Source organism: Helianthus annuus, chromosome 7 (assembly GCF_002127325.2).
Source record: "Helianthus annuus cultivar XRQ/B chromosome 7, HanXRQr2.0-SUNRISE, whole genome shotgun sequence".
Classification (NCBI taxonomy): Eukaryota; Viridiplantae; Streptophyta; class Magnoliopsida; order Asterales; family Asteraceae; genus Helianthus; species Helianthus annuus.
In genome coordinates, this window is record NC_035439.2 from 110,638,041 (window position 1) to 110,710,129 (window position 72,089).

Sequence of the window (72,089 nt, forward strand, 5' to 3'; positions counted from 1 at the left end):
CTTTTCAAAGTATACAAACATCTCAAAATTTAACCACAAATACCACTTGTGTGATCAAGATTACCACTTGTAGGAATGTTACGTCTACATCATCATGTTACCAATCAGGATGCCGATTCTTGCTTCGCAATTACCAACCTGGAAGCTCCGGCGTAGTCCTTCAACCTGCAAAACATTCAAACACTATTCAAAATCTTTCAAACAAACTTTTCAAATACTAGAAATATGCCGATTCCTGATCCACGATATAAACTTGGGATCTCCGGCATAGTCCTTCGACTATCATGGAAAGCAAACTTCCATCCAAGTCTTCTCAGACTTGATAGCTTTCAGTTCTTGAGCTGTAGGGTTGTATGTCGCCTTTTTCGTGGCATAAAAATCTTTAACCCCTTTAGCTCTCCCACTCAACATTTTCCCAAATATCTTCTTAACATTCCCGTTGAATGTTTTCTCGACATCAAATTCATTCTTTTCTTTGTAAAACTGATTTGAAATCTCAGTTTTTCCTACTTTCTTCTTTACTTCCTCAAACTTCAATGATGGAAACTCCTCATCATTCACTGAAATCTTCTTTTCAACCTGTGGCTCTTCTGGCTTTATGGAACCAGATTCATCGCCGACATTCACTTCACCTTTCTTCGCCACCCATACCTGGTTGTCTTTTCCTTTCTTTTCATACTTATTCTTTGAACATTCACCAACCTCGAATTTTGAATTCTCAAAAATTTTAGGTCTATTAGTTGGTGTGTCAACATCAACTTTTTCTTTCAACTTCTGAGAAACTCCCTGTTTTGATTGGTCATTTTTTGAGCAATTCCATGCAATGTGACCAACTTCATTGCATCTATAACAGGTTCTAGTCTCTCTTAGATAACATATATCAGCTCCATTCTTCTTTCTCTCAGCAAGAAACTCTTTATTAGACTGTCTCCAGAACGGTTTCTGCTGTTCCTCCTCAGCACTTCCACCTGACACAAATTCAGATTTTGTTTTAGAATTTTTCATATTTTTATCATTTTCTTGTGGAATAAAACCAAGACCTTTCTTTTTGTAGCTACGATTCTGATTAGGTTTCTTTGGAAAACCAGGACCAGAATTGTAACCTTTTTTCTTGTTTAAACGTTGCTGAACTCTAGAAGTATATTTTTTAGATTTTTCAAAACTTTTCAAAACTTTTAATTCTGGAATATTCACCTCTATAAGTTTGAAAGTTTTGTTTATTAGTTCGTTTTAATACTCATTATTGGGAACTCCTTATTGTAATATAATTTGTCCGAACCATTCAAAGTATACACAACTTCGAATGTTTCATTATTCAAATCTGCCTTTGACAATAAAAATTCTTTACTATAAGACAGTTTTTCCGACGAATTTTGACTGTTGACTGACGACTTTGACTTTCCAGACCCAGATTTCGACTCAGACTCCTCATCAGTATCCAACACCTGATCGACCACCTTTTTGATTAATTCAGACTCATGATCAGTATCGGACGAGGTATACGTGACATCAATGTTATCTGGTAAAACGTCAGTTGTGTCGGTTTTAAGCTTTATATTGACTGCTTTTTCCAATTGCTCCTCATTTGGCCTCCTAGGTGAATAACCATCCCAAATCGGAGGCGGACATTTGTTGTAACTAACAGTCGATTTCTTACCACAGTCTTTCTTGTCTTTTAGCTTCTCATCTTTGAAAGCTTCCATACCTGCAACAGTTGGGTAAATACGGTCAATGAGATAATCAGAACTAGAATAACTTTGCAATAAGCGTCTAATTCTCTCATTCTCTATTTTTTCCGTCTCCAACTCTTGCTTCCACTTAGCACTCTCTTCGATGTAGAAGTTTATTGCTTTTTGTTTTGTCATTAAAACTGCATTCACCATCGTCAGTGCTTGTTCTCTCTCTGAGTTAGTCTTTTGGAGACCAATTACTGTTTTATTCAAAACATCGTAAGATTCTTTCACATAGTTGAGATTGAACAGTAACTGCTCCTTCTTCTTCTCATACTCAGCTATGATGTCGTCTTTAGCTGCACAATCCTTGCAAGCTTCCAAGCACTTCTCACATGGCTTGACGACTTCAACAATCTTCTCAACTTCGATTGTTTTAACAACTTCAACCACTTTTTCAACTTCAATCACCTTTTCTTCTTCTTTCACAACCTCAGTAATCTTTTCAGCAACATTCTCAGCGTTTTGAATATCACCTTCAGATTCAGCTTGTTGTTCTTTAGCAGCTCGTTTCTCCTTCAGTTTCTCCATTCTTTCTGCAAAATAGAAATGAAAACTTTCAGGAGATAGATGAGTTTTTGCAATATTTATATGTTTTTCTTCCTCATCATCACTGCTACTGTGATCTGATGATTGATCAAATTTTGCAGACTTATCAGAATCACCATCTGATATATCAGAAACAGTCGGTGTTTTATCAAATACAACTGCTTTTTCTTGAACGTTTTCATTTTGTACACTTTTATCAGAATTTTGTACTTCTTCATCTGAACACTGTAAACCCTTATTTGAACTTTCTGACACATCCCCAGAATACTCTGAAAGGTTATTAGTACTATCTGAACTTTCAGATGACACAGACTTTTCATCTTCACTAGACACATTCACACCAATCGATTTCATCCAAGTAGCAAACAAATCTGGCTCACGGACGATTTTGGCAATGAAAGCTTTAAACTCTCCCTTCTCATCCACAAACATATCCCAACTGAAACCTTCTGGTAGTTTCTCATCATCTTGATCGATAATGCGTGCTGCTGTGGCCTCAGATGATATGTAATCACTCCAGCTAAAATCTACCAAACATGCTCTCTTGGGATCTTCAATCTTTCTCCCATGAGCTGTTTGAGGTTCTTGGGATTGGCCGACTTGCTGATAGATAGCTTTGCGATATCATCTTTCCCGAATGGATTTTGTGCTCCGCAAGCTTCTCTTCCTTTGCACTCCCGCTTGAAATGGCCTTTCTCCCTGCATTGAAAACAAGTAACTTTAGATTTATCAAAACCTAAGGTAGATACATGAGCATCTAGAAAGTCATTTCTCCCGATAATGGTTTTGAATTTCTCAGCTCGACGAAGAACACTCGCAAGACACCATTTGATATCCATTAGTTCCATTTCCTCGGTATCTATTTGATCGTAATCCTCTTTGGTGAGCATAGGATTTCCGATCCGACCAGCAACAAGACCTTCATAGGATAACAAAACTGAACCTAAAAGTGCCATGTGGTCTTTCGCAGTGTCTTCAGAGAAACTTTGGCCTTCTGGAAGGTTAAGAGCTATGTTGCACTGAATCACATATCCGTTTCCGGTTTTTGTACTCTGAGACTGAAAACTCGTGTTAGTCTCTTTCGGATTCACACTTGGAAACGATGAAAACCCGCTGCTACTCTTATTCGAACCCTGATCAGCTTTTTCAGATGAATCACCAGCACTGAATGCAGTTTGTATCTTCGGACTTCTTTCAGATTCAGTAACTGGAACACTACCCCGGTAATACATCTTAACATCTTGTTGACCACTCGGACTATTCATTCTAGCAATCTTTTGCTGCTCAAGATCTTGACTCTCTATTTTCTTAATGAACTGTGAAATAGTCAGCCCGTCATACACACCAGTATTCTTTAAAATCATCAAATATGTTCCCCACTCTTTTTGAGGTAACGCGTCAGCCAATTTATCCACCCATTCCTCATGACCTTTTTCAACTCCCAACATCGATAACGATCGCACCAAGTGACAGTATCTCTCGATTAGCTTTTTAGTATCCTCTCCCGGCAAACTACTAAACAGATCGAATTCTTTCTTTAACAGTGCTTTCTTGCTCTTGATCATGTTTTCATTTCCCTCGAATTTAACCTTAAGAGCATCCCATATTGACTTAGCAGTTTTGTCGTGCTGTAACAAGATGAATATATCTTCCTTTATCGCCTGCTGCAACAAACTTGCAAATCTGTTCGAGGCAATGTGTACTTTTTCAATATGCACTCCCACGATCTGAGATGATTTGCCTGAACCCAGTTTTCAAACCGATCCTTCCACCCATAATACTCTTCAATGCTCATCAATCTAGGAGGCTTTTGAGTCGTTCCCGTCTCATTTTCCAAATTCATTGCTTGAGCAATTGCGGCTGGAGTAGTCGATGTAGCAAACGCGTTGTAAAACTCGGAATCCATACTGTCTTAACACGTTTTTCAATGAAGATGACAGAACAGTGAACCAGAAATGTCCTTTGGAGCGGTACAAACTTAAAGATCGTTCGAGCGGACCAAAGTTGTTCGTTCGAGCAGACCAAAGTTGTTCGAATGAGCGATCCAGAGAAATAAATGTCTTAAGAGCGGTCCAAGATGATCCAAATGAGCGATCCAAGATGTCTTTGGAGCGGTCCAGAAATGTACACTCGAGCGGTCCAGAAGCTGTCTTACGAGCGGTCCAGAAACAAATTTTGAGCGATCCAACTGAAAATTTGTATGAAAGAGCGATCCAAAACGTGACCTAAGGGCGGTTCACGATGACGTCAGTACGAGCGATCCACATGTTTTGACCTGCTAAAACTTCGAATTTTGACACGAAACTTTCCAGGGTTTGTCTAAGTATGATTATACACAGTCTGTGAGTTTTTGAACGAAATTCAACCGTGAAATCTCCTAGAAATGAGAAAATAAGGTGTAGAAGTGAGAAGAAACGATGAAAAACAGCTACAATCTGCAGAAAACCTCCTCCCAGGCTCTGATACCACTTGTAGGATCGTTTGCTGACCCGAATGAGTCGTTCAGAGGTTGTCTCTTGCATTTCAGATGCGGAATAATAAGAAATGCAAGTAGATATAGCTTGTTCTTCCTCCTAACTGCTTGTTTTATTGATTTGAAACGTTTTACAGAGCAATCATCACACCGGCAGAGCTTCGGCGTGGAATTCGGATTCAACGTTATGAGGACCGCTCAGACATCCCCTATATATAGGCTGCTGGGTCCGCTCATGTGACACATATCCATAAGAGCGGACCAGACATGTTCACAAAAGTGGTCCATACCTGACAAATAAGCGGTCCTAACACCCTATGTCCATATGAGCGGTCCTAGCCTATAAAACCTATACAGACTTTTCTCGTATTTCGTGCCCTATGCTATACAATACGATGTAAGACCTGATCCTAGACACCTAGACGGAATCAACAGATGTAGTGCACTAACAGAGGGGTGCTAAAATGAAAATCCCCTCCTCGTGTGGACATCCGCACGCCTGTTCTCCTATGCCTTGGTGGATCCGGAGGTGCTTGATGAACTGGCGGCGGTGGAGGCGGTGGCGTGACTGCCACGAAACGCGAATCCTCGGAAGGATCCTGCTGCTGCGGTTGTTGTTGCTCATGAGGCGATAAATGGTGAGAGGGTGTAAAGTACCACTCATACTGGTTGAACCTTGCTTGATAACTGTCGGGACCCTGATAGGGTGTTCCATGGAAGGATGATCCATCAGAGATCTCGATAGGATGGTTGGGGGTACCTCTTGCAGGCTCGACGGGATCCGTGTCCTCGTCCATATCCATCGCATTGTCTTCGGAGAAATGGTTGTAGGATCGATTGCTGACCCGAATGAGTCGTTCAGAGGTTATCTCTTGCAATTCAGATGCGGAATAATAAGAAAAGCAAGTAGATATAGCTTGATCCTCTTCCTAACTTCTTGTTTTACTGATTTGAAACGATTTACAGCTCAATCTTCACACCGGCAGAGCTTCGGCGTGGAATACAAGGAATCACTATTGAGGATCGCTCAAGGACCTCTATATATAGTGGTTTGGAACCGCTCATATGGACATGTACATATGAGCGATCCAGTCTTGACCACAAAAGCGATCCACCATTGACAGATAAGTGATCCAAGACTTCTATGACCCTATGAGCGACCCTAGCTCCTAAAACCTATACAAACTCTTGTTTTCTCGTATTTCGTGCCCTATGCTATACAATACAATGTAAGATCTGATTCTAGACACTTAGACGGAATCAACAGATGTAGTGCACCAACAGACTCCCCCTCAGATGTTGATGGAGTCGCCAACACACCTTGACTTCAAAGTTGTGTCTTCACATCTTTAGGCTAGATCAGTCTCTGGGCTTTCTCTATTTTCAATCTTCAGACTCCCCTTCTCGATTTACTGGCATTCTTTTGTTCTTCAGTAATATCTTCAGGATCGTTGTCTGGCTTTAACTCACTCTAATTCTCTTGATCAGATCTCTTGATTCCTTAAGTTCATCAGCATCATCAACAATAGACGTGATCTTCAGAAACAGAATCTGACTCTACTCATTTTTCAGAATTGATTTCTAGGATCGAAACTTGACTACCTGCACAATCTCAACCCAGAAATAAATTTCTTTCACTAACATTTCAAATCACTATATACTAACACATAACTCTCCTCAAAACAATTTATGATGAACCATTTGAAGAAGATTAGAATTAATGAAAACAATTAGATTTACACAAACACTCCCCCTCAAATTCTGCTCATCATGTTCAGCATTTGGAATTTTGAAAATCAGTTTTCCAACGTCAGTTGTCGAAAATCTTTTTGATTTTTTTCCAAATTTAAACTAAAACACACTAAAATCTTTTTGGATTTTTGAGAGAAATTATCTGACATCACTAGAAAAAAAAAAAACATATAGAAATGTAATATTTACAATCACTATTTTTCTGAGTTCGTGCAAGAGGATCATATCAGTTTGTGAGACAAATCACCAACACCGTTAAGCTAGATTTCATTTTAAGCTTTAAACAATTTACCAAGATTGTCAGTATGTTTGTCCTCTTAAATTCTCAACACAAATTTCAATTTATTCGAGATACGATATTAATGTTTTAGAGACTTAAACTTAATTGTGTATCACTCCACTTGAATATACTCCCGTATCCAGATCCCAAATATTCAGTCTTACAGGTGAGTATACCACAGCTGATATCTGTAAAGAGGTTAGATGCGAAACCGTGAGAGCTCAGGTCAGAACTTTCGTTCAGCAGAGAGATGACGGCTCGACTTTTGGTGGGTCCCCTTTAGAGGATCTTTTTTACAACAACAATGACTATCAATTTTATTGTTTAATCAGATTGCTGAGGGCGGCGCTTTTTCAAGCATTTGCATAAAGTATTATCCGGGGACTAGGTCAGTACTTCCATACAGCAGAAGTCCCGGGATAATACCCCATATATCACTGAGTATAAAGACCTAGTATCTCAGAATATGGGACCTTTCAAACAAGATTTCGGGGGTTACCCATATATTCAAGAATAGTTACCCACGAATTAAGCAAGTTTGAATTAGGTTTATATCTCGTTTCAATTTACTAAATGTGCGAAAATCTACTGACACATCCGTAGTAAGATTGTTTAACACTTTTTAAACTTTTCAATTCTTTAGCGTGCCGTGATAGTCCACTGATGTACTATCATTTCCTCTTTTTCGTAACAAAACTCATTTTTGAATTTATCATGTTTTTGGCTTTTTCAAATTTTCTAATGTTTTTGGATTTTCTGAAATTTCCCTACTCCCCCTAAAATGCAAACACATTTTAAAGAAAATTTGAAAACTTCTAGACTCTTGACCCACTAAAAACATAAAAAGTAAAACAAACTATACAGAAACTTGACAACCGACACTGAATCACATCAAATCGCCATTCACTTAGGCATAAACAATCTGAACTCCCCCTATCGCAAACCATTTTCTCATTTAGATTTCAAAACACTTAAGTTTGTTTTAATCAAAATGATTTTTCCGGAAAATGAATTTGTGTTGATAACAACCACTTGTAGGATTATCAATTTTAAGAACGGGGATGTGGTTCATCATCTTGTCTATCTTTTGCCATGAATAGTAAATCAAGTACAATTTAATGTCCCTGATTTACCTTTTGCATTTAATAACCTTCTGTACCACTTGTAAATGTAATTACTTCAAAATATCCAAACATCTCAAAATTTAACCACAAATACCACTTGTGGGATCAAGATTACCACTTGTAGATATCCAAAAACTACCAATTGTAGGAATATTACGTCTACATCACCATTTTACCAATCAAAATGCCGATTCCTGCTTCGCAATTACCCACCTGGAAGCTCCGGCGTAGTCCTTTCACCTGCAAACATCCAAACATTTCAAAATTTTACAAACAAACTTCTCAAATACTAGAAAGATGCCGATTCCTGATCCACGATATAAACTTGGGATCTCCAGCATAGTCCTTTAACTATTATGGGAAACAAACTTCCCTCCAAGTCTTCTCAGACTTGAGGGCTTTCAATTCTTCACCTGTAGGGTTGTATGTCGCCTTTTTAGTTGTGTAAAAATCTTTTACCCCTTTAGCTTTCCCACTCAACATTTTCCCAAATATTTTCTTAACATTTCCGTTGAACGTTTTCTCGACATCAAATTCTTTTTCATCATCATAAATTTGATTTGAAATTTCAGTTTTACCAATTTTCTTTTTAACTTCTTCAAACTTCAGTGATGGAAAAACATCATCATTTACTGAAATTTTCTCCACAACTTGTGGCTCTTCTGGCTTTGTGGAACCAGATTCATCGCCGACTTTTTCTTCTACCTTTTTTGCAACCCACACTTGGTTGTCTTTTCCTTTCCTTTGGTAAAAATGTTTCTTTGAACATTCCCCAACTTCATTTTTCGAATTTTCAAAAATTTTAGATTTTTCAACAACTTTTTCTTTCAACTTCTGAGAAACTCCCTGTTTTGCTTTGATATCTTTTGGACAATTCGATGCAAAGTGACCAGCTTCATTGCATTTAAAACAGGTTTGAGTATTTCTCGGATGAAACACTCCAGTTCCATTCCTTCTCCTTTCAGCAAGAAACTCTTGATTTGATTGTTTCCAGAATGATTTCTGCTGTTCATCTTCAGAGGTTCCACTTGTCACAAATTCAGTGTTTGATTTAGAATTGTTCTCATTTTTGTAATTTTCTGGTGGAACAAAACCTAAACCTTTCTTTTTGTAGCTACGATTTTGGTTGGGTTTCTTTGAAAAACCAGAACCAGAATTGTAACCTTTTTTCTTGTTTAGACGTTGTTGAACTCTAGAAGTATATTTTTTAGGTTTATCAAAACTTTTAATTCAGGAATATTAACCTCTATTAGTTTAAAAGTTTTGTTGATTAATTCCGTTTTGATACTCATTATCGGAAACTCTTTGTTGTAATATAATTTGTCAGAACCATTCAAAGTATACACAACTTCGAATGTTTCATCATTCAAATCTGCCTTTGATAACAAAAATTCTTTACTATAAGACCGTTTAACCGACGAATTTTGACTGTTGACTGACGACTTTGGCTTTTCAGACTCAGATTTCGACTCTGTCTCTTCATCAGTATCCAACACCTGATCGACCACCTTTTTGATTAATTCAGACTCATGATCAGTATCGGATGAGGTAAACGTCACATCAATGTTTTCTGGTAAGACATCAGTTGTGTCGGTTTTAAGCTTTATATTGACTGCTTTTGCAAGTTGCTCCTCATTTGGTTTCCTAGGTGAATACCCATTCCAAATTGGAGGTGGACACTTGTTATAGCTAACAGTTGTTTTCTTACCACAGTCTTTCTTTTCTTTCGGCTTCTCGTCTTGAAAAGCTTCCATACCTGCAACAGTTGGATAAACACGATCAATAAGATAATCAGAGGTAGAATAACTCAACAATAACCTCCTAATTCTCTCATTTTCAATCTTTTCAGTTTCCAACTCTTGCTTCCATTTGGCACTCTCTTCAATGTAAAAATTTATAGCTTTTTGCTTCGACATTAAAGTTGCATTCATCATTGTCAGTGCCTGTTCTCTTTCTGAGTTTGTTGTTTGGAGACCAGTTACTGTTTTGTTCAACACGTCGTACGATTCCTTCACATAATTGAGATTGAACAGTAACTGCTCTTTCTTTTTCTCGTACTCAGCTATGATATCATCCTTTGCTGCACATTCTTTGCAGGCTTCCAAACACTTCTCACATGGCTTGACGACTTCAACAATTTTTTCAACTTCGACTGTTTTTACAACTTCAATCACTTTCTCTACTTCAATCACCTTTTCTACTTCTTTCTCTACCTTGATAACCTTCTCATCAACATTTTCAACATTCTGAACACCACCTTCAGATTCAGATTGTTGTTCTTTTGCAGCTTGTTTTTCCTTCAGTTTCTTCATTCTTTCTGCAAAATAAAAATGAAAATTTTCAGGAGACAAATGAGATTTTGCAATATTTATGTGTTCCTCTTTCTCATCATCACTGCTGCTGTTATCAGGTGATTTATCAAAGTGTACAGATTTGTCAGAATCACCATCTGATATATCAGAATCAGACGGTGTTTTGTCAAAAACAACTTCCTTTTCTGGAACATTTTCATTTTGCTCAAGTTCATCTAAACTCTGTATGCTATCATCTGAGCTATCTGAAACATCTCCAGAGTGTTCTGAAAGTTTATCAGTACTGTCTGAACTTTCATCAGATGACACAGACTTTTCATCTTCACTTTTCACATTCTCTCCGATAGATCTCATCCAAGTAGCAAACAAATTTGGTTCTCGGACAATTTTGGCAATGAAGGCTTTGAACTCTCCCTTCTTATCCACAAACATATCCCAACTGAAACCTTCAGGTAGTTTCTCATCATCTTGATCGATAATGCGTGCTTCTGTGGCTTCAGATGATATGTAATCACTCCAGCTGAAATCTACCAAACATGCTCTCTTAGGATCTTCAATCTTTCTCCCATGAGCAGTCTGAGGTTCTTGGGATTGTCCAACTTGCTGATAGATAGCTTTGCGATAATAATCATCTTTCCCGAATGGATTCTGTGCTCCGCTAGCTTCTCTTCCTTTGCACTCCCGCTTGAAATGGCCTTTTTCCCTGCATCGAAAACAAGTAACTTTAGATTTATCAAAACCTAAAGTTGAAACATGAGCATCTAAAAAGTCATTTCTCCCGGTAATGGTTTTGAATTTCTCAGCCCGACGAAGAACACTTGCAAGACACCATTTGATATCCATAAGTTCCATTTCCTCAGCGTCTATTTGATCGTAATCCTCTTTAGTGAGCATAGGATTTCCGATCCGACCAGCAACTAGACCTTCATAGGATAACAGAACTGAACCCAGAAGTGCCATATGATCTTTAGCAGTGTCTTCGGAGAAGCTTTGACCTTCTGGAAGGTTGAGAGCTATGTTGCATTGAATCACGTATCCATTTCCAGTTTTTGTACTCTGAGACTGAAAGCTTGTGTTAGTCTCTTTCGGACTCACACTCAGAAATGATGAAAACCCGTTGCTAATCTTGTTAGAACCCTGATCAGCTTTCTCAGATGAGTCACCAGCACTGAAAGCGGTTTGAATTTTCGGACTTCTTTCAGACTTAGTCGCTGGAATACTACCACGATAATACATCTTCACATCCTGTTGACCACTCGGACTATTCATCCTCGCGATATTTTGCTGTTCAAGATCTTGACTTTCTATTTTCTCAATGAACTGTGAGATCGTCAACCCATCATACACACCCGTATTCTTCAAGATCATCAAATACGTTCCCCACTCTTTCTGAGGTAACGCGTCAGCCAATTTATCCACCCATTCCTCACGACCTTTTTCAACTCCTAACATTGATAATGATCGCACCAGGTGACAATATCTTTCAATTAACTTTTTGGTATCCTCTCCTGGCAAACTACTAAACAGATCGAACTCTTTCTTTAATAAAGCTTTCTTGCTTTTAATCATGTTTTCGCTTCCCTCAAACTTGACTTTTAATGCATCCCAAATAGACTTAGCAGTTTTGTCGTGTTGCAACAAAATGAATATATCTTCTTTAATCGCCTGCTGTAACAAACTAATCATCATTTTCTCGGCTCTATACATTGCTCGTTCTTGCTCAGTAAACTCGGATATCTCTTTAATAACTTGCAACTCTGTTCTAGGCAACGTGTATTTCTTCAATATGCACTCCCATGATCTAAGATGGTTTGCTTGAACCCAGTTTTCAAACCTATCTTTCCACCCATAGTACTCCTCAATGCTCATCAATCTAGGGGGCTTTTGAGTCGTTCCCGTCTCATTTTCTAAGTTCATTGCTTAAGCAATTGCAGCTGGAGTAGTTGATGTTGCAAAGGCGTTGTAAAACTCGGAATTCATATTGACTTAGCACGATTTTCAAGACTATTGATAGAAAAGCGATTCTAATACAGTTCTCTGGAGCGATCCAAGCTTGATCCAAATAAGCGATCCAGTAGTTGTTTTTGGAGCGGTTCACAAATAGTGTCCGTTCGAGCGGACCAAACTGATTAATCAAAAGAGCGATCCAGACAAATAACCAAATGAGCGATCCACACAATGTTCTTTGGAGCGAACCAGAAGAATTACACTCGAGCAATCCAGAATTTAACTTTCGAGCGGTCCAAGATTGAACTAAGAGCGATCCAGAAATTAACTTTCGAGCGGTCCAATATTGAACTAAGAGCGATCCAGAAATGTTAAAATGAGCGATCCAAAACTGTGAATTACGAGCGGTTTACGATGACGTCATTTGAGCGGTCCACATTACGAACATATTTTGAACTATTTTTAAGCTGAATTTCGGTCTGAAAATTCCAAAGGTTTGACTAAGCACTATTACGCACAGTTTGTGAGAATTTGATCGAATTTCAACCGTGAACTCTTCCTGAAATGAGAAAAGAAGGTGTAGAAACGAGAAGAAACAATGAAATCTGGCTATAATCTGCAGAAAACCTCCTCCCAAGCTCTGATACCACTTGTAGGATCGATTGCTGGCCCGAATGAGTCGTTCAGAGGTTGTCTCTTGCATTTCAGATGCGGAATAATAAGAAAAGCAAGTAGATATAGCTTGATCCTCTTCCTAACTTCTTGTTTTACTGATTTGAAACGATTTACAGCTCAATCTTCACACCGGCAGAGCTTCGGCGTGGAATACAAGGAATCACTATTGAGGATCGCTCAAGGACCTCTATATATAGTGGTTTGGAACCGCTCATATGGACATGTACATATGAGCGATCCAGTCTTGACCACAAAAGCGATCCACCATTGACAGATAAGCGATCCAAGACTTCTATGACCCTATGAGCGACCCTAGCTCCTAAAACCTATACAAACTCTTGTTTTCTCGTATTTCGTGCCCTATGCTATACAATACAATGTAAGATCTGATTCTAGACACTTAGACGGAATAAACAGATGTAGTGCACCAACAATGGTCCTCTGGTCCTAAAGGGTTAAAACCTACTGGTTCTTGGATAAAGTTTGTCGGGTTGAACCGGCCCTGAAAGACAGGAGTAGGGTCACCAAAAGAATGGTGCGAAACGGAACGCTGGAGAGGTATAAATGAAGGTTGAGGGTTATCGGGCTCGTTTTCTGAATTTGGCCCAAAAGAGTGACGGTAAGAAGGTGTCGAACTGTGTGAGGTAGACCATCTAGCGGGCTCAAAGAGGTTCCTCCTGTTCCTCTGAGGTTCGGCACTCCTTGTGCTGGAAGGAGCTCGCATGTGTGAAGGTCCGGCCCTTTGCCTCTTCCTCCTCTTCTGATTGCTGGTGGCATATTTCCTGCTTAAACAATTTTAAATCGACAACAAACAATAAAGGACAAACTAGAACAACAATTCGAATTCGTCCTATGTTCTTGTCTAGACTCTAGGATGTGCAATTGTGTCATTGAGACTAAACACATAAGGGTAGTGTTTAATTCACTCAACGTTGGCTCTGATACCAACCTGTCACACCCCGATTTCCACACGTTTCACCGGTGGGGATTACCGTGACGTAGTTGGCAACAACACAGTCAAACAACACAATATATAAATGCACAGCGGAAGCAAAAGATAGATATATTTCAATTGAATATAATTGTAATATCATGTATCACAAATAGTTGAAATAATCCACAGGGGATCAAAATAAAATAGGAAATAATGTTCAACAGTTTGACGCCCAAGATTGCGAGACTTATTGTGGACGCTAGGAGAAAGCCAGCCTAGTTCATTTAGTACCTGCAGTTAACCTTTTTGGGAAAATACGTTAGTTTACACTGGTAAATACATTCAACCGACACTTTTGTAAAAGGTTTAATAAAATTGATTTGAATGCACGTGGCACAAACTTTTATAACTTGGGATAATTATTTTAATATAATACTTGTAAATGAATTATATGTTTCTTTGCGTTCAGTAGCCCGTTCCGTAGACCGGGTTAAAGACTAATAGACACACCACAGGTATAATACCCACAAGGTTAATCCTTAAGTGAGATACCATTTTTCATATGCAGCTGTCAGGTGTACGCCTACACCCCGTGCTTAGGTCGTGGCCATCTCGTAAGATGATGCCAGGGATATCCGGGACATGGTCATTAACCCCCCAAAGGCTTTAAGCAAACAAATCAAATTTTTAACAAGTCATCTTGACAATACTTAACCACTAATCAATTAAGGTCAAATGCCCGACCAAGCGGTATTCTATATACCGTACCCCAAGCCCGTATAGAGAAATAAGTTAAAAGTATTTACCTTTGCAAGTATAATTCACAAACAGCTAATGCAAGTAGCTTTTACCGGGTCTCCTATTCTGGAACAAAGGATTATAATAATCTATTAGAATCCTAACGGGTCTTTTAATTTAGCCTTAGCTTAGACCGGTTAGTTTTAACAAAAGATACGGTTCGAACGCACGATTAAGCGAAGACCGGAATAAAATGTGATTTAGACCCGACAAGTTTGAAGATTTGTTTAATACGGGTAATCCAACCACATTCTGGATTTTGAGATAAAAACGACAAGGTTTGACCCGTTTCGGCTAATTTATGTAAACTAGTTACATAAACCGAACCGAACGCGTAAATGGCGTAACGGGTAACCGTAAGAGTCCTACACAGGTTTCCTAAGTTAATATGCTCTAAAAAGGTTGTGATATCAGTAGGATACCTTCCATTATGCCCATAACGAGTATAATCCCAATATACGCCCCGTAGGGGTATTTTGGTCATTTTAAAGATTATAAAAGAGATTTCCGGGTTATACAGGAAATCTGAGTTTTCTGACCAGGTTATAAAGTTCAAATTACTTTATTTATTATATGAAATCAGCAGCAATTGGATTCGGGTTAAAATACCATGTAGAACTCATTTTAGGTCCGAAAAGGGTATATTCGGTATTTACCGAATCAACGCCATAACCGCAGGTTATGAGCAGGTTAAAAATAATTAAAAATCTTTAAAAATCCCAAAATATTATTTTACATCAGTGTGTAAAAGGTTTGGTGTCGAAATCTGGGTTTAGATAGGTTTTATGCTAATTGCGCTGATTAATTACTAAAGTTTTCTTAATTGCGCTATTTAGCATAACTCCTATTCTAGACCTCGGATTGACATGAAATTTTAGGGACATGTTTAGAAATCAGTAACTAAGGTTACTGTCCTTTCACATATCCAAAATTCCCGTTTTATGGTAAAAAAATGGCATTATGGTCAACTTTAAGCATATAACGGAAAATGTGCAAACGACTCGGACAAACAACGAACCAGCCACAGAGGGTTATACCATCATGTAACCTACTCCTAAGAGAGTCCTAAGGCAAATCTAAATCATACCAAATCGGGTCAGAACTGAAGTCAAAGCAAAAGTCAAAGTTTTGCGACTTTCGGTTCCGAACCGGGTCAAAACAGTAATTGGTCGGATCAAACAAGCTTAGACCAGTTATAATACTTATTATCAAGTTATATGTGTGATAAAATAGGTTACATGCCATCTACATTGTTAATTATGCGTTAAATCGAAAATTAGCATTCTGTTGACTTTTTCTAAGCAATTTTGACCCGACATTTGAACTAGTTAGAGTGGGAATCAGAGGGTGACCTTTTAAGGGTTTAATGCCCACATAATTACCAACATATAACTCCCTATGATTCAACTAATCACTAGACCATTTGTGATTAATCGTTAAGTCAATCGTTAATTACGACGGATTGACTTTTAAGCTAAAAGTAAGCAAAAACTTAACTAAGAAGGGTTAAGCACACTTACTGAAGTCCTATGCACGACCAGAGATGCTTAGTGAAGACACTTGAGCTCCAGAAATGATCAGAACTGTTGAATGAAGGTGTGGTTACAATGGTTGCATCTCATGGCCTTTTATAGTAACTTAGACACCTTAGATCATTGCCACACAAGTCTACAATGGATCCCAGATCATCAACAAGTGTCCCTGAGGCCTAGGGGTCGTTTAGGGGTCGCCCATGCTGTTTAATAATGGCTCTAAGTCAGTTAAAACACCAAACAGTGCTTCTGTCCGCATTTTCTGTATCTGGCCATCTCACGCGGCCCGCGTCAGAGGTCCTTCAACCTTTACGCGGCCCGCTTGAATCTCTCTGACAGAACCATATCTTTCTACTGTCCACGCGGCCCGCATAAGCTTGGGATAACTCTTACGCGGCCTGCCTGAGGCCTGCTGTAAGATTTTTTCAAATCTTTTTACATTATTGCAGCTGGCTCTTGGCGTTTCGAAGGGGTAACTTTGCACATTGGGCCTTTCTTATTTACGTATAAGGGCCTCGTAACTATTACCAACTTATTAATCCTCGGTTAGTTTATTACTACCCGAAAAGTCATAACTTTCAATGTTGACGTTTTTAACCCCTCATATACGAATTCGATCATAACTTTCTCATTTTATAACGGAACTTGATGAAATTTATATCGTGCATTCTAGTGAGTATATTTTACCGTTACAAAGCCTCGGGTTTGTTAAAGGGTCACTCAGAGGTACAACTTAAACATGTTGACACATTTAACCCCTGTAGCTTGTAATCTCTCACTTTCTTCCATATTTCGTTCCGTATGATCCATGATTCATTCGTTTGAAGGTACGAGCATCATGTAGGTTACTGTAAAGTATACTTATCCCTTGTTGACATTTTGAACCCTTGAATTCACATACTTTCTATGTTTGTTCCTCTGTAGTATTCTTTAACACGTTCAAGCTTATGACACGTGTCAATACATTATAGGACGCAAATTTTCGAGGTGTTACATCAAGTCCCTACGTGGACCTTTTGTTTCTGTACTCAGCTCCTGCGTGGGCTTGTCTTTCAGTATTCTGCCCCTGCGTGGGCATGTCTTTTAGTTAACCCCTGCGTGGATTTGTTTATTTGTATTTCGTCCCTGCACAGGCATGTTATTTTTGTAGAAGTCCCGTTTAGGGCAATTGTTGTACTTGTTAAATTTTAGTAATGGAATGGTTGAATTTAAATTTTCATATTTGTTTATTATTAAGTATATGCATAAACTTAAAACACAAAGTAAAAATGAAAATAACATTTCCTATAAAAGATCTACCATTATTGTAAAATGGCAAAATCTAAAAAGGGACAAGACCTAGCCATGTGTCATTTTAAGACAAGGCCAAGATGGTATCTCCATAATTAGATTCAGATCCATAACTAACATCTCAACTTAGGATTGTTCTGCGCTTAATATTGAAAGAGAATCTTAGAGGTAAAACCTAGCCACATGTCATTGTAGACATGGCCAAAATGGTAGAACCTGTCCAAAAGATTCCAAAATTTTGTTAACATCTGTAGGTATGTTAGCGTGTTGGGCAAATTGTGATGCAGTATAAATCACACATGCCATCTTTAAAATTGGGTTAATTTAAATTCCCTGTATTTATATAACCATCCTTTGTGGATGAAGTGCCTACGGGTAATAATAATTAACGTCCTCTGGGACTAAGAGACAGTAGAAGTTTGCAACTCACTGTCTAGAAAAGGGTAATGAACTGTGATTCAGACCCAAAAACCTCGATTCTGTGAAAATCCTGGTTATAAATTAAAACTGTCCTTGTGACTAAGTTTTTTTTATGTTAATGTCTAATTGCAATATAGGATTATAATAATGGCCCTGAATAAATAAATGATTAACAAATTAACCAAAAATGGCTATTTAAAACCATGGTTAATAATTTATAAGCTTCTAAATAAAACCTTGCCCATTATTTTTCTATATGTAGCAATTGAAGTTACATGGCGGGGTCAGACGAAGTGAACAGTCGTCCGGTGGAGAACCACGAGAACACTAAGATACGGCTGACTGGTGCAGAGCTGCAAGCACTAGTTGATAATGCTGTTACAAGGGATTTGGATCGACAAAACAGTGAGTATAGTGAGACTCACAGTAGGACCCTGTCTACACCACACACCAAGTCAAAGACTCATTCGGAGGGTCACAACAAGCCACCCTCTATCCAACCCAAGTCTAAGAAGGATGAGTCTAAGAAAGATGATGATAGACACTCCTCGAACCATGACAGTGTTCCACGTAAGAAGATAGTGTTTGATGATGCCCCACGTACCAAGTCCTGTACGTATAAATATTTTGTATCTTGTAAGCCCCGGGATTTTACTGGGGAGAAGGGGGCAGTGGATTGCATGACTTGGTTGGATGAGATGGACACGGTGGTAGACATAAGTGGTTGTGCTGAAAGAGACATCGTGAAGTTTGTGTCACAGTCTTTCAAGGGTGAAGCCCTGGCCTGGTGGAGGTCGTTAATTCAGGCTACTGGGAAGATTCCGTTGTATAACATGTCATGGAATCAATTTGTTTCCCTCATTAAGGAAAACTACTGCCCTCAGTATGAGGTGGAAAAGATCGAGTCTGATTTTCTGTCATTGGTTATGAAGAACCTAGATTGTCAAGCTTATCTTACAAGTTTCAATACTTTGTCAAGGCTAGTTCCTTACCTGGTGACACCTGAACCAAAGAGGATAGCCCGTTTTATTGGGGGTCTGGCCCTAGAAATAAAAGCAAGTGTCAAGGCCTCTCGGCCCGCTACATTCAGATCAGCAGCTGACATATCTCTGTCCCTCACGCTGGACGAAGTTAGACAGAGATCACTGAGAAATACGGATGCCGAGAAAAGGAAACGCGAAGATGACGGTTCACGACGCTCAGAGAAGAAGCACAAGGGAAACAACGACCACAGGAAAGGGTCGGGATCCAAGAAAGGTGATCAACAGTCGGGTGATAAACCCAAATGCAAGGTTTGCAAGAAGCACCATTTTGGGAGGTGCAAGCATGAATCGAAGTCCCAGTCTCAGCCGAAAGCGTGTGGGATTTGCAAGTCATTGGACCACAAGGCACTGGATTGTAAAAAAATCAAAGATGCCACGTGCTATAACTGTAATGAAAAGGGGCATCTGAGGACTAACTGCCCAAAGCTTGCAAAGAAGGCTGAGGATGGAAAGAAGACCAATGCTAGGGTCTTCCGCATGGATGCGAAGGAAGCTGTTCAGAACGATAATGTCATAACAGGTACTTTTCTTATTAATGATATCTACGCAAGAGTATTATTTGATTCAGGAGCAGATAAATCGTTCGTAGATGATAAGTTTTGTGAATTGTTGAAAATGCCTGTTAAAACCTTAAGTGTGGAGTATGAAGTGGAATTAGCTGATGGAACCATAGAAACCGCTTCGACTGTATTAGATGGATGTGTCATATCTATTAAGAACCACTCTTTTCCCTTATCCCTCCTTCCGTTTAAGCCAGCTGGTTTCGATATAGTAATAGGCATGGATTGGTTATCGCATAACCAAGCTCAGATAGTTTGCAATAAGAAGCAAGTGGTGATCAAGACTCCGTCTGGTGAGTCGCTTACCATTCAAGGAGACACCCGGTACGGGTTACCTGAGCAGGTGTCTATGCTCAAAGTATCTAAATGCTTAAAGAACGGTTGTGTCATTTATATGGCACAAGTGACTGTTGATGAGCAGAAACCCAAGATTGAAGATATTCCCGTCATTTCTGAATACCCCGAAGTTTTCCCGGAAGAACTACCTAGTTTGCCACCAGATAGACAAGTAGAGTTCAGAATCGACATCATTCCAGGAGCTGCACCTATTGCAAGAGCGCCTTATAGATTAGCACCAACAGAGATGAAGGAATTAAGGACGCAGCTAGATGATTTGCTAGCTAAAAGTTTCATTAGACCTAGTTCGTCTCCTTGGGGGAGCACCAATCTTGTTCGTCAAGAAGAAGGATGGTTCGATGCGTTTATGCATCGACTACCGTGAGCTTAATTAAGTTACTATCAAGAATAGGTATCCGTTACCCAGGATCGACGATCTGTTCGACCAGCTACAAGGAGCAAGCTACTTTTCCAAGATAGATCTCAGGTCAGGCTACCATCAGTTGAAGGTTAAAGATGAAGATGTGCACAAAACTGCATTTAGGACTCGTTATGGTCATTACGAGTTCCTAGTGATGCCTTTTGGGCTCACTAATGCACATGCCGCATTCATGGATCTCATGAATCGCGTCTGCAAGCCCTATTTGGATAAATTTGACATCGTCTTCATTGATGACATCCTCATCTACTCGAAGAGCCAAGCTGACCACGAGAAGCATCTCCGTTGCATTCTGAAATTGCTTTATAAAGAGAAGCTCTATGCCAAATTTTCTAAGTGTAAGTTCTGGCTTCGTGAAGTCCAATTCCTTGGACATGTTGTTAGTGAGCGTGGTATCCAAGTGGATCCCGCTAAGATTGAAGCTATCATGAACTGGCAAGAGCCGAAGACGCCTACAGAGATTCGCACTTTCTTAGGATTGGCAGGATACTACAAACGCTTTATCGAGAACTTCTCAAGAATTGCAGCACCCCTGACTCTTCTCACTCGTAAGAATAGCAAGTTTTATTGGGGGCCTAAGCAGCAAGAGTCTTTTGATATCTTGAAGCAGAAGTTGAGCAATGCTCCAGTGCTAACTTTACCTGAAGGTATTGATGAGTTTGTGGTATATTGTGATGCATCACATACCGGGATGGGTTGTGTGTTAATGCAAAAAGGCAAGGTCATTGCCTATGCTTTACGTCAACTAAAGGTGCAAGAGAAGAATTACACCACCCATGACTTAGAGTTGGGTGTCGTTGTAGTTGCACTTAAGCTTTGGAGGCACTACCTGTATGGAACTAAGTGTCTGATATACTCTGACCACAAAAGCCTTCAACATTTGTTTAATCAGAAGGATTTGAACATGAGGCAGCGACGCTGGATGGAAACTCTGAACGATTATGACTGTGAACTAAGATACCATCCAGGAAAGGCTAATGTAGTTGCAGAAGCCTTAAGCAGAAAAGAGAGAGTAAAACCAATAAGAATCAATGCCAAAAGCATTGAAATCAAGAATAGTTTGAATGAAAGGTTGTTGGCTGCACAAAAGGAAGCTGTGTTAGAAGCTAATTATCCTGAGGAAAAGTTAGGAGTAACTAAAGAACAGTTATCCTATGGCAAGGACAGAATACTAAGATTAAATGGAAGAATATGGGTTCCTGTTTATGGAGGACTTCGGGATGTTATCCTCAACGAAGCCCATAGTTCTAAATATTCAGTTCATCCTGGAGCTGATAAGATGTACCAGGATTTAAAGGCAAACTATTGGTGGATAGGCTTGAAGAAGTCTATAGCTGCTTACGTAGCTAAATGCTTGACGTGTGCTCAAGTCAAGGTTGAACATCAGAAGCCGTCGGGTTTGCTGCAACAGCCTGAAATTCCCACTTGGAAATGGGAAATGGTGACGATGGATTTCATCACCAAGTTTCCAAAGACGAAAAAAGGAAATGATACTATATGGGTCATAGTTGATAGACTGACTAAGTCAGCACATTTCCTACCCATTAAAGAGACTTACAGCTCCGACATGTTAGCCCAACTGTACGTGGATAAGATTGTATCCTTACATGGCGTACCAATATCTATTATCTCTGATAGGGATACTAGATACGCATCTCATTTTTGGAAGATTTTCCAACAGTCTCTGGGCACGCAATTGAATTTTAGTACAGCTTACCATCCTCAGACGGATGGGCAAAGTGAGCGTACTATTCAAACTTTGGAAGACATGTTGCGTGCATGTGTGATTGATTTAGGTGGTAGCTGGGATAAGCACCTACCTCTAGTCGAGTTCTCCTACAATAATAGCTACCATACCAGCATTCAGGCTGCACCTTTTAAGGCATTATATGGTAGGAAGTGCAGAACGCCCATCTGTTGGGCAGAAGTAGGAGACACTCAATTATCAGGTCCTGATATAGTTTTCGAGATAACGGACAAGATTGTCCAGATTCGCGACCGCCTAAAAGCCGCCCGGGATAGGCAGAAGAGCTATGCTGATAAAAGGCGAAAACCTCTCAAGTTTGAGGTTGGCGATAAAGTTTTGCTCAAAGTATCACCTTGGAAAGGGGTGATGCGATTTGGTAAGAAAGGTAAGTTAAGCCCGCGGTATATAGGACCATTCGAGATCATCGAGTGTGTAGGGTCAGTGGCTTATAAGTTAAACTTACCAGAAGAGCTCAGCGGTATTCATAATATATTCCACGTCTGCAATCTGAAGAAATGTCTAGCCGATGAATCGCTAGTCATACCACACACAGATGTGCACATAGACGAGAGCTTGAAATTTGTGGAGAAACCTGTCGATTGAAGATCGACAGGTAAAAAGGCTTCGAAAGAAGCTTGTACCTATTGTCAAGGTGAAAAGGGATGCCCGTAGAGGTCCCGAGTATACGTGGGAGCTAGAGTCCACAATGAAAGAGAAATACCCTCAATTGTTTTCATAAATCTTGAGGTCGAGATTTCTTTTAAGGGGGTGAGGATGTAACACCTTGAAAATTTATGTCCAATAATGTATGAACATGTGTCATAAGCTCTGAACGTGTGAAAGAATACCTTAGAGGGACTAAAGTTGACAAACGGGGAAACTATGTGAGTATAAGGGTCCAAAGTGTCAACGATGGATAATTATATTTAAAAATAGCCCTACAGGATGTTTATACCTTCAAACAAATAAATCATGGATCGTACGAAGCTAAATATGAAAGAAAGTGAGAAATTACAAACTACAGGGGCTAAATGTGTCAACATGTGAAAAGTATACCTTTGAGTGACCATTTAGCAGACCCGAAGCTTTGTAACGGTAAATTATACTAACTAAAATATGTGGTAAAAATTTCATAAAGTTTCGTTATCGTATGAGAAAGTTATGATCAAATTCATGTACGAGGGGTTAAAAGCGTCAACGATAAAATTCTAGGCCTTTCGGGTGTTCACAAAGTTAACAAGGGACTTAACTAAGTTGGTAAAGGTCCTTAAGCCCTTAAAAATAAGGTTAGAGGGCTGAAATAGCAAAAATAGGACTTAAAACCACGTTTTAAAGGACCAGGGACCAAAAGTGCAAAGTCTAAACTTGTTTGGCTGGTTCTGACAGGCCAGGCGGCCCGCGTAAGAGCCCCTTATGGGCTTACGCGGCCCGCGTGAGAGGCCCAGCGACAGAAACAACCTGGAGCTGCCAGTGAGACCTGTGTAACCGACTTATGGGCCTGTAAAATGATACCAGGGGCTGTGCAAATTGGTTTTCATGCACTAGGGACAGATGTGATGATCTTACTCCATGCATTGAGTTGTTTGGCACCATCTTATGCAATCAAAATGCATATATAAGGAGCTTCAAGTTGTAACAACTTTGCTCATTCATTTGCAAAGTTCACAAGACTCACCTCTGGAGCTCTCTGGTCAGCAACAAGGATTCATTAGGCTCCCTAGTCGTAATTAGGACTCTTGTAAGTGTCCTTAACCTTTCTTAATTCGTTTTAGCTTAGTTAATTAGCTAAAAGTCAAACCGTCGTAATTAAGGTTTGACTTCAAGATCAGTGAATAATTACTCAGTCAAATCTCGAATTAAAAGTACCTTTAAGTAGGTAATTATGTGGGTAACAAACCCTTAAAAGGGTATTTCCAGATTCCCACTCTAACTATGTTAATTGTCGAGTCAAAGCTTACTTTAAAAAGTCAACAGAATGTTTATTTGCAAATTAATGTCTAATTAGCAATGTAGGATACATGCAACCTGTTTGATCATTAATATAACTTGGTAATGAATGTAAGAACATGTCCCAACATGTTCAACTCGACAATTTTCAGTATAGGCTCGGTTTGGAACCGAAAGTCGCATAGTTTGACTTATGCTTTGACTTTCAGTTCTGACCCGTTTAAGCCAAGTTTAGGATTGCCTTAGAGCTTCTTTTGGACCTATTTACATGTTAGTATAACTCTCTGAGATTATGCAACTTGGTTCATTAGAAATCCTATTCACATGGATGTTTCCGTTAATTGCTTATATGTTGACCATTATGCCCAAATGACCTTAAATATGATTTTTGGAAATGTAAAAGGGTAAACACCTTAGCTACTGATTTATAAACTTGCACCTGAAATTTGAGATCAGTTTGAGGTGTAGATTAAGAGTTATGCTCATTAGCGTAATTAGAAGCTTCTGTAGTAATTAAATGGCATAAATCGCATATAGCCTATCTAAACCCAAGTCTTTGTACAAAGCTTAGTACCTACTATTATAAAATAATATTTTGGGATTTTTAAAGATTTTTATACAATTTTAGGCTGAGCATAACTGAGTGTTCTAAGCTTAATTCGGCTAATGCCAGTTTTGCCCTTTTGGGCTATAAAATGAGTTCTATAAACCTTATTGACCCCAAACCTTTTTCTACTGATCTAATATGTTAAATAAAGTATTTTGAGCCTTCTGGAATTTTAAAAATATCAGCTTTCTATACAAAACCCGGAAATGGCTCTAAATCGCCTCTTTAAGCGTTTTTAGCACATAAGTAGGTACTAGAACCTTTTTAAGCATATGGGATTGAAACCTACTGATGTATTCAGGAAATTTTTTTATTCTAACAGTAGGCAAATATTTTAAACTCAGAATTCCAGTTTTGGCCTTTTAGGCCTATGTGAAATTACCAAAATGCCCCTACGGAGCATAGTATGGTTATAAGTAATAAATTTCATATATATTTGATATCCTACTGTTATAACTTAGTAAATTAAGTATATTTACTGATTTATTCAGACCTGAAACTCATGTTATTATTTAAACTCTTTTACACCCATAGTTTGGTTTTAAAACCATTTGGGGCATAATGGAAGGTATCTTACTGATATCACAACATGTTTAAGGCATATTAACTTAGGAAACTTGTATATGACTCTTATGGTCACTCGTTACGCACTTGACGCGTTCGGATCGGCTTATGTAACTAGTTTACCCATTTTAGCCGAAACGAGTCAAACCATATCATTTCGGTCTCAAAATCCAGAATGTGATTAAGTTACCCATATTAAACAAGTATGCAAGCTTGTTGGGTCAAAACCACATTCTAAAACGGTCTTCGCCTTATCGTGTAATTAAACCGTAATCTTCATTTAAAACTAACCGGTCTAATATTAGGCTAAATTAAAAGACTCGTTAGGATTCTAATAGGTTATTAAAACCTTCATTCCAGATATAGGAGCCCAGTAAAAGCTACGTGCACTTGCTGTATTTGATTTATACTTTGCTCAGGTAAATACATTTAACTTATTTTCCCTTATACGGGCTTGGGGTATGGTATATAGAATACCGCTTGGTCGGGTAATTGACCTTAACCGGTCGATGGTTAAGTGTTGTCAAAATGACCCGTTTGAAAATGTTGTTTTGTTTGTTTAACGCCTTTGGGGGTTTAATGACCATGTCTCGGATATCCTTGGCATCATTCAAAGAATGGCCACGACCTTAGCACACGGGTGGAGGCGTACACCCGTAGTGCATTAAATCAATAAAGTATAACAGTCGGAACGAGAAGAAATCTCGCAGCGGAACTATACTATGTGGTGTGTCTATTAATCTTTAACCCGGTACGACCCGGAAAACTGAACGCATAACAAACATGTAATTATTTTACAAGATTATAAGCAAATAATGATCCCAAGTTATAAAAAGTTTTGTGCCACGGGCATTCAAATCAATTTTTTTAAACTTTTCAAAATGAGTCAGTTAAATTGTATTTACCAGTGTAAACTGACGTATTTTCCAAAAAGGCTAAGTGCAGGTACTACGCGTAATAGGCTGGCCACTCCTTAGCATCAGTAAAAGTCTCGCAAGCTTAGGATGCATGAAGTTTGTTGAATAAAAGTCTCCTCTTTGTTTTGATCCGCCTGTGGATCTATTTCGACTATTTGTGATACTTGATATTACAATATATTTGGTTGAAATAAATCTCTCTTTTGCTTCCGCTGTGCATTTATATTTTGTATTGTTGACTATAACGATATCAACTACGTCACGGAACCCCATCGGGCCCACCGGTGACACGTGGAAAATAGGGGTGTGACAAAAAAGGTTAACGTAAAACGTAAAAAGTAAAAAGTGTAAAAACGACGCGTAAAACCGGGAATAAAAAACCGCACATAAAACCCGGTCGCAAAAAACGCCGTGAAAAAAACGGGGCGTAAAAAAACGGCGCGTAAAACGGGCCGTATAAACGGCGCGTAAAAACGGGACATAAAAACGGGACGCTAAAACGGCGCGGCAAAAAACGGCGCCTAAAACCGGGCCTAAAAAACGGGTCGCAAAAACGGCGTGAAAAAACGGAGCGTAAAACGGGTCGTAAAAAAACGCGCGTAAAAAACGGGTGGTAAAAAAACACGCGTAAAATGTTTTTATAAAAAAATCTGATTTCAAAATATTTGTTTAATAAAGAAATCTGAATTAGAAAAAAATAATTAATGTAATAGGACAAAATTGTAATAAAAAACAATAAACTTAATAAGACAAAAAAAACAAAATTACTTAAATACCCTTTTAAATTAAAATATTAAAAACATAATAAGATAAAAAGAATTTAATATTACTTTTAACTACTTTTAATCTCATCCATCCATCTTTTAGATCTTGTGGCTAGAAAGTGGTTCTCTCGGTTCTTACAACTGGGGATCGCTAAAATAAAGCGATCCTCAGTTGTAAGAACCGAGAGAACCACTTTCTAGCCACTAGATCTAAAAGATGGATGGATGAGATTAAAAGTAGTTAAAATTCTTTAATATTTTAATGTAAAAGGGCAGTTTAGTAAAATTACTTTTTTGTCTTTTTATCTTATTATTTTTATTACTTTTTGTATTATTATAATAGTTGTTTTTTTTAAACAATTTTTTTTACTAAACTCCATTTTCAATTCAGATTTAAAACAAAACAATTTTTTTTTCGCGCCGGTTTTTTGCGCGCCGTTTTTACGCCCCTTCTACGCCCAATTTTTTTTACGCCCCGTTTTTAACGTTCCGTATTTTACGACCCGTTTTTTTTTTCAAAAAAAAAGTACGGTTTACGGGATAAAAGTTTTTACCTCAAATTTTTACGTTTTACGTTTTAAATTCGACGTTTTTGGTTTTAAGTTTTAGGTTTTACGTTTTTACGTTTTACGTTTTTACGTTTTACATTTTTACATTTTACGTTTTACATTTTTTAGTTTTACATTTTTTAGTTTTACGTTTTTACATTTTACGTTTTACCTTTACGTTTTTATATTTTTACGTTTTTACGTTTTACCTTTACGTTTTTACGTTTTTACGTTTTACGTTTTACCTTTACGTTTTTACATTTTTACGTTTTTACGTTTTACGTTTCTACGTTTCTACGTTTTACGTTTTTACGAATTACGTTTTACCTTTTACCTTTTATCTTTTACGTTTTACGTTTTTACGTTTTTAGGTTTTACGTTTTACGTTTTACGTTTTTACGTTTTTACGGTTTTACGTTTTTAAATTTTTACGTTTTACATTTTACCTTTTTCGTTTTACGTTTTTACGCTACATTCTACCAACTCAACTTTTTACACTACAAAAAACAAGCTTCGCCACTGCATTCTACCAACTAAATTCTACCAACTCAACTTTTTACACTAAAAAAAAACAAGCGTATCCAATAGATGATGTTGGTCCATCATTTCAAAACTTAGAAAATAGCCTTGTACAGACCCCAAAATACCAACAAACGGACTTTAATTTCAAAAAACCTCCACCGTATATCACCATTGCACATGGATGATCAATAAAATGAATAATCTTCTACAAAACATCAATAATAACTTTTGAGAAATTTGTGAGAAATAAGAAATTCAAAAATAAACTACAATCAATTTACCCAAATCATCAGTGGCAAAATATAAAAAGAGGGAACAAGTTATTGAGTTTTGTGTTGTCTGACCAGAAAAATCGTTGAGTCCCGACGGTCCGCCGCTGCTGTCGGAACCACCACCGATAATCCTTGAACCGAGCATCAACCGATGCCATTTCAGTCACCATCGTCATCTTTATTTCACCATTGCTAGCCCGAACTGCTCGACCACCACTGCGTCGCCGCCGCTGCTTCGACGTCACCCACCGGCCACCACAGATATGAGGGTGTGCAGGATGATACAAAGAGGGAAAGAGGGTTTGTAGGTTAAGAGGTGTGTGTGAGTGAGTTGGGAATTGGTCGGAGCTCCGGTCACCGGAGGAGCTTGACCGGACGTGGGAAGGAAGGGGAGTGCGGCTGGTTTTGTTATTTTAGGGTTCTATGTTGGTTAAATGAAGAAGATATGAATTTTAGGGACTTCAAATGAGTACAGGTGTCTCTCAAATGAGAGATGAAAATTAATGGATTTGAATATTTAATGACATAGATGAAAGAGAAAGAGAAGATAGAGAAAGATTAATAGTCTGTTACTATTAATGAAGAGAGAGGGTAAAAGATTAGACATTTGGGGTAAATGACCAAACTACCTTTTTGGTTGGCAGAATATGATTGGTGGAGAGTGGTTCTTATGGTTCTTACAACTGGGGGTGATTTTTTTTTCTAAAAAAAAGGAATATAACATAAATGTACTTTAACATTTTTAAGAAAAAAATGAAAAAACGTCTACTAGTTTTTTTTTTAAAATGTTCAAAATTTGAATGTTACATTTTTTTTGACAAATATATTATGTAACATGAAAGTTTTAACATTTTTTTAAAAAATAAACTACTCGGTGTTTTTTTTTTTTGTTTTTCTTTTATATATATGTTACATTTCCTATTTTATTAGAAAAAAATAAAAATGTTACATGAGGTTTTTACAAAGGTTTTTTGAATTTACACAACTCAAGTGGGTTTTCGTTTTAGCCTTCCCATATGTATATGTGTGTGTGTGTGTGTGTGTGTGTGTGTGTGTGTGTTTAAGGCTAGACTATGTGCCAAGTACAAAATAAACCACACATATATAGAGCAATAGAAGATATGGGGAAGGTTCAAACGAAAACCACTAGTTAACGCGAAAACTCGAAAACTAACTAAAAAAGCCAAAAAAACATACCAATTTTTTTTTGCATACTAATTTTAGCTACTTTTAGTATATAAAAAAAATTTCAAAAAAAAAATTTGTAGTGCACATGTGTAGTACACATTCACATGTGTAATACGATTTTTTTTTTTTGAAAATATTTTTATATAAAAAAACCAGCGTTTTTTTTATAAAAAATTGAAAAATAAAATTTGTGTGTTTTTTAGGCTTTTTTTAGTTAGTTTTCGAGTTTTCGCGATAAAAGTGGTTTTCATTTGAACCATCCCCTAGAAGATATATATATATATATATACATATATAGGGGACCGCTAGAATGAGAACCGCCTCGAGTTGTAAGAACCGCGAGAACCACACCGTACGGGGTGAGGTGGACCAATTTTTTTTTTCAAAAAACGTAGATGCATGTATTATAAACACATCCGTAAAAAAAAAAATTTTTAAAAATGTCGTGCGTGTAGTTTTTTACACTAGAAGTTTGTGGTTTACGAGTTCCGTAAATGAGAACCGCCTCGAGTTGTAAGAACCGCGAGAACCACACCGTACGGGGCGAGGTGGACCAATTTTTTTTATGTGTAATTTTTGTATCTCTTATGGTTTATGGCTGCTCATTTTTTTTTTATGAAAAGACACTTGAAATTTAGGGTTTGATGGTGATACTAAAATGGGGGTGAGAGTTGACAAAAGAGATACTCCTTTGCTTCTCTGAGTCTATACAAAAATTTGAAGTTCTGACACCAGGTATTCGATTAAATGCTAACTCGAGATTCACTATTAATTTTAAGGTCAATTTGGTTTTCTTCAATGGTATTTTGGGAAATCGATCTGTAGGTTCATGTTGATTGTGGTTCCTTATACTTCAAGATTTGGAGGGTGCCCATTTGTATTTTCTTTTGTACGATGATTACAAATATATGATTAAAAGTTCAATAATAATAAATTTCTTTGAGTTAAGTGATATAGGAGGTTTTATGCATTTCAAAATACAAAACTCACTTCTTTGATCCGTTTCCTTTTTAGATATGTTTTTTTTTATTATAAATTTGTGCGTATTTCGAGTTTTTGTGTTTCATCCGTGTTTTATCCCCTTCTCTATCTTCACCATCTCCTCTTTGTTCAGCCAACGCTAGCTAATAAGTGAAAGTTGACAAAATTTTATCTTCATTCCAAGTATGGTTCCATTTCACTGATTTTTGTCTAGATTTGTTAGATTTTGGTTTCCAAATGGTTCAAAGAAACGTTGTTTAAGCTGTTGTAGTTGACCACTTCACTTATTTTTTGTTCTTGCAAAATATCTTAGTCCACATTTGTTTTTAGCCATTTCATATGTCCTCTTGACGGTTTTAGGCTAAATTTTAGCAGATTATGGCCGCTATGTATCAACACTAATGGAACATAAGAGCCTTTATGAAGTAAATCTCCCTAATTAACCTTTGGTAAGAAATTTTATCCACTTTTTTAACAATATAGAGCTTATCTTTGTGTTTTAGAAAACCTTGGGACCCAATTTTTTGATTGGTTTAAGTTGAATGTAAGTTCACATGTCATCTTATGTGTGTTTTTATTTTTTATAGTGGCTTGCTTAAAGATTGATGATATGTTAAATTAATGCAGAAGATAAGGATGGTGGGTGGCGGTGCAAGAGTGCTACCCCGCCACCTACCGGTGGTGAAAGACCACCATGCGCGACCCGCACACATTGTCGTACCTTTAGGTGTACACACCTTGCGCCTTTTTATTCCTTCTTTTGTTCTCAAATTTATATCATTTCTTCTTTGGGTGTAAACGAGCCAAGTCGCTCTTGAGCTAATCTAGATCGGCTAAGAGCTCGAATAGAGTCAAGTTTAGATGAACGCAATCCTAAGCTCGGGCCTAAAAATAAAAATTTGTTTAATAAATGAGCCTAAGCCCGAGCTTCCTTTATCGAGATCAAGTTGGCTCGCAAGCCTAAACGAGCCCAAGCCCGAACTTTTTTAATAAATTGCAGCTCGAACTCACTTACTTACGAAAAACTTAATGCATTAATGATTAAACCTCCTAAACTGTTATATTTGAAAAGTTAATAGTTGATATAAATTTAGAAACGAATTTTGTGTTTCATAGTTATTAAAGGACACTTAATCTTTAATGTTTTGCAGTTTGTTGATCTTCTTTATTTTATCATATGGGAAGTTAACATCTTTACATGATTCCATGAGACATGGATATAATAAGCTCTAATTGCATAACTATACAACTTTCTTTTGTTGATAGATGTGACCTGGATTGGTAAAAACTGCAAAAGGAGGTGTAGACGTGATTGGAACATATGTATTTTGGAATGGATGAGCCATCACTTGATTTTCTAAAAACATCTAAAAGTGCTAGGTTGGACGTCTAAATGTTGACTGATTAATCATTTTTTTGCAGTTTTTTATGTGGTTTTAGTACTACCTTGGTGAGAGGTATGATTTACCCAAATTTGTGAAGATAGTTCAGGATGTCGGTATGCTTTTTATTTTTTGGATTGGCCCATTCGTTGCTGCAGAATGGAACTTTGGGTATGTCTATAACTATTGTTTCTTAGTTTAATATCGATGTTTGGTTTTTTTAGCTTAAAGGTAATATATGTTTTAAATTCTTAACGATTTACCATAAAATATTTAGTTGTATGCCTGTTTGATTACACTATTTACCAAGGTGAGAAATTGCTTATGGTTTCTGTTTGATTACACTATATTCAGTGTTAGTGGAAAATATAGCATTATATGCAAAACTTCACAACTCAACATATTATTGTGATTGTGATCAGGTTAGTAGCATGTAAACTATAGTTAAAGATTGCGATTTTTGACTCATTTGTATACACTATCAATTGGTTCGGGTCGATATTGGTTAGGAGCAAAATGAGTTCGGGTCAAAACGGGTTTGGAGCAAAATGAGTTTGGGTTAAAATCACATATTTAAAAAAATTATCAATTTCGTTCGGGTTGATATTGGTTAGGAGCAAAATGAGTTCGGGTGAAAATGGGTTTGGAGCAAAATGAGTTCGGGTTAATAAATTTTTTTAAATTCTTTTGGTAACTATGTTTACATAAAAAATGACTGTCACTCAAAAGGATAACCGGTTAGGAGCGAACTGAGTTCGGGTTAAAACAAAACATTTGGAAAAAGAACTACAATTTGGTTAAGGTCAAAACAGGTTTGGAGGAAAATGAGTTTTGGTGAAAACTGTATATTAAAAAAAAACTATCAATTTGGTTCGGGTCGATATTGGTTAGGAGCAAAATGAGTTCGGATCAAAACGGCTTTGGAGCAAAATGAGTTTGGGTTAAAATCATTTTGATAGTTTATTGTTATTTGTTTTCTTAGGGACTCATTTAAGTATCTCATACATTTCAATTTTAATCTTTTACCCATCATATTGTTTCTTCACTATTTATATTAGTAAAAAACTAAGAATGAATTTTTGATGTCTTTATGTGTTACACTAATACAGTACATGGATCAACATTTCATTCAGTACCCTTCACATGACTGGAAAAATAGAGAAACTATATAGTTTATTAGAGGTAAATTTATTCAATTATTGAACATGTTGAAGGTAAAATCTACATATTTTTTTTACTTTGGTTGTGAAACTTGCTTATGTTGTTGCTGTTGATACCTTTATAAGATCATACAAATATCACTATTAGAATTTTGAAAGTGTCAGGTTTGATTTTGACAGTCTTGATTTTAAGTTGAGACTGATGTGTATTTGTGTAGTTATATATCAAAGGTTCATGATTCCTAACAAAACCATACATGGAGCACATCAAAGGGGAAAAATTATAAAGTTTTTTTTTTATTTAAATATTGAATATTTAATACTAAGAAGTGCTTTGATTATGAAACTCAAACCTGCTGTTCTTTACTTTCAAGTTTAATGTGAATACATGGATGCAAAGATTTATGTCAAACTAATCATGAATCACTTCAAATGGACGAAAGGGTGCAAAGAAGACCAAAGTTTTTCTATCAAAATTAAGTCTTTAAACTACTAAATTTGACTTTCAGTTTCAGTTATACAGGTATAGGTTTGTGGATCAATGGTGACAGAAGAGCATGTTGTTGAATATGGCTTAACTAAAATATTTTGACTGTCACTCGAAAGTATAACACGGGTTAGGAGCGAACCGAGTTCAAAAAAATCATATTGAAAAAAACTATCAATTTGGTTTATGTCAAAACAGGTTTGGAGCAAAACGAGTTTCGGTTAAAATTGTATATTAAAAAAAACTATCATTTTGGTTCGGGTCGATACTGGTTAGGAGTAAAATGAGTTCGCGTCAAAACGGGTTTGGAGCTAGGTAAATGAGTTTGTGTTAAAACTGTATATTTAAAAAAAAACTATCAATTTGGTTCGGGTTGATACTGGTTAGGAGCAAAATGAGTTCGGGTGAAAATGGATTTGGAGCAAAATTATCTTATTAATAACACAGTGTGGAAATTGGAAGTCATATCTATGCAAAAGCATAGTTCATACTGTTTCATTTGGTAACCCATTAGAGATAAAACATAAGCGAAAATGACCCGTTTTTAGCCTTTTTGGTAAATGGGTTCAAAGGTAATTAATTTTGTTGATGTTTGCTTGATAAGTTTTTGACCTAATTGTTTATGTTGTTAGATTTTATGATTTTGACCTAATTGTGATTTTGACTAAATTTTTGAGTTGTTGGGTTTAGGTATTGAGCGATTGGTGAATTGTGATGTCTTGTGTGTTCATACTTGATAATGGCTAAGGGGGTTGATAGCAACAGAAACATGTGAGGAACAATATGTGATTTATGAATAATCAAAATACAACATAGAGGGGTTTATTCTAGCAACACAATCATAAAGTTCATGCTTTAGCTTAATGGTATCACAATACAGAGGGGTTTATTCTAAACATTAAGTTTTTATTTCATAATTATTTGACTATTGTATTCCTGGCCACTAGGACTTTTCTGAGTAGTGGTGTTTTGGATGGTTTAGCTTACACAATGTTCAAGAGATGCTAAGTTTTAGAAATTTCAAATATAACCTGCATCCATGGTAAGTTTCAGTTTTGTTTGGTTTTTTCACTTAATTTGTTGTTTGTTGTTTATGAAGGCTGATACACGTTTCTTTGTTTCTTAAGCTAATTGCTCTTTCTCTTCAATCCGCTTCTATTGGATTTCTGGAAGTTGAATGTAAGCTCTAGAAATCAACTATATCTATCTATTATACTAAATGAATTGTCTTTGGTCACATGGGCTATTCTTAGCCAATCATTTTGATGATGTGGACACCCTCTTAATCAAGATAATTCACCTTAAGCGCCAAACTCTTTTCTTTTAATCTCCTCTCTCACATTCTCAGTTCTCACGTTTTCTCAAAAAACCCTAAATCATCTACCGCCGCTTACCACTCTCCACCATCACATTCTTCTATATGAAACAATTCTACATGATTCGATCGAAACTGAATTAAAGGTATCACTTGAAGCTTTCACAAAGCCTAATTCTCAGCGAGTCGATTCTCATGTATCTATGATTCAGATTCAGATCCCATCTATCTCTGATTCCTTTCAAAAACTCTACATCTATACCAGCCGATTCTCATCAAAGCGATTATCATAAACCCTAAATAAACCCTCAATTGGAACCAGTCGAATGCTAATCCATGTAAGTTTACTCTTTTTACATCGTTATTTACTGATTTACGTTTACTCGAGATTTCAATCATCATCTGATTGTATATGTTAATCTTTGTTTTGTGTATGTTTTACATAAATTACACATATTTTCGTTTTTAACAGATTTTTCCCTTTTGTTTGGATTATTCTTTTTCCAAGATACAAACAAACCTTTCAAACCCTAACACCACTAGATTTTCACTTTTATATCTTTTCTTTTTAGAATGATGAACGAAAATGGCCAGAATATGGACACGGGTTCGTGCGTGTTGGTGGGTTTGTACTGTGGAGATGGTGGTGATAAGGTTAGTTTTCAGATTTGGTTGAATAGTATGGATGTAATTATTGATTATTGTTGTTGGATCTGGTTTTGTTTCGTTATTTTAAGTTATTTTGAGTTGAAATTTAGGTGGAATTGGTTTATAATGGAATCTCAGTGAATCAGTATATTTATGTGATACTATGGATATGAATTGTGTTTGTTTAGAGTAATTTTATACACTTTGTGTTTTTTTTTAAAGATTTCATTTTTTTGTTGGTTTCTTTTCAAGAGTTACAAAGATGCTTACATTCTTTAGTATAGTGGTAAGTTTGCCATACTTTTATTGATTATTGTAATTTCCATTTGGGGTTTTCCGTTCTTACAAATATCTAGGGCAAATTTGAGCTTTTATGCAATGTATTGATGGGTTTTGCTTTGATATATTCTAAGTTCATAAGGTTAAATATGTTCAGACGATAAAAGCTCTAATGGGTGTACATTGATCGACAGAAAGCTTAATCAGATAATGCTTGCTTATAGATATTATGAACTTGAACCATAAACGATAAAAGAAGACATATTGGATGTTGTTAGCTGGAACGATAATATTTACTCAGCAGTTAGTATTTGGTGCAAACGCATGCCGAAGGTTTTATATGATACAATTTGTACATTGACAGAACTCAGGTATTTTGTTTTTCATGGTAACTTTTATGCTGATGGGGCTGAAGCATACCAAATGGTTAGTCGTGTTGAAAACCTTTTATTCTATTTTATCAAAATCCACAAACTTATAAAGATTTTTGGCTACGTATTTAGGAAATTTGGATCAGACATATTGATGGATTACGTTTCAAATCAGATGCAGAGAGACAGAAAGTGATACAATTTTCTTGAAGTAGCGATATAGAGAAGAGTTTCCGCGGTAAGGATGATAAAAATTATCTTTTTCAGATGTATTTTTTATTTGTTTTGTTTGTTAGGTGTAATTTATGGGTTAACATAGATTGTACTCGTGCTACATGAGCTAAAGATAGAGATACACACGAAAGACAGAGTTGGGTTATTATCTGACGCTATGCAGTTAATAGCATGCTATAACGATGTTAATTCTTACAAGGCAAGTAACTTCAGACATCACGTGCATGTTAATTCTTACTGTTTTTAAAAGTTATATGATTTTCAGCCTTTCATGGATGTTTAAACAGGTCACATAGTTGATCTAAATAAACACTACAAATCCATGTTGTTTGATTTTCTTAACGGGTCGGACTATCGCTTGGATTCTTGGTTAGCTTGCAGGTGACATTTCATGGGTCAGGTCACCACATGCATTTGTAACTTCACTTAATCTTTTAATCTTTTTAGTTTAATGCTTTCTTTGTAAAAAGCTCAAATTCAAAACCGTTAGGGTAGTGTATGAGGCCAACTGGGAGCTAGGGGAGTGTTTTTTAATTTCTTTTTCCCTTTTATGTCAATGTGGTTAACCATTTTATATTGCGGATCTAAAAAGGCGATGAAGTTGAATCAGAAACGATGGCGTACTTTTATGAAATTAGTGAAGACGTGTCAACCATTGCAGGTTATGGCGGCGAAGTTGAATCAGAAACGACGACGTATTTTGTGAAATTGGTGAAGAGTTTGTTTCAAACCGATGGATGGATCTGGTTATCGTCATGTTTGGCCTGTAAGTTGTTATCTATTTGTAATTTTGCACTCACTCATTTAGTTATTTAGTGACATTTTGCTTAAGTTATTGGAGTATTAGCTATGTAGATTGACTGAAGATCGAATAAACAATGGCAAATTTGACCTTATCATCAAAATATGAATAAAGAACCTGAAATTTGAATGATTGCAATTTTGAATGTTTTTGTTGCTACAAGTGGTTGGTAAATTCACATCATGAAAGTTTGAAAAGTTTTATGTTTTTCAAACTGTATTAAGTCGCATGTTTTATATATATTACAGTGGAGGAAAAAAGTGTATTTAGGTGGAAATTAAGTTGGTTGGTATATTGTTTCTAAAATTTCAACTTAATTCTTTACATAATTCATAAATTACATACCAAAAGTGTCTATATATATCGACATCTATCGCTATCTGCCACTATCTCCGCTCGATTCTAAAACAAAGAATAAGATTGATTGTCGCTTACTTCAAGTTTACGATTTATAGTTAGAAAAAGAATGGGTGACTATTATTAAAACTTGGTTATTATTTCATGATTTTTTTTCTAAAAGAAATTTATAATTCTTTTTTTAAAGGTTAAAAATTGTCTTTTGAGCTTCATTTGTTCAAGACATTTGATGTCCCAAGGTCTCGGATTGTGATAATTGAGGGGATCTATGCGTTTAGTGAATTATGAGGCCTAGAATATCCGTGACAGGTGGCGTTCATATTGAACTTGATAAATGGGTTTTAAGGGACATACAATGGGCGTTCATATTTAACCGTTTTTTAGTTTATCCCGATTTGATTAACCCTGTGCTCAATCGGAATCGAGTTTATCCCGTTTTGATTAACCATGTATTCTTCATCCTTGATTATCTATTCGTCTGCTATGTTAATTTAGTTCTGTTATCCAAAACCCTAATTTCCGTTTAGGATATTTTGATTTTTTTAGTTATGGTGTCATTTGTTATGGATGCATCGGTTTATCTAGGTAGCACTGGCATTGTCACAATGGATAGTGGTTGGTGAAGGAATAAAGATAGTGTGCAGGTCATGAGGGTTGCTTGGCATGCGGGTTTTACAGCTCAACTTCAACAAAACGGTTCATCCAATGCTGGTGAAGTTAGAATTTCTTCTGGTTGTTGGTGAGATGCTTAAATCAGTGCTAATTTCATATTTGCTAATTTGGTATTCTTTATAAAGTAAAATAATAAGATATAAATGTGAAAACTTTTTGCAACATTTTATAACTACTTGAAAGCAATCACATCTGATCGGGATGCAAATATACAGTTAAGAGCTTGAAATGGGCCAGTCAATACATATGGGCACTATCCTTGCTAGTGATTTTATGGTAAGTTTGCTTTTGTTTGCTTTTTTTTTTTTCAATTTAAATTTTAGTTTTTGCTATATTTTGTTAAACTTGCTAAGCATTATGTTTTTACAAATCTGAAATCATTAGAGGCATCTTTGTTCAACTCTTGGTATAACCAATCAGATGGTTAAGCTGCTAAAAAATGCATTCAAAAGCCTAAAAAACTTTAATATAAGGTAATTAGACAAAAAAAAAAACTTATTTTTTGGTGATTGAGCTTTTCGGTAGCGGTGGCAAAAGAGCAACACCAAATAACATAGTTAATTCTTCATTTTTTAGTTGTTCCAGTTGGATGCATTGTTTCTAATTTTTCCAGCTAACCTTTATGTATTAATGTTATTTGAATAATTGTTTAATTATGTAAACTGTTATGTGTAGGTGGCATTTTGGCTCACCAAATTGACTTCTACTGATTGTTGCGGGTGCTCATCGGGATAGAACCAGAAAGTACCAACACCGGAAGATTAAAATATCAAACCGAGAGAACCAAACCTATCTAAACGAGTTCCGTTTAAGACTGTAACGATTTGCGTTTTGGATTCCTAATTCTTACAAGGAGTGTAATAGTTTTTTAGCGTTCTAAGGGAAATGACCACCATACCTACCTAATATATATATATATATATATATATATATATATATATATTTTGTTTTGTTACTTATCTTTACTTTGCTTTCATAATTAAATTGGTGTCGAATTTTGGGTGCAGGCCATGGATACCAAAGACAAGGAGAGCAAATAATTAATTGGACATAGAGTTTTTGTTATTGCTGGTATGCTAAGATTGAGACAAAGTTAAAACTTTTATGGTAAATGAACTAATACATATATTTGGAAAAGTATTGGAGTTATGTGTTTTTTTAATTGTTGTTTTATAGAGAGGCATGAGTGGAGCTGGTGGTTTGAGTGCGAAAATCCGATGGCAGATGAGTTGTTAGTGTTTGTGGGCGGTGGTGATTGTTAGCCATACCATTGTGGTGATTAAGGAATAGAGGGATGGTTTTCAACAACCGGTGAGCCATTTGTAGTAAAGGAGGATGATTTCCAGTTTCATTCCAAGGTAAGTGTTTTTTTTTTTTTAATAAATCCAGGTGTAAGTAAACTGGCAACCACTTTTTATACTTTTTATATTTTAAAAACACCACACACAATTTGATTATTTGGATGTGAATGCTCTAAAAATCACTATTTCAGTCCATTAGTTTAAAAATTGCGATTTCAGTCCGTGTGGTTTCACTTTCGTGACCATTTTCAGTCCTTGTGGTTTCACTTTCGTAACCATTTCAATCCATTTATTCTGTAAGTACAGGGACTGAAATAGTTACGAGGTGGACTGAAATGGTTACGAAAGTGAAACCACAAGGACTGAAATCGCAATTTTTAAACTAATGGACTGAAATAGTGATTTTTGACAAACCACAGGGACGAAAACAGTAATTAACTCTTTTTAATAATCTAGCAATAGAGCTTTAAATTCTAAGTCGTCCTGATTGGAATTGATAATGTCAGATGATGAATGCGATAGTGGAGTTAAAAAAGACATCATGAAAACATCATGAAGGTTTAGTTGACAAAAACTTAATTTGTAACGAACATTATGTAGATGTACTATTGGGACGTGCTCAACTGTCTCAAAATATTAGGTTTAACAAATCACACTTTAACGCTTCTACGTTTAAATTATTTTATGTGTTTAGTTGGTGTTTAGCCACCCGCGAAGCTCGCGGTGTCTTAGGCTAGTATATATATAAAGTAGTAATAATAGTAATGTAACTCCCATACCTTACACAATTGTTTCCATACTACCTTAGACACCGAATCTGGTGGATATTTATAAATTGTGTTGAATTTGTGCTTGTTTCCTATTATAACATATCCAACGTCTCTGACTTTGTCTTTAGATTTTTCTCCCAAGTCCCTCATGGTGTCTCTATACCGATTTTGAACGACGTTACAAAATGCGTCATATATGTTTTTTTTTCACTCTCCGGGTCCCAGGTGTATATGGTTTGTACAAAAATAAAGTGAAGTGCTCAATTAGTATATTCTTGATGACAAGATCCGTTTACTAAACGGGTCGTGTCTACAAGTTGGCGGGTCCAACACGACCTCTACCCGAACATTTAATACAAGAAAGTTTATGCTGTGCCGTAATAGTAAGTTTAATTTGCGCAATGCTTGAATCGCACCCTATAAATTAACAAAGCATGCTAAAATTAAAGAAACCACTACCCAGTTCAAATCGACATGCTATAAATCAAAGAAACTCAACAAGAAAAATAATGAACAAATAACTAAAAAAAACAAAATAAAAATCCATCCTTAGTAGCAGATCTTAGAATACTGGAAGGGTCGAAACAGCAAGACACAAACATGTGAATGGAATGTTGGTTGGGTTATGGACGAACTTTTAGCGGCGAAAAGATCGAATTCGATGTAGAATTCCGGAATTAGATTATTGTGTTCCATATAATTAATGATTTAATCTTTCTTGTTCGGCTGCCCAACTTTTGGGCTTCTACGTGAACATAATTCACCCATCAGTTCAAACATTGACAAAATAAACTTAAACTATATTATATATCTATACAAAAAGTAACTTAGGGTGTCTTACAACATCATCACAACCTTCATTAAAAAATGGCATCTACTCATTCACAAAAGACACCGATTCATTGTATATAATGAAATTGAGTTGCATTTCATACGTCACGTTCTTTCCAATTCAACTGTTGATTAAGGCCACAAAATCTAACAAAACATTGTTCAAAAAAAATTCACACCGTTTAGTTTTTTTTCTCCCGCCACGTGTTCCTTTATCAAACACAAACCGTTTCACTTCGGTCAATAAACCGACTCGACTATAACAAAATAATATCCAACCCACTTCATTTAGATAAAACTTCCGTCAATAAACCGACGCGATCAATATCCAACCATGTAAGGGATAACAAGGAGACAAATCTCTTCGGCAAGAACGGACCGACACCCGTATATAAACCAACCCACCGCGCCTGTTTATTTTCTTCCCATGCCCTCCACGTTGTGTTCTTCATCACCAAAATATGAAACAAACCCAACGACGCATTTTTTTCATATATATATAAATATTAATGGGTGAAACCGTGAACCCGAAAAGTTTGACTAGAACACAACATATTTAATTAAACGGGTTTGACCTGAATCTGACCCAAACCCATGTAGCCTAAACCCAAACCCACGAATTTCATGTTAGGATTGTGTCGTGTCGAAAATTCATGCCCCTAGTCATAATATATATATTATTACTATCGCTAGCGTATAAATCAAGTATATTTTATACTCGAATCGTATTTCAGCAACGAAAAAAACTAAAGATTAGCGTTATAAAGTTTCTAATTTTTGGTTTAGAAAAATAAATTTTCTATAATGAATATATTGCAATGTGAAAAAAGTAACCTCAATTTCATACAGGTGATAAAGTCAGTTTTCTTTTTTTTTTTTTTTTTGGGTTTGGTTTTGTGCATTTAGGCGATACAGGCCTTCCTCCTAGCTTGAACAGTAGAAAAAAGCCCTGTAGCTTTAAGAAAAGATACAAGCCGAGTAGGATTTCCATCAGGAATTGTTGACACTTTTTCTACGAATTTCTGACTAATGATTAAAATGAAAACGGATTTCGTCGGAGATCTGTCGGAATTTTCCGACACTTCTCCTACGCAAACCAGTTTTTCGTTTTTTTGTCGCTTTTTTTGTCACAAAACTAAACTAAGATCCTTTCCAATACGTCGGAATTTCGTCGGAAATGTGTCGGCATTTTCATTCGTAGGAAATAGTAGGTAATTTTGGTAGGAATAATAGTAGTTTTCTAGTAGTGATATTTGATGTAAAATATTTTGCATACATATAAAGTTATACGTAATGGGCATTATAGAGAATTAAGATAGAGAGACATTTCTAGAATAATGTCGAATGAAAAGAAAAAATATAGAAAGTAATGAATGAAAGGACATTAATGAGCCTTAACCATTACATGAGGTTTTATGATGCTAATTTGACGAAAAATCCACCTTAAGGGGCACAATAACTATTACGGATGGTCTAAGAAAACTAATAGTTTAAAACCTCTGAATGAATAAGAGATAACCTCAAGTCTGAATGGTTAAGAGGTAACCTCTGAATGGTAAATCATCACATGTCACATTCTTCTACTTTCTCATTGGTAAAATTCTTAATGGTTCCATTAAGAGGTAGCCTCTTAATGACCATTCAGAGGCTACCAAACAGCCCCTAAGCTTTTTTTAACGGTATAAGACCACATCACCATCATAAGGTGCATTTTTCGCTACATCACTAACCGCCCTTCAAAAATGTGTAACTGTTTATGCCTCTTAATGTCCATTTCACTCAGTACTTTCTATTTTTTCTCCTATTAGGCCATTATTCTAGAAATGTCACACCCTCTTCATGCCCCTATAACGCTCAGAGGGATGATGTTAAAGGCATTATCAAACTCTTTCATGCCCCTATAATACCAATTACGCATGAACTAAGAAAACTAAGCTATATCATTACATTACATTAATCTTCACACACTAAATTCAGTCATAACACCATTTTGCTATTGTACCTTCTAATGATAAAGAAATACGACATATGAATTAATATTAACTAGGATGAAGACCCACCTGCGTTGCGGCGCGGGTAAATCGTAAATATTGAATGGATTGGTCCAAACGTTATATGATGCATTAGCATATGAAAATACACATTTCGACGTATCCAATTGAACTCATTGTAACCTGTATAAGTATTGTGATTGGATCAAACGTAAAGTAAATCAAATTCATATCGAACAATCATAACGTATTATATGTGGACCAACTCATAGATAGAAAACGTAATGGGTATGAAGGAAAATCTGCACATGTAATCGAAAGGGATTAATTAGAGCTTTCGAAAAAAAGGGAGAAAAAGAAACCATAATTTGACTCCACTCGGTTCGAAACAAACTTTACGAAACATACAGAAAATAAACACGAAAATATTATATTTGACCTGAATCATCTCCCAAAAAGTTTACGTCGAAACGTAGAACAACTTTTGAATTTATACCAAAACGTACATAAAAATATGCACGTAAAAATGGTTTCTTCAAACGAAAACGTATTATATATGACCTGACTCGTCTATAAAAAAAAGTTTACGTCGGAATGTAGAACAAATCATATTTATACCTACCCGTACATAAAATATTCACGAAAAAATAGTTTTTAAGTAAAGGAAGTATAGGGGTAACCCGAAACAAAATATTAGTAAAAAACTTAATTGGTTAAAAACGTTCGTAAAACTGTGCCAAGTAGCACCAATGCCACAACGACATCGACTCTCAATATCGTAAAAATAAAATACATAAAATGGGAAAAATTACACTGAACGAAAAGCAGATTTAAAATCGTTGAACTATGCACACCCGTTACAGTGTGTTAACGCGAAGAAATTAACTAGAAACGTAAAACGTATAAAATAATAATTTAGTCGATCCAGGACCCGCCCGTTGCGGCAAACTTGTCAAAAGGGAAAAAATGGACACGTTGTGACGAGTCTGTCAAATATTAAAAAATAGAGCATACGACGTCTTAACTCGTAAAATTTAGAACGAAACGTAAAACTTGCGAAAGATAAAAGGTATGGGTGACCAAAGTTGTAAATAATAAAGTGTTGTGTTAAATTATAAAAGATAGAAAACTTTGGGTTAAAAGTAAAAAAATTAAAAGAGGTTAAAATACAAAATATAAAAATATTTGGGTTAAAAGTGAAAAATCAAAGTTTTTTTTTTCTGAAAAACTCCACAAGCTCGGAATACAACAAATAATGCAACAAAAAGTTGCTAATTTATACTTTGTTAATAATACATCCGAAATTGTTGATATAAAGTGAATTTGATAAGAACATAACTATAATGTATTTTATGTGGATGGTTAAAATAAGAATAATGTGATGTAAGAAGAAAAAGAGTAACAATGTTTCATTTAATTTTTGTGTTTAATGTTATTGTAAGTGTATAAAAGTAATTTACATTATTGATTAATTTATTGTATTTCGTTGATAATTTCTTTTGAAAGTATGGGTTCAATTCCTATAAAGGGGGTTTTTCCAGATTTATTGGGTTTTCTCCTGAATTTGTGTATAGGCATTATTGCCTAGTGGAGATGGATATGATCGGGTGGTTCTGCTGGTGACACGATGATACTACAGTGGTCCGTCAGTGATCCAAATTTGCCGTTCAAAAAAAATATTATTTTAAAACAAACTTAATTTACGGTGTAATATAAAGTTTGATATTTGTATGATGTAATGTTTCTAACTAATTAATTAATGAAAAATTAATGAGAGGGGAAATAAATTATTTAATATTTAACTATACTTTTGTTCTTTCTCTTCTCATATAATTTTTTTTTCTTCTTAAAGGTCATTCCCTATATTCTATTAATCCATAATTATTCCAAATATAGACGTCTATAGAAAATAGTCAAAAGTTAATTAAAAAAGATGAATCTTTATCATTCACAACATTATCGACACCAATTATTCATCCTTTTCTATGCAAGACAATGTGTCCTATCAAATCACTCGGTTTTGTTTTGCTAGCTAGAATGAATGAATTATTTGGATACATTCATAGCCATTGGTGGAGAGTTCATTAGATGTAAACAATGTGGACTTAGGAATTATTTTCAAGAGATGCGAATGAGAAGTTCAATCAAACTTTTAAGGAGTACTATTAAGATTTTTACCTATAAAATACACTAAATTTTTTTATGGGGTGCGCTTGGTCACCCCTGGATGTAAAACCAACGTTGTTAAATTTCACACCTCATTTATTTTCAATCCATTTACACTTGAATAGTGTTGTGGAGAACGAATAATAATCCAATTATTTGAATGATACCATAATACAATTTTTGTTCATCCTATATCTTGTATCATTATCAAACCACTAGAATATTGTGGTTGGAGCTTATTGTATGATGCAAAACGTATACGCATTAACATCGTAGCATCGGTGTAATCTGACAACACACCTGTTAAAGAGTTAAATTTTAACAATTATGGATCACATATCCTTAGATTTGGCTTGAATCACTTATCCTTAACAGATGGTGCAGTAAGTTTGAGGATCACGGATCCTTATTATTATTTACATTTACTAACAATTGTATCCTTTGTTTAAAACTTGTATTCGCAGGAATATAACGAATTGGACTTGGTCTATGCTGATACTTCGGGGAACATGCTCTCTATTCGCACGTGCATGAAGGAGTATAGCCGTTAAGGAGAACATGGGGATACTTGCACCATTTTCGCTTTGTTTGTTATATTGTAGTTTCTATTTTTAAAGGGGATAACGAGCTCATTTTAGGTAGATTATTAGCTATCATACGAACACACAACACTCTCATACTCTCTCACAAACTACACACACTAGTTACCATTGTATTGAGCTCATTATATTCTGAAGTTGTACTTGGATCATTACTCATTTTGGTTATACATTTAGTGATCGGTAGTTTCCATCATCCGAGTTTTTTTGTGCCGGAGATCTATCAAGGATCAATGGCTTTTTTCTCGTATAAATATCGGTGTTCATTGTCATTTTTACTTTATACTTTGATCACACAATTGTTCATACACATTAGCACTCTACCTCACAATCAAAATTTGGTTACATTATCCTTAAACTGATTTTTGATCAAAACAATTTGGTGCCCACCGTGGAGCAAGTGGTGCTTTAATTCTAAAAACTTTTTGTGTTCATTTCTGTTCATTATCATCAACTCCATGGCTTCTCAGGGAAAATCCATTTCAAGTGCCATGCCCGTGGTTACCTCATCTCAAACGAGTGCATCATTACCTCCAATTCCCCCACCAGACCAGAAGAATGTGAATAATGCTCAAAAGAAGACATCATCAGTCGTCCAAGGATCCAAAGTTTCTACTAGTTAAATTTATATTGGATTATGTAATTATCTTATTATATATTACTCAACCTATTTATCATCTTAATTACTTTTAGAATTTGTTATTTCAGAAAACAAAATGTCTAAATATGATATAAAAAGCTGATATTTCATCAATACCGATCTGAGTCCAACTTAGGTATGATATTATGATCTCATGTCCCTTTTAATGGTTTGTTTTAGTTTATTTGATTAGAGGGACTTGGGTTTATAAAAAATCAAGTTAATACTTGAAATTGGAATGCATAAAAATTCATTCAGAAACTAAAAAATATATGATATGACCAGACCTGAAATGAAAATTTATTATCTAGCAATAGACAAACGACTCTAAAATCCCCCCCCCCCCCTCATTGAAAAAAAATTGGGCCTGCCATTGTGGACATTTACACATGGATGTGGGTCTCCTCCATCTAGCGTTAACTAGGGATGTGTATGGGTCGGTTTGCTTTAGCTTTAGTATCATTAACCATAACCGCTAGTTTTGGTTATGGGATTTTCTTTACTATAACCATAACCAAACTTCGGTTATGATTAATCGGTTATGAAGTCGGTTATGACCCGTTGTTGCTTAATTTCGATTAACTAACTAAGCAATGTTTGAACTAATATAGGGGTGTACGGTGTGCACGGTTTGAACTTAGCTTGGCCTTTTTATAAGACAATCAAGACTACACCTTTTTGTTAAACTACCGATGTGAAATCCCTTTTAATAAATGCACTAAAAGTGCTTATCATTGATAGAATTGTGTAAATCACCAACCTAAATCTATTAATTATGCACTCAGTGTCATACAAAAGAGTCATACAATCATAGATTCATAGCACCTAATTGTTCATCAAACTAAAGGGCATCTACATCAAGATCATTTTGTTATTAACATACTTTTATCTTAGTAAAAGACCTCTACATAGTTACGGTAACACAAAAATCAACTACAGACTTAGCATTACAAATTTGTTTCGTTTTTGGTTATATCAGTCAACCAAAACTTCATAACCCGTAACCATAACCATAACCGCCTAGTCAGATAAACAAAGCTTCATAACCATAACCATCGGTAATGTCGGTTATCGGTTAACATTTGTTCGGTTATGGCAGTCAATCTACTCACCCCTAGTTTTAACAGTATTCATGGATCGAATTTTTAACTACGGGTTTCTAAGAATGGCATATTATATCAGTCGGGTTGGATAGATCGGCTAAACTGGCAATTTTTACCAGCTTTATGGTTTAAAAATAGGGTTTTATACGGTTTAAAGCGTTTTTTATTTCTTTTTCAAAGTCATCCGTTTGTATTAAACTTTTTTAAAAGCAATATATATATATATAGGGGCAGGATTTCTACAAATAGCCAAAATCTTACAAAATGTAGAAAGAGATCTCAGCCATCGGATCAAAACAATCAAGGGACAATATTGACGAGGTAGCATTTATGTAAATGACTAAAACTCTAAAAAACATGATTGGACGATACAAAGCAATCTCAGCCATCGAATAGAAATAAAGCAGAACTTATAACATAGGCTATAATGACGTGTTGTAAAACACAGAAAATAAAACATTAGAAATCGAAAAAAGGTTTTAAGTGTTTGTTGTTAACATTAGAAAAATGCCAAAGGTTTTTTATAAAAACATCAAAAGGTTTTTATATTTGATGTTTTTAGTACCATAAATGGTGATGAGATAATACACCATGAAGTATGTTAAAAGGCCAAAAAAAAAAAAAGAAGTGAGATTATCTTTGAGGATACGATTTATTTCGCGCCCCCCAAAAAAAAAAGAAAAGTCACCTTAGTCAAAGTTGCATTTATTAATCGTGTAAAAACGCGCCAAACAATTTTCATTATATAAGAACGCCTGTACTAAACATTATCTTACCATCTTTACAGATCATAAGAGCTTAAGGTATATTTTTGTGTAAAAAGAATTGAATATGAGACAAAGATGATGGATGGAGATTTTAAGTGACTACGACTATGATATCCAATATGAGCTTAAGGTATATTTTGGGCCTCTACATGCTCTTGATAAAAGGGTGATTTTGGCGGATGACACATGGAAGCAAACCCGTGGGGTTGTGAAGGATGTGATGATCCAGTTGGGTGAGTTCTTTTACCCGGTAGACTTTTTGGTGCTCGACTATGCACCTATGAGAACGAACGAGCAACAAATGGTAATTCTGGGTCGTCCATTCTTGCATACTGCAAATGCCCAAATCAACTAGAGAGATGGATTGATCACGATGAGCGCTGAGAATCGTAAGGTAATCTTTAATGTATATTCAAAATCTATTACTTATGATGTTGTTGATAAGTTGTGTGAAACATTTGTTACTAACAAATGTCTTCATTCATACACTTCTCGTATAAGTGAGGACACACTAGATGAGTTTGGTATTAAGTGTTACAGTTCTGCGGCTGAAAAGAAGAGAGAGCCGGTGAAGAAGGCGAATGAACGAAAAAGAGAAAAAGAGAAAAAGCAGGTAAACCACCTGATGGTGGGAGCACATGGGGTGATGAGGCCAAGTTCGATCATAACTGACGCGTGGATGCAAAATTTTCAGACTTTAAGAATCCAAGCTATTTAAAGAAGTCCGAAGGCAAGTGTTCTTTTGATCCACCTTAAGCATATCAGGTACAGTCTGGCTGAAGACCTATAAACTTAGCGCTCCCGGGAGGCAGCCCGAGGATGTAGAGTAGTGTGTTTTGTTTTGTTTTGCGTGTGTGTTCTTACAGGTTAACAAGTAATAATTATTTCGATGGATGCGCTTACCCAAGTAGGGGGGTATTTGGTAAAATCCCTGGTGCATTTTGGTGCAGTTGAGGAGAATGCACAGTTGTTTGGGGGGTTTTGGAAGGTTAAAAAATGAGAAAAAGTGAAAAACATTTCTAAGGCATGAAACCAAGTTTTTTGACAAACACGCTAGAAAAGTGGTTCTCAGGCAACACACCGGAGGTGATGGAGATTGTTCCGCACCCGCTGGGGTTCCCAGGTCAAAAAAAAGTCAACGAGCAATCCCCCGTGCCACGCGGGGTGATCCTTGGAATTTGTCGCGACGCGCAGGGATGACTAGGTGGATAATTTGTGCTTGTTTTCGTCCGTTGACTCATTTTAATTTGTGTAGGAGCTTGTGAATTTTGTTGTAGTGCTCCGCTTTTTCGTAACTTTCCTTAATTAGAAAACTTGTCTTATAATTCTATTCTTGGAAGCTTGGTCCTCCTTTAAATCGTATTTCGTTTTATCTTGCAAAAACCGAGACTTTAATCATAATAAAACCCATTGTCTTATCCCAAATTAGACCTTACATATTCATTTCACTTATACGTCTTGATTCGTTATACGTTTGATACCTTGTTCGTGATTCTTGTGAACATATAATATACTTTCGAATACATATCAAACACACGAAATTATACGTTTCCACGCTTGTTTATACATCATTAACGCTTATGAATACTTAATCATACTTACCCATACTTATTTTTTTCTATTAATGACGCCTTATAATATGTTTGTATTTCATAAAACATCCTTATAACATGCCTTTTATGCATAAATAACATCAAAATCTAACCAAGTTAAACATTAGGGGGCTAAAGTGTCAAAAATGAAACTTAATTCCGGAATATCAAGGCGTCGCGTCACGCCACAGGTACCCCTCCCTCATCGTCGCCGCCAGCGACACCTTCAGTCCGTCAGAATGGTTATTCAGCTCATCCATTGGGCAATTTTGTGTTTGTTAGTTGTGTTTTTCACATTTAATACTCACCTAAACCAACCCTAATCACCTCCTATAAAACCCAACTCACTTCCACACTTCTCCCACTTTACAAACACTTCATCCTCACTATCTAAACACCTCAAATCAGTTGCAAAACAGTAGCAAAAGTCAGTGTTGGACCGTGTGCGACCCTAAATAGTCAGTTAAAGCAGTTCATCTTTGAATACAGAGGCGGAATCAAAGTAAACAAAGTCACAACAGCTTTCTCCTTTCAATTTCCTTTCTATTAATGCTTTCTGAGTAAATTTTGACAGCAGTTCGACACCTAGCACATGACCTGATTTCGCTCCAACGTTACAAATGAAATCACATCTCAGGTATATATAGTGAGTCTGATTTCGCTCCAAATGACAGGAGCGGAATCACCTTTTGGGCGAAATCACCTGGATTGATTTGGAGCGGAATTACCTTGATAGTGTTTGGAGCGAAATCCCTAACTTAACAACTAGGAGCGGAATTAACATGTAATCTGATTTCGCTTCAAATGACATGAATGTCATTTTGAGCGAAATCACACACTGAAAACCTAAACTTAATTTCCGTGCTCCAATCTAACCTATCTAGACCTAAGACTCAATAAAGACGCAGTAAACAGACATTCAGTGCACCAACAGACTCCCCCTTGGATGTTGACGAAGTCTTCGGCGTCGAGTCTTCAGTCTTGGTCTTTTCTCCAACTTTGTCTCCTCATTGTAACAACTCTATCTTCACAAGTTCAGGAACTTTTCCTGTCTCTGTCTTCAATCTCCCCTTTGACTATTGATCCAGAACTCTAGACTCCCCCTTTCACAAACTCCCCCTCTCGGTATGCTGGGATCTAGGATCTTTGTCTGGTTCAAACTTTGACTTTTTGAGCCACGGAGATGATAGAATCTACAACCTGTTACTCAACCAATAACATTACAAACTATTGATTTTAACAATAAATCACAAACTCTATCAGTTTTAGAAATCCACTCAAGTACTCAGGTCCAAGTTAATGACCCTAATTACTCAATTAATCTACCAAGTCCAACTTAATGACCTTGGTTGATCTTTTGACAAACAAACTGACTTTTGTTTAATCATTTTCAAACTTTTTTTGAAAATAACAAGTGTCAAGTTAATGAACTTGTTCTATCTTCTTCAACAACCCAAACTTCATCAAAATAAGCTCTCCTCATTCTCCAGTCCAGAACTTTTCTTGCATCTGCTTCAGCTTTCGAGAATCCAACGATCAACTCTCCACTTTGGTTTGTCGGAAAATAAAGCAGAAATGAAAAATCTTTTTGGATTTTTATGATGTTTCTAAACTAGGAAATGAAATACAGAAACTTAAATTGCAGAATGTAAACAAAGTAAACTATTTACAAATATATATTTGGTGAGCGTGTCAGGGAATCATATCAGCTATTAAACAAGTTACTAGTACCGTTAAGCTTCAATTTCATACTCAGAATTAAACAATTCACGTAGATTGTCGATATACTGATCCACTTTAAATTCTCACACAAATTACAATTTACTCAGGATACTATTTAGATGTTTTAGGAACTTAACTCATTCATGTGTCCCACCTCTTGAATATACTCCCGTATCTAGAATCCCAGTATTCAGTCTTATTGGTGAGTATACCACAGATGATATCTGTAAGGGGTTAAATGCGAGGGCCGTGAGAGCTCAGATCGATACTTCCGTATACGCATAGAGATGACGGCTTCGACTTTTCGGTGTGTCCCCTTTAGAGGATCTTTTCTTTCAACATCAATGATTACCAATTTTATTGTTTAATCAATTTGCTGAGGGCGATGTTATGTTTCAAGCATTTTGCGAAAAGTATTATTCGGGGACTAGGTCAAAACTTCCATTCAGCAGAAGCCCCGGAATAATACCCCAGATATCACTGAGTATAAAGACCTAGTATCTCAGAATAAGGGACCTTTCAAACGAGATTTCAGGGGTTACCTATATATCCAAGTAGTGTTTCCCACGAAATAAGTTTCGTTTTGAAATTTTAGATTTATATCCCGAACAAATCTACTAAATGTGCGAAAACCTATCGACACATCATCAGTGAGACTGTTTAATGCATTAATTCTTTACAAATCTTTAGCGTCAGTAGCTGTCAAACTGATGTACTATCAGTTTCCCTTTTTACACAAGCTCTTTTTAGATTTTATATTGTTTTTTATTTTGAAATTTTATCATGTTTTTGTCTTTTTGAATTTTTTACTGTTTTTGTATTTTCTGAAAATATATCTACTCCCCCTAAATACCAAAACTAGTAAAAAATCGACAAACCATTGCAGATTGTTTCTCATCTTCATCCGCAACAGTACCTTCATCAACGCCAATAATGCCATCCGACACCGAAAGAAGCTTCATACCGTTCAATTTTAAAAGATATTTAAAACGTGTTTTATCAAAAGCTTTGGTATGTAAATCAGCTTTCTGTTTGTCAGTGTGGATTTTCTCAATTCGTATCAACTTTTTCTCGAAGCAATCGTGAATAAAGTGATGACGAATTTCTATATGTTTAGTTTTAGCGTGATGTATTGGATTCTTTGTTATATTTATTGCGGCCTCATTATCAACAAAAAGAGGTGTGTTAAGAAACTGCAAACCATAGTCGCGCATCTGTTGCTGTATCCACAGGATCTGAGAGCAGCAACTGCTAGCAGATACGTACTCCGCTTCACATGTAGATAACGCCACAGACGTTTGTTTTTTACACTGCCAGGTAACCAAGCGAGGTCCAAAGAACTGGCATCCTGCAGTTGTTGATTTTGAATTGACTTTGCAGCATCTGAAATCCGAATCGGAATACCCTTCGAGCGTAAAGTCACCTTTCCTAGGATACCACAACCCCAATGAAGGAGTTCCTTTCGGGTAGCGTAATATCCTCTTCACAATAATCATATGCGAAGCTCTCGGGTTAGATTGATATCTTGCTGCGAGGCACGTTGGGTACATGATATTAGGGCGTGAAGCAGTTAGGTACATCAAAGAACCTATCATGGAACAATAGAACGTCTCATCAGCCCTGTCTCCGGTGAGATCTGGGTGAATCCCATGATTTGTTGCTAGAGGAGTCGCAGCTGGAGTAGAACTTGACATCCCAAATTTCTCTAGAATATCACGAACGTACTTCGTCTGGTGAATGAAGATTCCCTCAAGTAGTTGTTCAACTTGTAGACCCAAAAAGAATTTCATTTCCCCCATTGATGACATTTTGAATTTTTGCTTCATCATTGATTCAAAGTCTTTGCATAGACTCTCATTTGTTGACCCAAAAATTATATCATCCACATAAATCTGTACTATCAGAAGATGTCCGTCGACCTCTTTAGTGAAGAGAGTGGCATCCACTTTTCCACGAATGAAGTTGTTGGCTAGTAGGTGTTGAGACAAAGTCTCGTACCAGGCTCTCGGGGCCTGGTGTAAACCATACAGCGCTTTGTCCAATAAGTAGACCTTGTTTTTGTGGATTGGATCGGCAAAGCCCGGTGGCTAACCGGCATAAACCTCCTCTTTAACCTTCCCATAAAGAAACGCCGATTTTACATCTAGCTGATATACTTTGAAGTTCTTCCATGATGCAAATGCCAGGAAAATTCTGATTGCTTCTAGTCGTGCCACAGGAGCGTACACTTCCGTATAATCAATCCCCTCCTGTTGACTAAAGCCCTGGACAACGAGTCGAGCCTTGTTTCATACAACAACTCCTCTGTCGTCTCTCTTACACTTAAATACCCATTTTGTATTGATTTTTCTGTGACCATCCGGGATATCCACTAGCTTCCACACTCCTAACTTTTCAAACTGACTTAACTCTTCTTGCATCGCAATGACCCAAGAATCTTCAGTAAGCGCCTCTTTGTAAGTTCGCGGTTCGATCTGCGAAATAAAACAACTCAATGAAAATTCAGTTTGTAAAGGTGCTACTGTAGAGTAAAAACATGTAAGGCCCTGGTCAATTTGACGTCTCGTGCGAACGCCCGTTTGCAACTCTCCAATGATCAACTCCTCTGGATGGTATGAAAAAGTTCATGACATTACTTCGCTTGGAACATCCACATTGCCTTCCAGATTAGTAACATTCTGATCTGCACCTTGTTCACTAATTTGGTTTGTTTGACTTGAGATCAGGATCTGCTCCCCCTCAGAATCTGAATCACCATGATCAAATACTGGCATATTCTCAGCATCTTAATCAACATTATCTGCCGACTGAATACCAGGAGCAACTACATCTTGTGGGACATCATCATGTTCACCAGCATTGCTAGGACCTGCTTCATCGTCATTTGAAGTTTCCCGTGGTCTTCTAGAATATTCAGCTGGGAACCTTTGCTGCGACTCATATTCATGCAAAATATCCAACTCATCAAAGAAATCTTCTTCTTCCTCTGATTCTTCCTTCATGTCAAACGAATCCCACAACTTGTCATAATGATAACGCCATGAATCTCCTGGATTCTGCGGCGGCATTGTATAACCTTGACATTCAACATTTGCAGCTTCAATAATCCGCTTCTCACTTGGAACGAAGACACGTCGCATAGGACTTGCATAACCAACAAATATACCCTCAATGCACTTAGGACCAAACTTTCCATGAGGCTCTATAACAGTACAGGGTGACCCGAACGGTTCTAGATACTTCAAATTCGGTTTGCGGTTATTGATCAGCTCAAAGCATGTTTTGTTGAACTTCTTGACAGTGAGAACCCTGTTGAGCGTATAGCATGCGGCGGAAACAGCTTCAGCCCAAAAATTTATTGGTAACTTTGAATCTGCGAGCATTGTTCTAGCCGTCTCGATTAGTGTCCGGTTTTTACGTTCTGCGACTCCATTCTGCTGTGGAGTGTACGGAACACTAAACTCATGCAATATACCTCTTTCATCACAAAATTCTTCCATCTTGTTGTTCTTGAATTCAGTACCATTATCACTTCGAATTCTTTTGATACGCCTTTGGTACAGATTTTCAATCTTCTTGAACAACGTCATCAAACTGTCATAAGTTTCATCTTTTGATTTCAAAAAAATTACCCACGAAAATCTGGAATAATCATCAGTAACGACCAAACAGTAGTAATCTCCTGTAATACTTTTGACATTCACAGGACCGAATAAATCCATGTGAAGTCTTTCCAAAGGTCTCGAAACTGAATTGAATTGCTTTGTAGGGTGTGACTTTTTCTTCTGCTTGCCTTTGACACAGCTAATGCACTCCCCTTCCAGATGAAAACCTTTGACGTGAACTCCTGTAACCAAATCATTGTGCACCAAGTGATTCATTTTCCTTAGATGAATATGCCTCATCTTGCGGTGCCACAATCTCGATTCTTTCTCAGTTGCTCTGGACACAAAACAATGAGCCTGACCTGTGGTTGTAGTAGCTACGCTCATGTCCAACACGTACAGATCATTGACTCTTGGTGCCCTCATGATAATCCATTCCTCAGGGATAACAAATCCTGGCTTCAAGATCAAACATTCTTTATCAGTGAAGTGAGTGGTATACATCCTGTCACAGATCTGGGAGATACTCAGTAGATTATTCTACAGCTCAGCAATGTAATTAACTCTTTCAAACGTCACAATCCCATTGGACAACGTTCCTTCACCAACAATCCTACCACCTTGATTACCCGCGAATCCTATGTAGCCTCCATTTATATTCCTCACATCATACAACAATGCAGTTTTCCCTGTCATATGTCTGGAAGCTCCACTATCCATGATCCATCTCGATACAAGTTTTGGAAGATCCTGCACATAACAAAAATTGACTTAACAACTTCAATAAAGATGCTGATTCATGCTTCGCGATCCAGGAAGCTCCGGCAAACACACACACTTATTTAGATTTGGAAGCTACCCAAGCCTGTTTTGACTCAGGTAACTCAATTGGAATGTGAGATTTTGTGGTGTAAAGTGGCGGAAAATTTTTGTCGTTCATTTTCAGGCTTTCTTTAGACCCAACCTCAACCTTTTTATATAAGAAAAACTCATCCTTTTTAGGTTGACCAGATGGTTGGTCTTTCTTTTCACCATTTTTCTTTTCAGACTTTTGCATTTCTTTCTCAAGTGTCACATAATAGTCCAAAGGAACATTCATCTTTACCGGTGTGGTAGAGGATGATTGTTTTCCAACTCAGAAACCTTTGGTTTTGGAACACTTGCTTTCTTTTCCACAACTTTCGGCTTCCATGTTTGTTGAATTGATGCGACCCGTTTGTAAAATTTGTCATTTTTAGTTACCAATTTCTTTACGGGTTTAGTTTTGACTTTGATGTTGTCCTTTTTCAAAACCTTTTTCTCAACAACCAATGGAGCTTTACCCTTAGCATCAACTTTCCTTTTCTGAATCTTCACAACTTCAGTCTTAGGCTTCAAGTTGGTACAATTGCGAGCAGTATGTCCAACCTGATTGCATCTGAAGCATGTTTGAGTATCAACTACCCGACTTGTGCCTTCAGACTGAGACTGTGAAGCTTTCATCTCAAAGAATTCTTCATTCGATTTCGAAAAAATCTTTGCTTCTTCATCAGACAATGAACTTGAACTGTTCACAAACACCTTCTTTTCAACACACTTCTTGTTTTGAACATTTCTCTTGTGATAACTCTTACCACCCTGATAACCACCCGGCCAATTGTTTCGATTGTTATTATAAAAACATGGTGGAACAACGGGTTTCTTGTAGTAAGCTTTATCTTTCTCAAAATTCATTTGTCTTTTTGTCTGACTCAAATTGTTCACTTCTGACAACTCAACTTCAACCAATTTGAAAACATTTGTCAATTTGTTCACATTAACATTCTCAATGGGAAACTCAGAATCCGAAAACAACTTATCAGATCCCGACATCTTGTACATGATAAGAGTAGGTTCATCATTTAACTTGTTTTTGGACTTTTGTTTCGGAATGTAATTGTCCAAGAAACATCCATCATCTTCAGCTGAATCAGACATCAAAACACTTTCAGCTGTGCTTTTAATAATCTCTGTCTGAACACTATCATCAGATGATGATGAAGAAAATGTAACATCAATTGAATCAGGAAGTTTCACTTCATTCTCTTCTTCAATTTCAACCAACCCAGATTGTTTTTTAGAATAATTGTCAAGAATTGGTGGTGGAACTTGATGAAAACCCACCCCGGTTCCATCAGAGTAAGCATCTTCGCCGGCTTTGTGTTTCCCGATGGGTTTGGGAACAATGTGTTGCAAAACAAAGCTTGCGGAGTTGTAACTCTTAAGCTTCAACTGGATTCGCTCGTTTTCAATTTCAGCTTCTTGAACTTTAAGTTTCAAATTAGCAATTTCATCCAGTTTTTCATTGATTGATTCTTCTTTTAACCGAAGCACTGTTTTTAGTTGAACATTTTCTTTATAAGTTTTACCGTTTCGGTCATCATTATCTTTCATTGTGCTCTTAAGCTTCTCAAACTTTTCAGTTATCTGACGATTTTCAAGAACTAACCTTTCATTTTCTTGCCTAACATTTTCATGGTCAGTTTTATCATTTTCAATTTTGTTAGTTAATTCTCTTAATCGTTCAGTTGAAGCTTTCACCCTTTTATCACGATCAAGAATTTGATCCTCAACGCTTCTGACTCTCGCAGTCAGATCCTCAATTTTCTTATCATTGAGATAAGTGATTGTCCTACAAACTTTGCATTCCTTGATGCAATTTTTGCAGTCAACATCACCATTGACTTTCTTACCTGACTCAGTTGTTGACATGTTTAAACTGACCAGGCCTTTAGATTCAGAGACGGATTTAGAATCTACCTCAAGTGCCTTAGCTGCCAGCACCTTGTCAGCCATTTTTCCAAGATTTTCAGCATTCAACTCCTGCGTCGTGTCAATGATCCCAGTATCAACCTTCTTTGACTCTTTCTCTTCTTTCTCTTTCTCTTCTCCAGTTCCCCACCATTTCTTCTACCAATAATCATCATCATCTTTAAACTCTTTGATTATGGCTTCTATATCAAGAGTGTTATGATCAACAGCAATGTTTCCATATGGGTCAAGATAACATTCCCTGTCTGGATCCCATCTTCTTGCTCTTTTTGCTTCAGAATAGATACTAGATATTCTGATTAATCTGTTTGTAGCTAGCATCCTTCTGTGATTATACTTCTGTTCTTCAGTTCTGCTATCTTTCCAAGGAATAGGTTCAGTTTTTGCCATGAAAGCATATCCAACCGCGTCCTCCTCAGGTAACAGCTCACTCCAGTCGTAACCTTCATCGTCGTGACTTACAGCAAGAGCTCTAGACCTCTCTTTGCTCCTCGACCTGCTTCAATCTTGGCGGCTCAGATTTATTCCGATGATAAATCGCCTTCTTGTAGTAATCTTCTCTGAATGGATTCTCAAACTCATCGGGCATACGCATTCCGGCATTCACGTTTGAAGTGACCTTTCTGCTTACATTTAAAGCACGTCACCTTGGACTTGTCAAACCCCAACTTGGTAGATGGTCCACCAATTGACTTCCTCCCCGTGATCTCTATAAAACGCTGTGCATGACGAACTGCATTGGCCATACACCACCGTATGTCGATCAGTTCCATCTCTTCAGGATCAATCTGATCATAATCTTCTGTGGTCAGGTTGGTGTTGCCTATCTTCCCAGCTACAAGACTTTCATAAGATTCTAACACAGATTCTAGGAAAACCATCTGTTGTTTAGCAGACTCCTTGCTGAAATTCTGACGATGTTGCATTGAAATAGATTCTTTGCATCAGACTGGTTTGAATTTGATGAAGATCCACTGTGAAATCCACTGCTTTGACTTTCTTTGTTTGGAATGAAAACATTTTCGGCAGAAAAAGCAGTTTTGGGAGATGTATTCTTTGGCATCATGCTCTTTGGATAATACAAATCCAAGTTCTGCTGGTAAGATGAGTGATTGACTTTGTATGTCTTCTTCAACTCCAACTCGTGACTCTCAAGTTTCTCAATCAGCAAATCTACAGTCAACACTTCTGGTGCCTTGATAGTATTTTTCAGCATCAATGCATAGTATTGCCAATCCATCTCGTCTGGCAACGAATCAAACAATTTGTCAACTAGCTCATCTTGAGAATAAGTAATTCCATGTCTAGCTAGTTCCAGCTTCAGGTGCCCAAACCTCTCGATCATTTTACAAACTGATTCGTTCTTTAAACACCCAAACATATCAAACTCTTTCCTAAGTAGTTTCTTTTTGTTTTTCATGATTTCTGTACTTCCTACACATTTGTTTTTCAACTTATCCCAAAGATCTTTAGAACTAGAGTATTCGATCAAAGATATTATATCTTCTCGAACAGACTGAAACAACAGTGCAATGCATTTTTGCTCGGCGACAAATGCCTCTATCTCTTCAGATGATGATAAAGCTTCGCCACGTTTCCCTCCACTATCGTATCCATTTTTTAGACTCTTCCAACTGGGAAAAGCAAAAGCCATTAACCAATCTTCAAACTTCTTTACCCACCGATTGTATTCTTCGATAGCCATTAACTTCGGGGGTTTGTTATAGGTTCCAAACGCGCTTTCAACTTCCAAAGCATCCGATAACTTTTTCTTTGCATTCGGAGGATTCTCATTCGTGTTACTTGAAGAAGTATCATCGTTTCCAAAATTTCCAGCAAACGCAAACATGTCGCTAAACGGGTTCATGAAAATATCATCCATCTTGAACGTACCTGAAAAATCAGCAAACACTTTAGAAAATTTTCAAAATTTTGAAAAACAGTGATTTCGAGCGAAATCAGCTTTCGAGCGAAATCAACTCTCGAGCGAAATCAACTTAATACGTTCGAGCGAAATCAGACTGTATCTGATTTCGAGCGGAATCAGGATATGTCTCATGAGCGGAATCAGAAATTGTCTGATTACGAGCGAAATCAGAAGATAATTCTCGAGCGGAATCAGACAGTTATGCTTTTTCGAGCGAAATCAGGGGTTTCGCTCCTGATGACCCAGTGAATTTTCGAGCGAAATCATAATTTTACCGAATAACCTTTACGAGCGAAATCAGGTTTTTAGGTTGTTTTTACTATTTTTAATCTGATTTTTAACCTGAATCTTTCTAGACTTTGTTAATTCTATGTTTTACACGATATACTCGAAATTCAGGCCATTTCAACCGTTGGAACTAGTTCAAATCAGAAAAATATGATAAGAAGGGAATAGAAATGAGAAAATCTGGTAGAATCAAGCTGATATGGTATGAACTCCTCGTCCTGAGCTCTGATACCACTTGTTGGACCGTGTGCGACCCTAAATAGTCAGTTAAAGCAGTTCATCTTTGAATACAGAGGCGGAATCAAAGTAAACAAAGTCACAACAGCTTTCTCCTTTCAATTTCCTTTCTATTAATGCTTTCTAAGTAAATTTTGACAGCAGTTCGACACCTAGCACATGACCTGATTTCGCTCCAACGTTACAAATGAAATCACATCTCAGGTATATATAGTGAGTCTGATTTCGCTCCAAATGACAGGAGCGGAATCACCTTTCGGGCGAAATCACCTGGATTGATTTGGAGCGGAATTACCTTGATAGTGTTTGGAGCGAAATCCCTAACTTAACAACTAGGAGCGGAATTAACATGTAATCTGATTTCGTTTCAAATGACATGAATGTCATTTGGAGCGAAATCACACATTAAAAACCTAAACTTAATTTCCGTCCTCCAATCTAACCTATCTAGACCTAAGACTCGATAAAGACGCAGTAAACAGACATTCAGTGCACCAACAGTCAGATTCAAGGCATGAACTTTCAAGTACAAAAACAAGCATAACTTCCTCATTTCTTCATCTTTTTCATTGACTCTTCTTTCTAAATACTTGGAACAACCTTAGGTATGTTTTCCACAGGTTTTCCATGGAAAACCAAGGCTGGAACATCACCATATAAAGCTCCAAACTTTCTTTTTTGATTAAACACTTGATTAACTCACTTAACTTGAGGTTTCTCATACACATTCCTATGTCCTTATGCTCATAATCAATTCTATGGTTAGTTGGGCTTAAAAACAAGGTTGTGACACTTAAAATCGGAGGTTAAAACCTCATAAACCTTCTGTTTTGGTTAGGGTTTAACCCACAAGTAATGAACAAGTTTGAAGCTTGATGTTTGTGTGATTATAGGACTAGCTTGGGCTATCCTACTTGAAACTCCACACATTACTTGATGATTTCCTTAGATTAGTTGTAGTTAACTTATTCTTTATTGTATGTTGATGACCCTCCTTGATTGTTTATAATAACAAGTGTAGTGGTGAACACCAAAGAGGTACCTAAATGGAAGACTTGTTCTTCCTACCTCATGCATGACTTATGTGATATACAAAAGAGGTTCCTAAACGGGGGATTTATCCTCCTGCCTCATGCTTGACTTATATGACAATATGATATCTATATAACCTATATAATACTTATAATAACCAAACTGTTGATGATAACCTAATGGGTAGTAGTCAAAATAGTAGGTTACACCACCTAAGAACATAATATTCGTCACGATTCTAATGGGCATTATGACCCATGAAACATTTAAACTCTTTTGAGTTTCATAGTGTCAAGAACGATTAGATGGTTATTTTCTCCTATATTTACTTTCATATACTTTTAAATTCCAAATCTCGACTCTAAACATACCTTGAACTCCAAACCTTATACATTCAACCTACTAAACTCATTCACTCGTCAACACTTGGATAATCGGAAAGTGATGCGTGTGTAGTGTAATATATTTTAGATGTATATTTAAGCCCCTTTTTACACTTTTAGCCAAGTTTTAAATTTATAAAACACGATATTTACTAACACTAAACACACATATGGGCAAGTGCACCCATCGTGGACGTAGTATAGTGTTGGTAAGATACCGAGGTCGTCCAAGGACACAAGAGCTTTTAATACCGGTTTATCCTCAACGTCTAATCAAATCAAAAAGTGAGAAAAATGTTTTAAACTAAGAAAAATAAAAACTAACTAAATGCTGAAAAATAAAATAAAATAAAAACAGATAGACAAGATGAATCACTTGGATCCGACACGTGTGTTAGTATAACCTTTGATAATTTTCGTACTTTTGCACTTGTTTAAGAGATTATCTTAGTTATTGTAGTAGGCCCCTCTTTTGAAGGCGACGTTACCCTCAACCCAGTAGTTTGAGTCAGCAAGGATACAATCCTAAAGGGTCGGATTATTGAAAGATAATGAATTAAGTTATTAATGCAAATTATGGTAGGCCCCGCTTTCGGCGGTGACGTTACCCTCGGCTAAGTAGTCTAAGTCAGCAGGGATACAGTCCTAAATAGCCGGGTTATAGTATTAATAGTAGTTAACTTATGAGGGGGTCAAAGAGTTTGGATCCCCGTCATCCAATACCTAAGGGCATTGAAGGAGATCCTACTAAATTTGACCCAGGTCCCAAGCAGGACCTCTAAACGCTGAACAAGGGCAAGACCCTTACCAAACCGTTCCCTTAACCCCCGACCAGGTAGCCAACATACCTCCATATAGACCGTGGAGATATGAATGGTGAAAATCTTTTATTTTATATAGACAGTAAAATAATGCCAAGACACCACGGACAAACGATAAGGAAAGATCACCTTCAACATAAGTAACTAGTTATTAAAGTCATTAATACAAAACCAAATAAAAAGTGCAAAAGATTAAAAATAAAAAGTATTATACTAAACACTTGTCTTCACCAAGTGATGTAAGTGACTTAGGCAAACATGGCCTTGATTGTCAAGAACTCTTACGATCAATCTTGGATCCCGAGACGACTCACACACTCTATGATGGACAATGGATGATGGTGGTGGATGATGGTGTTATGGTGGTGGTGGGTGGTGGATGAAGTGTGAGAGAGGTGGTGTGCCAAGGGATGAGATGGAATGAAACCAAGCACCCCTATTTATAGGCTGAACAGAAGGCTGGGCATGGCCCCGTGTCCGCTGGACACGCCCCCGTGCCCGTCTGACATTCTCTCTCTTCATTAATTGTAATTCGCAATTACAATTAATGCGCCTGCTGTACTTTCACCACGCCCCCGTGCCCGCTGGACACGGCCCCGTGGTGGGCAATGGAAGCTTCTACTGGTTTGTCTTTTCTGCTGCTTCTTGGGCACGGCCCCGTGTTCGCTGAACACGGGGCGTGTTCAGTCTTCTGTTTTCTCTTCTTTGCCTTGGGAGGTGTCGTTGAGGGTCCGGGCGGTCTACTTTTATTCCTTTTCTTGTATTTATGCTAGAATTAGTTGTCTTTTTGCTTCTTTTGTGATTTTGAGCTCATTTCATCCTGAAAATACAAAAGAAAGACAAAAACACTCTTTTTCCAACATTAGTACTTAAAAAGGGTTAGTTTTATGCCTTAATTGATGTGATTTATATGTTGCATTTTACACACATCAAATACCCCCACACTTGAACTTTTGCTTGTCCTCAAGCAAAACTCTTTTAAATGTGGCTTACACTCCCAAATGGAATAGGTAGAAGAGAAAGTTTTTAGCTTGTCCTAGAGTGTCGGGAATCCAAGGTCTTTGTAAGTTTTATTTTTATTTATTTACAATCCTATTCGTTATGATTTATTCTGAACGTTTCATAAGATAAATTACTTATTTGGGCATAGCATGCCTTTTTTTAAAATTCCATTTATATACAAGTTCACATACCTCACGGGGGATTACTCAACACTCGGCCGAAGGTGTATTTTTAGTGAATCACTCGAGAGCGGCATGGAACTTATTCCTACCATAAGCTTGCCAAGCAATCAATCCTCCTCCTTTTTAACTTTATACCTTTGTAAATATCAAGAGGACTTTTTTTTTTGGGTGAAGGGTTAGGCTTGGGCTAAAGGTGGGTGGTTGGGTTAGTGGTTAGTAAAAGGGCGAAAAGCTTAAAAAGCGTCGGTTTTCGTAAGACCTTTTTTTTTTGACTTTTTATTTTAATGAAGCAATTTTTCAAACAAAGTTCTTTTTTATAACCTTGTTTGTTTATTTCTTTTGGCTTCATTATTATCATCATTTTTCTCTCTTTTTTTTTTTTTTTTGATAAGGAAGTCATAAGAAAAAACGCGCTTTGTTACTAAAATAAAGGGTTTAAAATGAAAAAGGGGTTTTGGTGGGAAAAAGGGTGTTTGTTTTGGGTTAAGAAATGAAAAGGTTTAGGCTCAAAGGGGTTAACTAGGGGGATTTTGGGTAGGTGGTAAAAAAATAATGGTGTAGAAATAAAAAGGGGTTAGTCCTAATGCCTCCATCATTTACTTACTCGGGTTTAAGTTGGTAAGGACCGGGAATGTATCGTCATGGCAAGTTCTAGAGTCGTAAGAAACCAAGCAGCTATTCACACAAGAAACGAAAAATGAGCATTTAGTTTAAAGATATGTATTTGTATGCTCAATAAAGGCTCAAAACTCACTTTTGTGGGAATGGGTTTTTAATGTGATCAAGTATATATAATCAAATTTTAATTAGACTTGTCATGCCTTTTCATAATTTTCTTATGTTGGTTCTTTTTATCACGACGCAATCGGTTGTAAATTTGTAAAAATATAACCTTTTTAGAACTTGTTATTCCCAAATCAAACCAAGACAAGTAAAAAAAATGAAAAGTTTTTGAAAAAATTTGGGGTGTTTAGCGGTTCCAATAGAGTTTTGTGTAAGGCTTGTAATTAGGACTTGCAAAATTCAAGGTTTTAGCATCCCCCCACACTTAAATTACACATTGTCCTCAATGTGTCCCAAAAATAAGATTTTAGGTTGATTAGAATGTGAAAAAGTGGGTTAAAAACAAGATTTTATGTTACTGGGTAGCTGAACACGGGGTGGTGTTGGCTGAGCACGGCCCTGTGTCCAGACTGCCAGTACCAAAAGTAAACAGAAGGCTGGGCACGGGGGCGTGTTCAATGAGCACGGCCCCGTGTCCAGGTACCTGAACTGGGCATTTCTGCAAATTTTTGGGCACGGGGGCGTGTTGGGTGAGCACGGTCCCGTGCTGAACTTGCTGTAATGAAGAAAAATTGTCGAGAGGCTCTGTTTTTGTGCTTGGGGTGTTGGTTCAAGTTTCCCTTAGTGTCCTTCACCATCCCGAGTGTGTTTTATTCCTGAAAATTAAAAACTAAACTAGAAAACATAAAGGTTAATCTAAACTAAACTACGGATAGTTCCGCGGAATGCCTCCGTGGTGCGCCACGTTTATAAGGGTCATTGGCTAGACCCTCCTTATCGGGTGGTTCTGGCTCATCTTCAATTAGGGGGTCATTATTGCCAAAAGGATATTTCATTGAGCGTTCAAGATCTATGCTCCTTTTGAATGCCCCTAATTGAAGAGGTAGATTGTTGAATTTCCGGTTTTTCAAAGCTTTATGAGTTTGTACAAAAGGTTTTCCCAAGACTAAAGGAGCGTCATCGAGGATGAAAAAGTCGGTTGGGATTACCATTTGATTTGTTTGAACCAAAACATCTTCAACTACACCGATTGATTTTATCACTTTTCGATCGGATAGAAAAATGGGTATTTGAAGTGGAGTAAAATCACTAATACTTAATTTTTCAAAAATGTAGTTAGGCATTATGTTAACACAAAGATCTTTATCAATGGTGATATTACTAATAAATGAATTTTGAAAGAAACATGGAACCGGTGTAATGTTAATTTCAAAAGGATCTTCTTTTATTAGCGAGGTTTGATCATTAGTTAACTTAACACTTACCATTTCTTCAATTTTAGTGCTAGTGTTAAGCTCTTTTAAAAACTTAGCATGAGTGGTTACTAAACAATGATTTTCGAAAGAAGGTGACAAGAGATTAATTTCTTCAAAATTAGACTCTTCTTGAATTTTAACATTATCGGCCTCACCTTTTTCGTTGTTTAACTCATGTGTCGGTTTCTCACTTTCTTGTTCTTCCATTTTTACATTTTCAACTATCTCTACGTTATTATCATTTTTTAATTCTTCTCTTGCGCGGGATTCCTCTTCCCTTGCGCGAGATTCTTTCATGTAACGTTCGATAGTTTTAATGTGTTCTAATATCCTATTGGTCACTTCGGTGAGAGAAAAAGAATTTGGATCCTCAAAGCTTGAATCCGGTTGTTCGATCCTTGGCTCCTCATAATACTCATATGAAGTAGATGGTTCACACCATTGTTCTTCATTGTAAGTATATAATGGATAAGGGTCGAAACTTTGTTCTTCATAGTACTCATATGAGGTGGGTTGTTCACGCCATGGTTCCTCATAATAAGAGTATGAAGGTGGTGGCTCATATCTTGAATCTTCAAAGTATGAGTATGAAGGCTCATACCTTGGTTCATCAAAATATGAGTATGAGGGAGGAGGTTCATACCTTTGGTCTTCATAGGATGTGTATGAAGTTGATGGCTCGTACCTGGGCTCCTCATAGTAGTTGTATGAATTGGATGGTTGATATGAGTTATTATATTGAACCGAGCGTGCGTTACGACAATTAGTGCAATAATTACCCCTATAATCATCCTCATCATAGGTGTAGTTGTAACCTCTTGAGTATTGATCCATAAGAATCACTCAACAGATCACAACTGAGTCTCGGGACCAGAAAACAAAAATAAAGACGGAAACAGAAGCTGGACACGGCCCCGTGTCTGGTGAACACGGCCCCGTGTTCAGGGTCTGTATCTGGGCGTTTTAATTAAAGTTACTGGTCACGTTGAGCACGGGGGCGTGTTCAGTGAGCACGGCCCCGTGTTCAGACTCTGTTTCTGGGTATCTACTCTAAAAATATGCAGCACGGGGGCGTGTTCAGCGAGCACGGCCCCGTGTTCAGGCTACTGTAAATGCAAACTAAACTAAAGTGCAGAAAAATGTGCGCGCGTTTTGAAAAGGTTTTGAAAAACTGATTAGGCCGTCGATTTTAAGCTTTCTTAAAATCCTTGTGTCCCCGGCAGCGGCGCCAAAAACTTGATGCGTGTGTAGTGTAATATATTTTAGATGTATATTTAAGCCCCTTTTTACACTTTTAGCCAAGTTTTAAATTTATAAAACACGATATTTACTAACACTAAACACACATATGGGCAAGTGCACCCATCGTGGACGTAGTATAGTGTTGGTAAGATACCGAGGTCGTCCAAGGACACAAGAGCTTTTAATACCGGTTTATCCTCAACGTCTAATCAAATCAAAAAGTGAGAAAAATGTTTTAAACTAAGAAAAATAAAAACTAACTAAATGCTGAAAAATAAAATAAAATAAAAACAGATAGACAAGATGAATCACTTGGATCTGACATGTGTGTTAGTATAACCTTTGATTATTTTCGCACTTTTGCACTTGTTTAAGAGATTATCTTAGTTATTGTAGTAGGCCCCTCTTTTGAAGGCGACGTTACCCTCAACCCAGTAGTTTGAGTCAGCAAGGATACAATCCTAAAGGGTCGGATTATTGAAAGATAATGAATTAAGTTATTAATGCAAATTGTGGTAGGCCCCGCTTTCGGCGGTGACGTTACCCTCGGCTAAGTAGTCTGAGTCAGCAGGGATACAGTCCTAAATAGCCGGGTTATAGTATTAATAGTAGTTAACTTATGAGGGGGTCAAAGAGTTTGGATCCCCGCCATCCAATACCTATGGGCATTGAAGGAGATCCTACTAAATTTGACCCAGGTCCCCAGCAGGACCTCTAAACGCTGAACAAGGGCAAGACCCTTACCAAACCGTTCCCTTAACCCCCGACCAGGTAGCCAACATACCTCCATATAGACCGTGGAGATATGAATGGTGAAAATCTTTTATTTTATATAGACAGTAAAATAATGCCAAGACACCATGGACAAACGATAAGGAAAGATCACCTTCAACATAAGTAACTAGTTATTAAAGTCATTAATACAAAACCAAATAAAAAGTGCAAAAGATTAAAAATAAAAAGTATTATACTAAACACTTGTCTTCACCAAGTGATGTAAGAGACTTAGGCAAACATGGCCTTGATTGTCAAGAACTCTTACGATCAATCTTGGATCCCGAGACGACTCACACACTCTATGATGGACAATGGATGATGGTGGTGGATGATGGTGTTATGGTGGTGGTGGGTGGTGGATGAAGTGTGAGAGAGGTGGTGTGCCAAGGGATGAGATGGAATGAAACCAAGCACCCCTATTTATAGGCTGAACAGAAGGCTGGGCACGGCCCCGTGTCCGCTGGACACGCCCCCGTGCCCGTCTGACATTCTCTCTCTTCATTAATTGTAATTCGCAATTACAATTAATGCGCCTGCTGTACTTTCACCACGCCCCCGTGCCCGCTGGACACGACCCCGTGGTGGGCAATGGAAGCTTCTACTGGTTTGTCTTTTCTGCTGCTTCTTGGGCACGGCCCCGTGTTCGCTGAACACGGGGCGTGTTCAGTCTTCTGTTTTCTCTTCTTTGCCTTGGGAGGTGCCGTTGAGGGTCCGGGCGGTCTACTTTTATTCCTTTTCTTGTATTTATGCTAGAATTAGTTGTCTTTTTGCTTCTTTTGTGATTTTGAGCTCATTTCATCCTGAAAATACAAAAGAAAGACAAAAACACTCTTTTTCCAACATTAGTACTTAAAAAGGGTTAGTTTTATGCCTTAATTGATGTGATTTATATGTTGCATTTTACACACATCAGAAAGCATATGCAATTTTGTGAGTATACTTGAACATGTTGGTGCATTCATCTGTCGACTTCGTCTTATATCGAGTCTTGGTTTCGTTGCGGATCTAAACAAGCATGAGGTCATCATATTCAATGATGACATCATAAAGATGACATCATCATTGCAACTTTACTCAAAATACAAGGCAATCAAGATGCTGACACAAAACAAAAGATAATTTCGTATGAGATTTTGTAATTTCGTGTGAAAGGAGTTGATGTAATTTCATTTGAATGCATGTATGGTAATTTCGCATGAACAGTCTTGGGTAATTCCATGCGGAATTACCTATCTATATATAGGTGGTTCATACTTGTCATTTGTAAACGGAATTAGAGTGTGATACCGAAGTGCTGCCGGTTTGTCTACTGATTGTAAACAGTGTAATATCAATATACAAGACGTTTAAAGTGTGAATCAAGATGTTTCTTTGTCTATACGTCTGTTTCCGCCTTTCGTATAGATAGGAACTCTTCTGAACGACTCATTTAGGTCACGATTCGATCCTACAGAGCCCCCTTTTCATTTACCACCTTTTGGGGTGTAACATGTTAAACTATAAACTTACACTTAAACTTTATTCTTAAATGCAAAAAAAAATCCTTATACATGCATGCCTACTTGATTACTTGATCCTTTAAACTTGGGGTTATACGTTTTGTGTTAGACTTATCATTAACTTCGTACGAACCTATCCTTGACATATATAGGGCTATAGGATTAACGCACCACCCGTAAACTTGAGGTTATGTCATGGGCTTATTGCGTTTCATCATTGGGTTGATTTGCCGAACACGTGCCAATTTTATTGTTTATCTTATATCAAGAGCTTGCCACGTGGAATTGTTTGAAACTTATCTTTTTATGCTACCTATGAAAACTTGTATACTCGCCTTTGCTTTTTCATTGAACTTTATTTTAAACATGTTAGAGGTTGAGGATGACGATGCTTTGAAACTGAAGTAGTGTTGATGCCTAGATACACATTTAGACGCCTTAGGTCAAATATGTTGTATAACGTTCATATTTGTTGTATTGTTTTCTTGTATTTTTCATGTATTGTAACATTTATTTATGAATGAAATCAATTTATCTTTAATTCTATTGTCATAATTAGCTTTATGTGTGATGAGCAATCTTTCTTCGTCTCACTCCAATGTTTCCGCCATCGGTTGGGGTGTGACATTTATTTTGTAGGTTTCAGTTGCTTTGTCCATACTCAATCTCCATTTGGGCGAAGGGATATGAACTATTCGAAAAAGAGCATCCCATGCTGAATGCAGCCACGAAAGAAATGCTATACGGTTGCTATGGAACAAGGCTTATAGGAATTCAACCGGTAATAATCAGGTGAGTCTGCTCTATTTATCTTTGTGTTTCGATTTATGTTTGTAGTTGAGTCGTGAGTTTTGCTCTCCATTGAGGACAATGAAGGAATTAAGTGTGGGGAGGGGAAATTAGCGTCTAGTTGTGTCTTAGTTAGTGTCGTATTCATGTTCAATGAAAAAAATATATGAAAAAAATTAGAAAATGTCTCGTAAAATTTTTTGCAATAAAATGGAAGATGATAGGTATAATCAGTTCTTGGCATTTGATTATTATATATATGAGATAACGAACTGTCGGTCATACGTCTAAATTAGGATATGTGGGTAGGCCCAGCCGGTTGAAGAGTTCCTTAGGATTGAGATAATATACCTTAAAAATTAGGAGTCTTGTGGGTTCTCACCTTAGGAGCAATGGCAAAATTGAAACCGTGGAAAGTATAAGGGGTACGTCATAAGTAAAAGGCTTATAAGTTTTTCCGATTAAATTGGCACACATGTTTCTTTTTATGAAAATAAATTTGAAACAAGGTGGCGCCCGGAAAAAGCATTCCATTCACTCATTTGTGCTACATGTAAAAAAAGAGAAAAACGAAGCCTATGGTATTCCACTAAGCTGATCGTAAATAAAAACATGTAAAGCTCACAATATCATCCATCCATCATAAGTTTAATCGGAATTGCATAAAAAAAATTATATATGAGGGTAGATTAAATCTTTTAACCTTATAAGCTTGAAGTGGGATTAGGTGGCATTGTAGTCTTTTGAGTGTGAGACCCATAGATGAGTATAATCAACTGAACTTAATGAATCATGAATAAGGGCTCAGAAGCTGGCGGTTGGGTTTAGGTGGATCTTATACCTGCAATCTTGGTTAACGAGTGGCTTGACTTGTTAATAAATTAATTGAATATATTGAGTGCCAATGTTTCTTATTGTGATTCCATTGCAGAGTTCGGGACGAAAAAAGATAAGTGTGGGATGTGATGTTGGTTCAAAACACGTTGTATTTCGTAGTAGTTTGTGTTGGTTTTTAGTGTGTTAAACACGTTAATTCGTATTTGTTTATATACTTATCGCGTGTTGGTGTTTTTGGCTTAATATGTGCTAAAAAGGATAAACAAGAAAAACCGAACTAAAAACGGGTTTAACGGGTCAATACGGGAGCTGTAGCGGAAAAAGTCCACCGGGTAGCCCAGGCGACACGCGGAAGGGGACACATACTCTACCGCGACGCGCGGGAGAGGTCAATTACGGGAAACTTATAAAAAAGGCCCAAATCGTTTTTTAGGTTAACCATTAACCTTCCAGCCGTCCCAGACGAATTCAAAGGCGATTTCTAGCAACTTTAACCATAAGACTCATCCGTTCAAGTTGTTTCACATGTCTAATCTGTCCACGATAGGGATGAGCAAATCCCAATCCCGTCCCGATCCCGAAAATCCTAATCCCGAATTTCGCCAAATCTGGGTACCGATACCGATACTGAAATATGTCGGTACGGTATGGTATCGGTACGGTAGCGGTATATCAAGGTAAAATTCGGTATTTTACCGGTACCGTCCCGATCCCGAAAATACCGATACCTAAAATGCCAAAAAGTGGATACCATTTCTGGTACCGAAAAAATTCGGTACAATATTTTTGGGATCGGGATCGGTACGGGACGGGATCGGGATCGGTATTTGATACCAAATGCTCATCCCTAGTCCACAATGAAGATTGAATCTGTGAGGACAACCATGAGCGGCTAAAGGCGCTGTGACTTCCGCTCGAATGAACAATTGCTTGTTTTGATACAAGTACTTTGTTTCTGATTCTTGTAAACTGGTAAAACTTGACCACTAGTGTTGATTGTGTGCAACGTTGATTATATTTGAATTATTTGTCGTTTATTAAGCGTATTGGAGATATACTTGCATCATTAGCGGGTTAATAAATTGGTGGGTAATTTGTATAGTTAAACGGGTTATTAGGCTATATAGTGAGTTTTAAAAACTATCCCTAATAATTAATCAAAGTTATTAATTCCAATGTCATGTCTATGTGGTGTTTTG

At 36.9% G+C, this 72,089-nt stretch overlaps 1 long non-coding RNA gene across 5 annotated transcripts; it reads left to right on the plus strand.

Annotated features, from left to right (window-relative positions):
• The first annotated feature begins 29,955 nt into the window (after positions 1-29,955).
• LOC110884316 lies at positions 29,956-40,067 on the plus strand. Of its 5 annotated transcripts, XR_002561051.2 has the most exons (13): positions 29,956-30,700; positions 30,839-31,804; positions 32,743-32,815; positions 34,228-34,322; positions 34,408-34,933; positions 35,168-35,249; positions 35,887-35,948; positions 36,026-36,893; positions 37,872-38,025; positions 38,174-38,234; positions 38,634-39,029; positions 39,135-39,316; positions 39,766-40,067. It is a non-coding gene; the product is annotated as an uncharacterized LOC110884316 (long non-coding RNA). The 5 variants fall into 5 exon arrangements; XR_004862357.1 differs by having other exon boundaries at positions 30,839-32,815; XR_004862356.1 differs by having other exon boundaries at positions 32,743-34,322.
• The last annotated feature ends 32,022 nt before the right edge of the window (positions 40,068-72,089 follow it).